Source organism: Dipodomys ordii, unplaced genomic scaffold (assembly GCF_000151885.1).
Source record: "Dipodomys ordii isolate 6190 unplaced genomic scaffold, Dord_2.0 Scaffold63, whole genome shotgun sequence".
In the NCBI taxonomy this organism is placed as follows: domain Eukaryota; kingdom Metazoa; phylum Chordata; class Mammalia; order Rodentia; family Heteromyidae; genus Dipodomys; species Dipodomys ordii.
In genome coordinates this window covers 5,889,143-5,961,231 of record NW_012267279.1, presented here as the reverse complement: position 1 = coordinate 5,961,231, position 72,089 = coordinate 5,889,143, and positions in this window count along the sequence as shown.

Here is a 72,089-nt window from a genome sequence, read left to right as displayed (position 1 = left end):
GATTTCAAAAACAGCTAGCATTTCAAAACAAATGTCAAAACATTGGAATTCATCATTATTCTAGCAAGCACTAAAAATTGCCTGCCATAGTCTAAGTGGATGAGTCTGGACATTGCCTTTAATAAATTAACTAGTTAGTTAACCAACACATTTATGCAAAAATCAGTTTCTAATGACTTATATGCCAGACTCCAGAAGGATGAAGACTAAGAAAGACATAGAGGGTGAAGATCGTAGAGAAAGTGTGTGATCAGTTGTCTGGTCAGTACATGAAATGTCATTTCCACTGCTGAATTTATTGTAAAAGTTATCCTAACAATATATTGTCATATTGAAAGAAGGTAATTTCATTTTTCATCTCAGTTCTCAGCAGAGATCAATTCATCAAGCATTCCATGATTGTTCACAAAGATACAGACTAAGCAAGGCACCAGAAGATTACCTCTGTAATCCTAGCTACTTAGAAGGCTGATTTCTAAGGATTGCCATTTGAAGCAAAGCCGGGGCAGAATGGTCTATGAGATTCTCATCTCCAGTAAACTACCAAAAGGGTGGAAGTAGAGCTGGGGACCAAATGGTAAAGTGCTAGCCTTAAGCAAAAGGGAGCTCAGGAATAGCATCCAAGCCCTGAGTTCAAGTCCCCAAAGTGACATGCATACAAAGAAAAAAAATCCAGGATAAAGGAGGTATATATGATACTCTCTAAATAAAATAAATGAACCAAAAACTGTGGCTTCTGGACAATTGTATTTTTTTTTTTGTATGATGATCCACTACTTGAGCCACAGCTCAATTTCTGGCTTTTTGGAAAGTAATAGGACATAAGAGTCTCACAGACTCTCCTTCTCAAGCTGGCTTTGAGCTATGATCTCAGATCTTAGCCTCCTGAGTAGCAGGATTACAAGTGTGAGCCACAAGTGGCCAGCTAAGACCCAAAATATTGTGAAGCTCATGTGGCTAGTGAAATGAGAGAAGTCCATCACTTTTACTGTGTGACACTGTTCATATATTCATTAATAATTATTTCCTTTTCTTCTTATACCACAGCTTTATGATTGTAGAGACTTTTAAAGATTAGCTAAGCATGCAAGAAGTAAAGAGTAAATTGTCAAAATGGCACAGAAGAACTAAATATTCAAAAGGGGGGAAAATCTATAATTTCACCATTCAAACACTGCTAATAGCAATCTATCTTTAGAAACAAGATTCAGCACAATTATGAGCTTTGTTTTCCATTACATAATACATTTTTTTCAATTGATCTAATAAAAGTTATATTATTATTTAATGCCTGCCTAATATTACCAAGTGTATGCATGTCATAGTTATATATCCACTACTGGGCTTTTTAATTTTTCTTTAGTATTATTTTTAAGTATTTGAAATTAAGCTTCAAGATGTATTGTTCTTAAGTTTTTCTGTGTGTGGATGTATGTATGTATGCATGTGAATATGTATGTACATGCATGTACATTATGCAGATTTAGCTATTTAAATGGATATCTGGAAATTAAAATTGCGAGTCTCTAAATATATTGTTTTTTTTATCGTTTTAAGTTTATCTGGTGAACACTGAATGTCAACATTGAATGTGATGATTTAAACATCCTCTCTCCAAATTTGTGTGCAAAAATGAATATTTTCTAATTGCATTTTTATTACATGTAATTTTCACATATCACTACTTGTTTTTCTTTGTGCCTTTCTTTCTTTTTCTATCTCATTCTCTTCCTTCCTTCCTTTCCTCCCTAACTTCACCCTACAACTTCTTTGTGAATTAATGTACTAGGGATGTTGTGGCTTTGGAAATACAGAATCCTCTCTGTTATACATATTGCTAACATCTATGATGCCTCTGAACAAATAATAGAATTTAGAATTATGATAAAAATATGAGAAAACTAAGCAAAAATTTATCATAATCATGTGTATGTTTGGGAAAAAAATCAATGGAAATACCTAAAAATATTGTGGTTGCAAAATAGTGAATATTTACTTTCTTTTTCTACTTTTGTTCATTTTGAAGATTTCTAAGTGAATCTATACTTTTTTTTATTGGGAAAATATATTTATTTGAGAGATACGTTTCTTTTTTCACAACTCTGCTTCTTTTTTAACTTGGTATTTTTAAATACTTTTTTAATTGTAAAAATAGTGTACAGAGGGGTTACAGTTACACTAGTAAGGTAATGAGGACATTTCCTATCGAGCGTTGTTTAGAGACAACAGGCCATTGGAAGAAAGGACCTATTCTAGAGGGTTCCTTCATTTGTTAAGCCTGATGACTGGGGAATAAAAATAGAAAACACCAGATCCTTTTTCCTCAGAAGGTAAAGAATGTTCTGAGTAGATTTATAGCTCTTGGGTGTTGCTTGTGTTGTTTTCAAGGCTGAGGTAGTGGGGTCTTAGCATTATCTTCTCACTGAATTTCCAAAGTTGATTATTATCACAGGCAGGGAGGATGCAATATATATGTATATGTATATCTATCTCTAGAGAGAAGTGCATGTATGTGATTCACTTAATTTAAAACACTTCTCTTGCATACACTGAATTTTGGAATTTCCATATTTGGTCATTTATAAATTTATTTTTAGCACAGGAATAATGCTGAGAAGTTATTTTGAATTTCTCTCTGGTTATGATAGATGCTGGAGCCTGACTATCCTGCTCCCTCTGCGGTCACCAAGTACTGTGTCTTACCTGGTGTGCCGTACTGCTTGCAGAAAAATATTAGCCAGGCATAAAACTAACTTCTCGGATACTAAAGTTAGCAACATCTCAGTAAAGACTGATTTCCAAGATTGTTGCAGGACATATATTTCAGAAGTTCTTCTAAATCTCCCAAATAGGAAGAATTTCACAGAAATTATAAATACATTATTTCTCAGTAGTGTGGGTATTTGATTTTCTAAGTCAGTAGCAAGTTCTCCCTTCAAATACATTTTCATTTGTTCATTTACTTGTTTAATTACTTTGGGGCCAGTGCTAGGACTTGAACTTAGGGTTTGGGCACTGTTCCTTAGCTTTTTTGTTTAAGAATGGTATTCTATCATAAAGCCACAATTCCATATCTGGATTTCTGTTGGTTAATTACTGCTAAAAGTCTCATGAACTTTCATGTGCAGGTTAGATAAAACCACCATACGCAGGTCTCAGCATCATGAGTAGCTAGGATTACAGGTGTGGGCCACTGGATTTGTCTTCACCTCCAGGTTTACATTCCTGGATTAGGAAAAGACAACGGAGTTCTTTTATTTTTTCAAATTTAAAAATAAATCCCTATAAATCTTTGGCATATAAAGACATTCTAGAGTTTAGGGAACTGATGGATAACACTCACTAGGGACAGTTTGAGTGCTTCATACAAGTGGAAAAACATCAATATTTGAGAAACCAAAAGCTGATTGATAAGACTCAAATCTAGGGCACCTAACACTACCTCTCCTTGATACAGAACTGTTATCTGTGACCCCTGAGTGAATACTGCCTGAAACCAAGAGGGGAATCACAAGTCCCTCTCTTCTTTACTGAAGCGTGAGGGACTCTATCTGGAGTGAAGAGTGACATATCTAGCTGGACTTGCAAATTTGCTGTTCTTTGTTTGGGGAAGAGGATGGGAAATAACACAGGATAGGCTCACCCAGAGGTGCCACAAAGCTGAGATTTCACAGAGATATAAAGAGAAAAGAATATTGGGAAAAAGTCTTATATAGGAGTGTGTATGATCTCTCTAGTCTCTATTTCAGGTGTCTTCATTAACTGTGGGTTAATTGTGTTAGTGCCATGACCTTGATACTCTTCCAGTGTTAATATACACACCAGTCTCTAGGGATGAGGAATAGTTGCAGCCTGTGGGTGCTGGGGGAAGATTGGGGAGAGATTAGAGGTTTCACTGTGTGTGAGGCTGGGGAGAGATTAGAAGTGTTGCTTCTTTCTAAAACAAAGAATTGTCCATGATTTTTCTGAATTGAGGAGGGAGGGATCTAAAATTCATGTCCATGGAAGAAGACACATAGCTGAGTTGGAGCAACCCCACTGACAAGATTTCAAATATCATTATGATGGAAGAAAGCACAACCAGTCCAATAATCATAGTTGATTCAAAACCTAGTCAGCTCCCTATCTCCTAGCTACTCAGGAGGCTGAGACCTGAGGCTTGCAGTTCAAAGCCAGTCCCCTCAGGAAAGTCCATGCGACTCCTACCTCCAATTAACTACCACAAAACCAGAGGTGGCATTGTGTCTCAAAGTGGTATAACACTAGCCTTGAGCTAAAAAGCTCAGAGAAAGTGCCCAGGACAAGTTCAAGCCCCAAGACCAACAAAAGACAACAACAAAACACACTCAAAATTAAGGATACACACTAGATTAAGGATAAATAATATAGTCTGCAGAAAGATATTTCATATGAAATAAAAGCCTGTTTCATAAGCCATATCTATGTACCATCAAAGAAATAATCTTTGAAAGTAGGGAATAAAGTACATAAGGCAGGTTGGCCATGTGGTTCAAATGTTAGAGCCATCTGCCTAGCAAATGCCAGGCCATAAATTCAAATGATAGTACTGCCAAGAAAGAAAAAAAAAGGAGAAAGAAGAAAGGAGCAGGAGGAGGAGGAGGGGAAAGAGGAGACGGGGAAGAAAAGGAGACGGAGAAGGAGGAGGAGGAAAATAATAATAATAATAAGAAGAAGAAGAAGAAAGAGAAAAAGAAGAAGTTGTTCCCAATAACACCAAGATAATCACCTTAATATAAAAAGCATTGAATAAAGCAAGGGCATTACATAATCATAAAAAAGCTATCAACAAAAGGATAAAACATTTATAAACATCTATGAACAAAATCATGAAGTATCAGGCTTCATTAGGCAAAATCTATAAGTACAAGTGTCATTGGTTCATTTACAATGCTTAATTGTGTATCATGCCATGATTATCTTGGTACAATCTAAAATACCACAAGCAGCACAATGTAATAAGGAACTAGATATTGGCACTAAAAATTTCCTCCTAAATTCTTCATATCATCATAAATAAAAATTATGATTAAAAACATGTTGAAAATCATCTTATTATGAAAAATGAATTTAAAACGAGATTAAAAATATAGACAAATCCTATGGTTCACTTTTATCCTTTCTCTCATTTCATCTGCAAATAATCCATTAGTAAGCTCCATTCATCAATTTTTCCTCCAAAATATCTCTTCTTTCCCTCCCATTGAAATCATTCTGTTCCAAGTGGCTCCCATCTTGATTGTTTGGACACCTGGAAGAGCCTCACAACTGTGTTTCTTGGTTTCACTGTTTTCCCCCCATAATGAATTCTCCATATGGTAGCTGAATGTGGTTTGAAAATGTCAATAAAGTCACGTGTGCTTTGGAAGTTCCAGTGTCTTCCCTTTGCATTTTATTCCAGTGATCTCATCTCCCATCATTGGCTTGTACCATTCTGTCCAGCCGTCCTGTTGTGGAACACACTAAGCACATTCGAATTTTAGGGCCCTTTTATTGCCTGTTTCCTCTATTGGAATTCTGTGTTCTCAGGAAGTCAAGGGTGGCTTAACATTTAAAACCTTACGAATATAATTCTATATATTAGGCAAGTGCAGAAAACTTAAGAAAAATCTCAATAGACATAGAAAATGGTTTAGACATAATCAAATGTTTACTTATGATTAATGAAGAAAACATTACCAATATAGGAAGATAATTTAGGTAAACTGATATAGGTCCTCTAATAAAATGTCCTACCTGATAGTGAAATAAACAAATGATTCTCCGTCAGGTAAAAAAGAAAAAAAAACAGCTTTGTGTTGGCTTTTTTAATATTTGTAGTCCTAGCAGGTATAGTAATAATAACAAAGAAGAAAAGAAAAGAATTGTACATTACACAACTATTTAGACATAATAATATATAAACTACATATATAAAGTATTAGAACTTGCTAGAACTTTCTTCATTCAAATACTGAAGTCCTACCCCACAGAGTGACTATAGTTTGGGTAAGAGCCTTTAGGAGGTAATCAATGTTGAAGTCCTAAGAGTGGGACCTTAATCTAATAGGATTGTACCCCTATAAGAAGATCCTTTCTCTCAGCCATGTGAGGATCCAGTAGAAGGAAGCTCTCCTCAGAATTCAATCTGAGATGTCTAACAATGACAACTAGGAGATAAGAAATTTTAGTTTATTTATGACTCCCAATTTGTTTTTATTTTTTAAATTACAGCCCAAGCTGACTAATATATAAATATTAGGAATTTAATGTTACTTGATACAATATCTATATTTTAAAATCAATTAGGTTCCTTCCATCAGACAACTAAAATGCAATTAACATGTTAATTTAAATAAATGCACGCTATCATTAGCTATAATAGATAAAATGCCTATATCCATGACAAAATAATTTCTTAAAGTAGTTTTTTAAAAACCTAAGAAAAATTTCAAAAAAATAGAATTTTAGAAAACATAGATTCAAATCACAAAAAAATCAATTCACTCAAAAGGGGAAAATTTTAATATATTTATAACAAAGGACATTGACAAGCTACTAAATAAATTTTGGCCATAGAAATCCTTCACAAATCAATATGTAAACTAATACTAATCCAGCAGGTTTTATGAAGCCTTGAAGTCACAATTTGAGCTGTAAACCCAGCTTTTCCATTCATAAACTGGTAAGATTTTATTATAGCTATTGAAAGTCTGATTCTCAGTTTTCTTATATGTCAAATAGAAAGAATTATATATACATATATATATAAACATATATTATCAGGTAATTTCAGGAATAACTCTTATATGCCATATATATATGTTGTTGGTTGTGGGGCTTGAACTCTAGTCTGGGTGTTGTCCCTGAGCTCTTCAGCTCAAAACTAGTGCTCTACCAAGCTTGAGCCACAGCACCACTTCTGGTTTTCTGGTGGTTAATTGGAGATAAGAGTCTCATGGATTTTCCTGCCCTGGCTGGCTTTGAACCACAATCCTCAGATCTCAGCCTCCTAAGTAACTAGGATTACAGGCGTGAGCCACTGGTACCCAGCAAGAATTATAATTATAGCCATTCCTTAGGCTTGTTAGTAAGTATACAATAATGCCATGAACATTCACTCAATAAATAAATGTTAGCCATCATTAATAATCACCCAGTTTACTTTAACTCCAAGAGCTCGCAACAAACAATAATAATGATTCACACAATCTATAGTAATTGTGTTATATGGATACACCAAGCCTTGAAATGAGCAGTAAGGGAATCAGTGAGCTCCCTAGAATACAAGCAGTGGTAAAATTTGCACGACATCCTTTTCTCAGTCTTTTCTTTCTGAATTCTAACTCCCTTATTATCATTAAAACCAGCTCTGGCTTACTTGATTGAGGAGATAGCTTGGCTTACGCAGCAGCGAGTGTTCTGGAAAGCATGTGGCCATAAAACTTTACCTTTACTTTGAGCAATGTTGCCCCATAACTCTGTGCAAACCTCTCGACATGCCTTCTCTTCTCAAGTGGCTGTCTAGAACAACTCTCACCTTTATCTGCAACACTCTTAGAAGAGCACAGATTAGATCACGTGTGTAAATATGCCTTAGCAGGTATATGAAGACTCATAGTATTATCCTATGGGATATTTCACTGATTCTTGGTTTTGAGTACCCAGTGGGAACCACTGAAAACCTTGTAAACTGAAGAGCATGCATTTACAATGTACAATGTGATAACTGTTGTCATAGTTTAAACCCATGAAACCACTCCAACAGTCAAGATAGTGAATAAATCCATCACTCTCAGTGATCCTGTGTACTTGGTAATTCTTCTTGACCTTAGGAAACCATTGATCTATTTTCTGTTGCTCTGCATTGGTTTGCCAATTTCTAAAATGTTATGGACATGGACCATCCATTATGTGCTCCTTTGGTATAGTTTCTTTCACTACATATAATTATTTTGAGAATTATCCATGTTGTGTTGTGTATCTATCAGTAGTTAATTCTTTTGGAATATCTGGTAGTATTCTTATATATCGTTTTGAGCTATCCACCCATTGATAGACATTTAGATAGTTTCCAGTTTGGGGCTATTATAAGCACAGCTAGCATGAACATACCTGTACAAGTATTTGTGTGGAAATTTATGATTTCATGTTTCTTGGAAAAAATACCAAGTACTGAAATAGCTGGATCATAAGATGGGTGTACCATTAACTTTGTGCATGCATGCGTGTGTGCATGCACTTGTGTGCATGTGTGTGCATGTGCGCGGGTCCTGAGGGTTTCAGGCCTCAAGTCTGGATGCTTTCCCTGATCATTTTTGCTCAATTCTAGCAATCTACCACCTGAGCCATAGATCTACTTCTGGCCTTTTTGGGTGGTCATTTGGAGATAAGAGTCTCACAGACTTTTTCCTGCCCAGGCTGGCTTTGAACCACCATCCTCAGCTCTCCACCTTCTCAGTAGCTAGTATTACAAGCATTAGTCACTGGTGCCCAGCTTATAATTAACTTTTAAAGAAATGGACAAACTTTTCCTAAGAGGTTGTTCTGTTTATATCAGAAGAGTATGAGCACTCAGGCTCCACATCCTAAGTAATACTTGGGGTTTTAAATCTTTTTAATTTTACTTTTTCTAATAAGTGACTAATGGTTTTCCAATGGTTCAATTCTCTTAATGATTAAAAGTATTAAAGTTTATTTTTCATGTACTACTGGCCATTTGTATAGCTTTATAGGAAAAATGCCAATTAAAATCTTCTGTTCATTTTTAAAATGGCTCATATTTGATTATTAGTTGTAATATTTCTTCTTCATATATTCCAGATATACTTGCTAGCCAGAGAGGCAATCTGTAAATATTTTTTCATGCTGTGATTTTCTTTTTACTTTCTTGATCAAATCCTTTGCAGCACAAAAAGTTTTTAGTCTTGATTGAGTCCGATTTTCCTATTTTTCTTGTATTACTGTGTTTTTTGTGCCATATCTAAGATACACTTGCCTAATCCAAGGTTACAAGGCTGTTTTAGTAGTGTCATAGTTTTAGCTCTTATTGATATTATTAACTTTTTGCGTATACTAATTATCCAAAGGGGTTTAATTGTCATCTTTCCATACCTGTATAAAACATATCTGATCCAATTTACCCTCTTGAGCTAGCTTTTACATATAGTGGTGTGATATGTGTTGCAGTTCATTCTTTTGCATATGAGTATTCTATTGTTTCAGTACCATTTGTTAAATAGATTATTCTTTCTCTACTGAATTTTCCTTGTTCTTTGAAAAATTAATGACCTATCTTAATTTTTTTTTGTTGGTTGTGGGGCCTGAACTCTGGGCCTGGGTGCTGTCCCTCAGCTCTTCAGTTCAAGGCTAGCATTCTACCGCTTGAGCCACTGCACCACTTCCTGCTTTTTCTGCTTATGTGGTGCTGAGGAATCAGACCCAGGCCCTCATACATGCAAGGCAAACACTCTACCACTGAGCCACCTTCCCAGCCCCCTCTCTTAATTTTTAAATCAAATGTTGTTTTTTTTCTGTCTCAGGATCCCATCAGAGACCCTGCATCATATTTAGTCATTGGGTACCTTAAGCGCCTCTTGACTGTGATGGTTTCTTATAGTTGCCTTGTTTTCTGTCTCCTTGATATTTGAGGAATAGTGGCTAGATATCTTATAGCTTGCCCTTCTATTAGAATTTGTTTGATGCTTTCAAAATCATATCATGATTTTGGATGGAAAACCTCAGAGGTAAAGTACCATTTCAGCACATTATATCAAGGATGCATACTGTCAATATGATTTATGACCATCAATGTTGACCCTGATTACTGGTTTAGGTAGGGTTTATAGGTTTTTCACACTATGAAGTGATTCTTCCCTCTTCTCTTTCTGTGCTATACTCTTTGCAAAGAAGTCACTATGCACAACCTACATTTCATAAGAGTTAGACACTCCCTACTCCAGGGCTAAGTACCAACATAAATGATTTGCAATTCTGCACAAGACATCTATTTCTTCTTTCTTAAATATTTATTTACTCAAGCATTTTCTTCTTCCTTCCTTCCTTCCTTCCTTCCTTCCTTTCTTCCTTCCTTCCTTCCTTCCTTCCTCCCTTCCTTCCTTCTTTCCTTCCTCCCTTCCTCCCTTCCTTCCTCCCTTCCTCCTTTCCTCCTTCCCTCCCTCCCTCCTCTCTCTCTTAACTCAGGGCCTGGAGGCTGTCTCTGAGTTTTTGCTCAAAGTTTAGTGCTCTACTGTTTTGAGCCACAGCACCACTTAGGTTTTCTAGTGATTTATTAGAGATAAGAGTCTCATGGACTTTCCTGCTCAGGCTGGCTTCGAACCCCGATCTTCAGATCTCAACTTTCTGAGTAGCTAGGATTATGGTCTGAGCCACTGGCACCTGACAAGCATTTCATTATAATAAGTATCAACTCAAAGATACTACTTTATATTTTGGATCATTATTTAATACTACTTTAGTTTGTTATTTCAGCCTTGCTCTTTGGGGACTCTTTCAGTTGACTATTGTATCTCTTTGACATACTCGCAAACGCATATACTTTCCCTCACACATTTTTGCTTTTAGTACCACTAATACTCCAGTCCATTTTGTATATGTCTTTCTCTAGGCCTCAAATCAGCCCTTTGTTTAAGGGCTTGTTTCTTTTATGGGAGAAAATCATTAGGAGCTAAGAGTAGTGTTCTAGGTTTACTTATTGTTACTGGGGTGTTTTTGTTTTGTTTTATTTTTCTTTTGCTTTTAAGCCCTCTCCCCTACCAGAACAATGAAATGTGTGCCTGAAATGTGTGTGAGGCAAACTAAGTACACTATCACATGGACCTCTTGGCCTTCTAGGCTCTTCCTTTGCTTATCTGAAAATGCTAAGTATTTTTGTGTGAAGTCATTTTCAAAGATACTTGAATAAACATCTAGAAGTCTAATGTGTGGATTATATGGTAATAGTACTTTTAACTCTCTAAGAAGTTATCAACCTGTCTTGCAAGGTAGGCATTCCATTCTGCACCCCTATTAGCAATGAATGCGAGCTCTTGTTATTCAAATGTCTTCAGAATTTCATGTTGACAGTGTTTTCAGTTTGAATCTTGTATAACGAGTCTATATCACATTGTTGTTTTAATTTGTATCCTAGTGGTAAGTGAGTTTTCTTTTTATGTTTTTTGCTAGCTATATACCTCCTTCGGTAAGGTGTCAGTTACATCTATCACGTACTTTTTAAAAGAAATATTTTATCCTATTGAGTTTTAAAAGTTCCTTATATATTTATTTCAGGTATTTTTATAGTAATGGAGCGCAGGCTGACATCTCTTATCAATTGATAAGATCATATATTTCTGTTTCCTAATATGTTATTATAGTAGATTGCACTATTCTATGGATATTTTGTATATATAGATTCATGAGAAATATTTATAAGTATTTCTTATTTCTTTTCTTATTTCTGGGTGCCAGTTCTGGGGCTTGAACTCAAAGCCTAGGCTCTGTCCTTGAATTTCTGTGCTCAAGACTATCACTCTAATACTTGAGCCTTAGCTCCACTTTTAGCTTTTGAGTAGTTATTGGAGATAGAAGTCTCACAGACTTTCCTGCCTGGGCTGGCTTGGAAATGCGATCTTCAGATCTCAGCTTCCTGAGTAGCTAGGATCACAGGACTGAGCCACTAGTATCCAGTTTCTTCTCATATTTTTTTTTTTGGGGGGGGTCCGGTCATGGGGCCTGAACTCTGGACCTGGGCACTGTCCCTCAGCTCTTCAGCTCAAGGCTAGCGCTCTACCACTTGAACCACAGCGCCACTTCTGGCTTTTTTCTTTTTTTGCTTATGTGGTGCTGAGGAATCGAACCCAGGGCCTCATGCATGCAAGGCAAGCGCTCTACCACTGAGCCACCTTCCCAGCCCTCTTCTCATATTTTTTAAAATTAATTTACTACATGGTTATTATAAAAGTGATGTACAGAGGCATTATAATTACATGAATCAGATAATGAGTACATATCCTTTTGTACAGTGTCCTTAGTTCTCTCATACTCTCCTTGTCCCTCCTTCCCATCTCCACCCATGTCTAGTTCACTTTCATCTGTGTCCAGTGAGTTCTACTGCTGCACTTTTTCTCTTGAGTTCTGTGCCTTCCCCTCCACCTTCCTGAAGATATATACTTTAATACACCACACGTAAAGAAAAATAGATGTATACATATAAAGAGGCACATAGACATTGCTCCTTTTAGTTTCTTTCCTATGAGTATCCTCTTTTGGTGTGAGTATCTAAATCCTATATAATTGATCATATCCCAGTGTCTTTTAGATCAAATCTCCACATATTAGAGAGAACATGTTGTTTTTCTCTCTGAGCTTGGCTTGCCTCACTTAACATGATTTTTTCTGTTTCCATCCATTTCCCTGAAAATGTCTTGTCATATATATATATATATATATATACACACACACACACACACACACACACATATATATATATATATATATATATATATATTGTTGTTGTTGGTTGTGGGGACTGAGCTCTGGGCCTGGGCACTGTCCCTCAGCTCTTCAGCTCAAAGCTAGCGCTCTACCACTTGAACCACAGTGCTATTTCCAGCTTTTTCTGCTTATGTGGTGCTGAGAAATCAAACCCAGGGCCTCATGCATGCAAAGCAAGCACTCTACCACTGAGCCACCTTCCCAGTCCCATCTTGTCATATTTTTATCTAGTTTTAGTATCAGGATAATTTTGGTCTCACAGAATGAATTTCTGAAGGAGACTATGGTGAATTTATATCTTTTTGTTTGTTTCACTGAAATGTTTGCAGAATTCATTGGTTAAGCCATTTGGAGTTGGTGTTTTTCTTTTTAGAAGCTTATTAGTTTATTTAATAAATAAAGACACATTAAGATTATACTTCATCTAGTGTGAGTTATGATAGTTTATATCTTTAAAGTAATTTTGTTCTGAAAGAAATTGTTAGTTTGTGTTCATCATTTGTCATCAAATGTGTAGGCATGGCTTTGTTAAAGTATTTCCTTATTATTTTCTTCTAATGTTCCTATATAAATAGTAATGACTCTTTTTCATTTTTGATATTAGACATTTTAAAGCTAAGTACCTGTGATCTTAGCAACTCAGGAGGTTAAGTTTTGGAGAATTATGGTTCAAAGATAAACCAGCCAAATGCCAGAATAGAGGTGTGGTTTGGCTAGAAAATGAATGTATGTAGGAGGCCCTGATTTCAAGCTCTAGTACTGGTATAAAAAAAAGAGGAGAAAAGAAATTGAGTTATTTCTCTTTTGTTCCTGGTTAACCTGGCTAAATATTTATCAATTTTATTGATCTTTCCAATAATAACCTTTAGTTTCATTGATTTTTCCTTACTGTTTTCAGGCTTTCAATTTCATTTATTTCTGCTCTATTTTTTTATCATTGATATTCTCTTAAAATACAAAATCTTGCCCAGTGCTGGTAGTTCACACCTGTAGTCCTACTTACTCAGGAGGCTGAGACCTGAACATCACAGTTCAAAGGCTGCCCTGGCAAGAATGTCTGTGAGACACATATCCAATTAACCACTCCAAAATCCAGAAATGGAGTTTTGGCTTAAGTGGTAGAGTGCTAGCCTTGAGTTGATAAAACTCAGGGACAGTACCCAGGCCCTAAGTTGAAACCCCAGAACTGGTGCCAAAAAAACAAAAAATAAAACAAAGAAACCCAAAACTCAGAATCTCCTTGTTCAGTGAATGTTCAGCAAAGATTGTTAAAATTTTTTGAAGAATTGACTCTTTTGTCAGGAATTTTTATGCCTTTTTATTTCATGTCCTAAAATTTATTTCATATCCTAAAGGATATAGCTATTAAGATAAGTGGAAAGCCCATAGAATGGGAGATTTTTCTTTCTTTTTTTTTTTTTTTTGGGTCCGGTCGTGGGGCCTGAACTCTGGGCCTGGGCGCTGTCCCTCAGCTCTTCAGCTCAAGGCTAGCACTCTACCACTTGAGCCACAACACCACTTCCGGCCTTTTCTGCTTATGTGGTGCTAAGAAATCGAACCCAGGGCCTCATGTGGGCAAGGCAAGCACTCTACCACTGACCCACCTTCCCAGCCCAATGGGAGATTTTTCTAGCTATGCATAAGACAGGGCCTCATATCGAAAATATATTGAGTTCAAAAAAATTAACCCCCCACAAACAAGCCCATAAAGAAACAATAACGAACTTTACAACTTTGGTAGGGGAGAGGGAGGGCAGGGATGGTAAGGGGAAACAAAGGAGGAGGCAACAATGCTTGATAAGAAACGTACTCATTATCTTGCTCATGTAATTGTAACCCCTTTGTATGGTATTTTCACAATAAAAAACTTATTAAGAAAAAAAGAAACAATAACTCAATTAATGAATGAGTTAAAGACTTATAGAGAGACTTCTCAGGAGAATAAATAAGAATGGCCAGTAGACACATGAAGAAATGCTTAATATCGTTGGCCATAAAAAATGCAAGTCAAAACAACATTGAGATTCAATCTTATCCCAGTTTAATGGCTGTTATCAAGAAAGCTAACAATAACAGTTACTGGCAGGGATGTGGCCAAAAGAGAACACGACTACACTGGTTGGTAGGAATGTAAACTTATTTAACCACTCTGGAAAGCAATATGGAGGTTTCTCAAAAGACCAGAGCTTCCCGATGACACAGGTATTTCACTCCTGGGCATTTATCCAATTGATTCAAACAAGGTCACACTGAAGCTACCAGTACAACACTGTTCATTGCAGCATTGTTTACCATAGCCAAGATATAGAATCAACCCAGATGCGGCTCAGATGACAAATGGTCCAATAAAACGTAGTATATACACACAATGGAATTCTATGCTTCCATCAGAAAGAATGATATTGCACCAATTGTAAGAAAATGGAAAGACTTGGGAAAAATTATATTAAGCAAAGTAAACCAGACCCAAAGAAACATAGGCTGCATGGTTTTCCTCATTTGTTGTAACTAGAATGTGCTTATAAACCAAGAAGTAAACACACTGAATGGTAAAAGACAAAAAAATGCACTTAGAAATGATAAACTAGACAGGACTCTAAACATTCACACATTGAGATCAAAGGAGGATATTCTTTGGAGAGAGTCACAAAGGCTCAATAAGCTGTGTGCATATGATTATATTCAATGATGTTAATGAACTCCAAGAAATGGAAACAAGAGGTTTCCTGTTATTTTTCTTTTTTTCCCTCTCCTTCATAGCTGTGTTTGAATTTGGTACCTTTTGTCTTGTATGCAAGTTTATCTGTTTGGGGGATGGGAAGGGGAAGTACAGAAATGGTGGGACAATGGATGAACAAATACAGCACTGACACTCACTAGATACTATGTTATAAATGAATTATACAGGGGCTGGGAAGGTGGTTCAGTGGTAGAGTGCTTGCCTTAAGCTCAAGAGCTAAAGGACAGTGCCCAGGCCCAGAGTTCAGGCCCCAAAAACTGACAAAAAAAAAAAGAAAAAGAAAAAGAAAAGAACTGTACAACTTGGGGGTGGGCCAGGAGGGAGAAAACTAAGGAAGAAGTCACACTGTTAAAAAATAAATGTACTCATTACCTAACTTATGTGACTGTAACCCCTTAGCATATCACCTTTACAATAAAAATAAATAACTCAATTAATTAATTAATTAATAGTGAATTGATTGGTAAAAAAATTTCTTGGAGAATTGACCCTTTTGTCAGAATCTTTTTATGGCTTTTTATTTTATATCCTAACATTTGTTTTATATTAAATATGAGTATATCTTTCTCTTGATTAGTGGTACAAATATATACTACAAATTCTAGGATAACTATTTAATTTTTGAAAGAGAATTATAACCAATATACTAAAGGAGGAAAAAATAATAGAACTGTAAGAGATGTTCAATAAACCAGTGAAGTAGGAAAAGAGGGAGCAACCACTAACTCCTCAAAGAATAAATAAATATAATAAAGAGGAAACAGTTATAAATATAATATATAATGATACATTGATATAACTAAATATAAGGTTTTATAGTCATTTGGCTTGTAGTTGGATTATGCTTAGGTTTTTTTTGTTGTTTTGGTTTGGTTTTTGTCAATGTAGATGTCAGAGACTTCAAATTCTGCTAGTTATTCTTTTGCCCTTCTCTGCCTTGTCTTTGGGCTTCTCCAAAAACTCTTTCTAAAAAGAGTCTGTGCCTTTCAGCTCTTTGATCTGTAATCCACTTTTATTATACCTGTTTGTTGGAACCCTATTATTGTGATAAGCTTTGGGAAAGAGGAAGTCCTCTATAATCTTGTGATTAAATCTCAATATTTCATCTGCTTCTGGGCTGTGATCTTCACAAGTGTTTCTTAGTCCCCTTTCCTCAACCTCCTATCTCCTTACATAACAAGAAAGGAAAGTTAGAAGTGCTAGTTAGGTAAATGCCTTTCTCCCTGAAAGCTCTGATAGACTCTAACCTGAATAGGCCTTTGTTAGGCAGAATACTCTGGGTATATTTCAAATGGTTACTTTCTTTTAATCTCACTGCTAGAGCTACAGGGAATATTTCTTGGTTCATTATCATAAGAATTTGGTGAGATTTATGGAGGTAAAAACTCCAAGTATGTGTTATGGCTGTCCTAAGATTATGGCCTACAGAGTGTCTCACTATCATATGAGTACACACAGCCTCTAGCAACTTACTAAAGCTACCATTTAATTGCATATACAATTCTACTTGCTATTGGTCCAGGTAGATATGTACCAGTTGTAATTGTTGTTTACCTGTTTTTCTAGATTTGGTGTACTGTTTTGTCCTATGAACTGAATTTCTTGGTGAGTCTAAAACATCTTGTTTCTTTTCTTTTTTTTATTGTAAGGATGAGGTTAATATCTTTCAAGCTAAAGCAGAAATGTGCTACATTTTGTGTTTTTAATGCTGACATATATAGTATTTTCTTAAAATATAGTATTTCTTAAAATTTCTATTTTAACAAATACTAACTGGGCCGGGCAAAGGTGGCTCATGCCTGTAATCCTAGCTACTCAGGAAGCTGAGATCTAAAGATCACAATTCAAAGCCAGCTTGGGCAGGAAACTCTTATCTCCAATTAACTGCCAGGAAAAAAAAAAGCTAGAAATGGAATTGAGGCTTAAATTATAGAGTACTAGCCTTGAGAGCAAAAGCTAAAGGAAAATCCCCAAGTACCAGTACAAAATAAAATGAATAAAAAAAATAGAAGGCTTATTCAATCTCACCTGATTATTTTACTTATTTATTTATTACCAGTCGTGGGGCTTGAACTCAGGGCCTAGGTGCTGTCCCTGAGCTCTTTGTGTTCAAGGCTAGTGTTCTACCTCTTTGAACCACAGTTCCACTTATGACTTCCTGGTGGTTAATTACACATAAAAGTCTCACAGACTCTCCTGGCTGGACTGGCTTTGAACTGTGATCTTTAGATCTCAGCTTCCAGAGTAGCTAGGATTACAGGCATAAACCACCAACTCCCAGCAATCATTCCTTTATAAAGCACTCTGAACTGCTACAGCAAAGCAGAAAGAAGGACTGGTTGTCTTGTTACTAATGATAGGAAAAGCCAAACTATTCCTGGGAACCACAGGAAAGCACATTCAACCTGAATTAAAATTGTGCACAGGTCTGCCCAGCTCCTAAGCAAACAGTATAATCAAGTAATCCTTGAATGTCAAGGAATCCAGGAAGAATATGGCAGAAGATGGTTTGAGCCCTTCCTCCCTTCCATTTGGCTGAGAAGTTCCCTAGACTCTGCCTTGTGGGCCCATTTGTGAGGAAATCCCTTTGTTTTGCTTTGCTCTGTAGTCAAGACCATGGTCATGTTCTTCATCAACAGTTAGTCACTTTCAGTATATATGGGTAGTCTTGACAGCTTTCAGCTCACAACTGTCTACCTCTTATTTTGTGAAAGCTAATCATTTTGAGGAGCTTTCCAACTGCTATGACAAAGGGAGGAAAATGCTTTACACAACTGTTATCAAGAGTCAGGTTATATTCATTATCTCTAGTCTGCAATGGGGACTAAAAGCTGTGGATTGATGGCCAAGGTCTATTTCTCCCTTTGGCAAATTGGCCTTTCAGTAAGTAAGTAAGTCATACACACATAACATAGGCAGGTTTGTTTGTTTGTTTTCTGAACTGGTCCTGAGGCTTGAACTCAGGTCCTAGGTGCTACCCCTGGGTTTGGCTTTGCTTTCTTTTCTTTTCATTTCTTTCTTGTTTTCTTCCTTCCTTCCTTCTTTTTTCCTTCCTTCTTTTTTCCTTCCTTCCTTCCTTCCTTCCTTCCTTCCTTTCTTTCTTTCTTTCTTTCTTTCTTTCTTTCTTTCTTTCTTTCTTTCTTTCTTTCTTTCTTTCACTCTTTCTTTCTCTCTTGGCTTCCTTCGCTTCTTTCTTTCTTTTCCTATCTTTCCTTTCTTTTCCTTTCTTCCTTCCTTCCTTTCTTTCTCTCTCTTTTTTTCTCTCTCTCTCTTTCTTTCTTTCTCTTTCTTTGTGAAAATACAGTACAGAGGGGTTACAATTACATGGCAAGGTAATGAGTACATTTCTTATCAAACATTGTTGCCTCTTCTTTTGTTTCCCCTTCCCATCCCTTCCTATCTCCCCTGCTCCCGTTCCCCTCCTCCCCCACCCCCCCTGCCAAGGATGTAAAGTTCATTTTTCAACATAATGTCTTTTACATCTCATTGTTGCAGTGGGTCCACCTGTATCCCTATTTAAACAATTTGTTTTTTCCCTTCCCCTCTACAAATTATACTAACATCAAATACAGTGAAAGCAGAGGTTATACTGTGGGGGAGGGACATACAAAGCAACAAAGAAATCATCTTATAAATATGTTAGAAACAATTGCAAGAAAGAAAAAAACATTTGAATTCTTATCTTGGGGTTCATTTCACCTAACATCAACTTATCTGACTGTTTCTGCTTGTCGCAGACATATACTAGTTATTGCAAATAAGGGAAACCATGGGACCTATGTTTCTTTGGGCCTGGTTTACTTCACTTAATATAATTTTTTCTAAGTCTTTCCATTTCCTAACAAATGGGGCAATGTCATTCTTTCTGATGGAGGCATAGAATTCCATTGTGTATATATACCACATTTTCTTGATCCATTCATCTACTGAAGGGCATCTGAGTTGGTTCCATATATTAGCTATGGTAAATACATAGTTGTGCTGGTAGCTTTAGTGTGGTCTTGTTTGTGATCATTTGGGTAAATGCCCAAAAGTGGGATTGCTGGGTCATAGGGGAGCTCTATGTGGAGTCTTTTGAGGAACCTCCATCGTACTTTACCTTTTGAGACATAGCTCCACTTTACATTTGGGACGTTGCAGGTGGTTAGAGGTAAGAGTCTCACAATCTTTCTTGCCGAGGATGGATTTGAACCACAGTCATCAGCTCTTGGTCTCTTGGGTAGCTAGAATTACAGACATGAGCTTCCTGTGCTGGACTAGCACAGTCAGTTTATAATCCCTTCACTTTCGCCCTTGCTCCTGACGACGATCATGCTTGGACAGGCGAGTTGCTTGATGCGACCTTCTCAAAGCCAGCAGGTTTCAAATCATGTGTGTATCCTGTAACACGTCATCATCTGATGTTTTCACAGGTCTCTCCTTTACAAAGTGCCACAATACTACTGAAGTGAGTAGAAAAGTGTTCAGAGAGGGACATGCACAAGGGAGTCCACGGTTTAGTTCTGTCTATGGGGCTCCTTTGCTCAAAAGAACTGAAAAGTAACTCTTTGCACTGACAAACAGTTCTCTCCTCTTAATATAGTCACACTAACCTGTCTGTCTGTATGTCTCCTCCCTGCAAAGCTGAAGTAGTAGAAAATGACAAGTATCAAGATCCCTTTGCTAGTTTTAGTGGATCAGATGCTCAGCCTCAAATTCATAGAAGTCTCCCCCCGCCCCGCCCTTTTCCTTCTTTTATTTAAATGTCCTTGCTTCTTGAAACACTAATAGAAGGAAAGGGACAGTAAGTGATTGCATATGGAAAATGGAAATGCTCACTAATTTTAGTATGAAAGGTTGGGGGCTCAAATAATCATGCTTGTATAAGTGGTCTTGAGCCCTTCACTTTGAGTTTAGGTTACATTTCTTTACAGTTTAGAGCTTTCCTTCAGATCCCTTGCCTACTTCGTATCAAAATGATTTTGTCTGTAAGTTTAAAGGGGCTCTCCTCTTAGAAAATACAAAGACAGGCTGTTAACACAAGGAGGGATTTTATTTCTTCAAAAAACATGCAAAATATACTGTAAAAATATTCCTATGGAAAACCAAATTAAATTTCCTATCAGAAAACCTCTATGTTGGCTATTTTATTGGAAAATCACAGATATAAACATCTTTGGCTATGTACTTTTTGATTATTACATAGACTAGCTGAGATCTTGAATGCATTTGACTGGCTGATGATATTGGAGATTTTATTAGCATTCTGTACACTCAGGTAATTGACTTGGGATGGAGTGTATATTATTTTACAAAGCAGTTTTCTCTGTATAAGGGATGAAATCTAGGGTCCCAGTGAATATCAAAACTTCCAGGTGCTTGAAATCTTTGTATAAAATTGAACAGTATTGACATACAATACATAGCCTCTTGCACACTTAAAATCATTCCAAACATTACTTAATATGATATATATTCTATATAGTCATTATACCATATTGCTTAAGGAATATGAAAAGAAAAAAATGTCTGCCTGTGTTCATAGAGACATGATTCTTTTTTGTTTTTGGTCAATATTTTTGATTCATATTGGTTTACTCCACAGATGTGAAACCTCTGGTTAAGAGAGACTAACTATGCTTACATTTTTAAGGAATCATTTTTATTTCACAATTTCATACACTCTGTGGTCTATCTGCAGAATTAGGGCAAAATCTGAGAGGGGAACCATGAATTTTACTTTCAGCAATTACTACCAGTTTTTGTTTTTTACCTACAAACCCAGTGGCAAACCAGTTTATTTTACACCTTTCCCTTCTTTCCTATAATGCAACAAAGTTGCAGCATTTCTGGTTATGTTTGCCTGCAATAAATGCTATGGACCATTTCAGCAGTCAGTCCTCACTGATAAATGCCAGTGTCTCAATGAGTTTGACAGACAGGATTAAATATCATCTCTTCCAGCACTGATCAGAGAAGTAATAACTGCCTGATATTCATATTTTTTCTTTACCTATAATTTCATTGAATATAAATACTGAACAATGATATAAAGAATGGTAATTTGGGGTATTTAATATGGCATTTTTCCATCAATAAAATGTTTTATCACCATTAGGTAGTTAACCTCTGACTCCACTGTGAACTAATTAGTTCAGTTAGGTTCCTATCCTATATTACTTCAAAGGAATTTTCTTAGTATGTCAATTGCATCATTGAAAAAAAAGTACTGAAATACCATTTTTGGATGGGTACACAAATTTAATACAAAACAATGTGACTTCTATAGCCCCCATGTGGCCTTTTTCATTGAATAGTCTGGTAACCTGAAAAGTATAGTCTATTTGTAGTAAAAAGCCACATTGTGAGACTTTTGGAGAAACATTCTCGCCTTCTGTTTCCCCATTTGTAAATGCAATGGCAGTATAGCACACCTACTTCAATAGTACAATAAAGAGAGCAAGTGAAAGTCAGAAAAATTAATATAAAAATCTTACCATTATTGTATAAAAGTATCACTCTTTCCTCACAATTGCTTTAGAATTCTTTGGCTTAGTCTTTTCTCATTTTTAGCTATTCGTGGATTGTTTTCACCACTATATACATCATCTTTGTCTCTCTGTGTATTAGTTGCACATTTTTCTTTAAAGTTTCAAAATACAAATATACATATTTTATGGGAGAATTTTGCCTCATTTCCATGAACAGTGTTTCAGCACCACGACTATAATGGTAAAAGTAAATGAAGTAAAAATAAAGTAATAAGCATGGCCCTGGGTAACACTGTTGTGTGCGTTGCATCTGAGCAAACACTAATTCGGGTGATGGTTTTGCTAACACAAGTGGTTATTTGGGGTGAGGTAGAGAACTTGCTGTGGAACCTGTGCTTAGATTGGCTTCCCTTCTCAGAGCCTGTTGCCTGGCCCTAAGGGTGATAGATTGGAAGTCACTGGGTTGTGGACCAGGAAAGCTAGAAAAGAAAGGTCGATGGCCAATTAGGCTTCTCCTCTTTCCTTATACATAAGGGATATTTTTGTGGTGTCTGTTCAATTGGAATGTGTGACTAACTGCCAAAGTGGGTCACAGGAGTAAAATAAGAGGCGCTGTTAATGCTTAGCCAATAAATAGAGCATTTTATTGGACCTGTGTCTGGGAGGCGTACTGAACTCTATTTTGAAAAACAGCAGCAGATTTGCTGTTCGCTGTTGTAAAAAAGTAAAAGACAGGCTTGACTCCCAAAATAAACCTTTGAAAATACAAAGTGCAGATACATTTTTAAACCTCTCAGCCACTGTGTGTCTGTTTCTGTGAGAATAAAACCTAAGATATAAAGTTTCTGTTGAGGATCCCATGTAAAATGTGATCAGAAAAATTCCCCTCCTCCTCCTTCTGGAAGTTTGTTGGAGTAGACACAAGGAATATAAATTTATTAGCCTCATTGAGCATACTTACAGAAAGGAAATCAGCCATAAAAATCAAATAAAATTTCAAATGCATACAAACACATGCATATACTATATGCATAGTTAGTAAAATTTTACACCATTATCTATTTTCAAAACCTTGGAAAAATTAAAACTGTCTTCAAACTCAGTTTAGTAAAGGCATTTTTCCCCCAAAGAGTTAAAAGTGCTTTCATATTTTATCTCATTGTGTTTCTGCAGTTTAACAGAGGAAAAGGAAAAAGGATGTCATAATTCTTGATAAAAATAGAGAACTATAATTCCATGATAAACATGGATAAAATGAAGGTCCAGAAATGTAAAGTCGCATTCCCAAGAGTTCATGTGGATGAGAACATCACATTTGATCTTCCAGAAGTTAAACTTGTACTTAAAAACGGATTCTTCCCTAATGAGTCCCTCTTCTCTTCTGATTCTCACCGGGGCTCTGGGAAGTCTTGATTTGCCATCTCTCCCACCTGTGTTTTTCTTGTGATTTCAGGTCATCCAGACAAGGATTTTTGTCAGTTTCAATACCCACATAATTTTGTACTCATTCAAGGTCTGTATCAGTGGTAACAACATCAAGTATTTCAGATAAGGCATGTCGTGTTTTGTGATTTGCCATTCTAAAGTTCATGTGATATTTCTCCAAAATGCAGACTGTGCAGCCTTCTCTGGGGATGCAAGCATCAGGAATCTAAATGTAGCTCTAATGCTAAGCAGGGACCTTTCTGCAAATATTTCTAGACATATGGATATATGTATTTTGTCAGAGACCATTGATTTTATTAGTATTTGAAGATGTGACACACTCAAGTAATTGTAGTTATGACTACTTTAATGCAATTATATATTATTTAAAAACTTTGAATGTCTTGCATTTCTAATATTTTTGTTACTTTCTTCAAGTCATTTTAAAGAAAAAAAAACATATGCGTAAAGTTGTTGCATTGTGCCTACACTACCAACCCATGAACTCTCAGTGCCTTATGAGGAGACATTCAAAAGTTTATTGATGAAACTTTAAAATTCCTTAAAATCATTTGAAATGCTAACAGGCAAGCTCCATTATCCTGGCATGGATTATAAAAATTCCAAAAATTATTTCCTAGACCTCTGCTTGCCTAAACTGGGCGAAAGAAGCACAAATTAATTATCTTTGTTTTCAGGGCTGGAGTTGAAAATACTTTGAAGAGAAATTGGTCCAATGTACGAGGCACATTATTAATTCAGAAGTGGAATAAAAATTAGACTCCACATTATGAAAACAAATTCGTAGCATAGTGAGCACCAATTTCAGGCTTTCTTTGCTAGTCACGTTTAGCTCTGCTCCTTTCTTGCTATCCTGGGTTAACTACAATCTATGCTTTTTTCTTAATGAACTTATATCACATCTCTCCATAAGATATTATTTCTCTTGTGTTCAGACCTGTCTCCAAGGCCACATAAAAACCACAAGACAATAGAAATGATATATTTTGATTGTAAAGTCTGATTGTTATTATTCATGATTGAACTGAAAAATGCTTTAGAATTAAAATTACAGATAAAAATTTGCCAAGAAATGATTAAGATAAAGTTGAACAAAACAAAAATTACTGTAAAAATTATGAAGCTTATCGCCAATATAGTGTTAAGCTTGATAAATAATGCAAACAAAGAATTAAGGCAATAATTAATCTGACTGAAGTGCACTATTTTAAGAGTGTAGATTCTGTAGGGTTGTTCCTCTTTAATCAAAAAGCTTGAAATGATTCCCAATTTATCAGGAAGATTTTGTAAAGATATGATTGATTTCATTGTTTAAACTTAGCTTTATTGCTTCACAAAAGTTCTCATAAATGATCCTGTATAATCATTTCTTTCTAAAGTAATATACTAATTAATTTCAATTAAATATATGTAAAAGGAGATATATTTTGAAAAATGTGTTTCCCTTGCCATTTGTTAATATATTGAAAAAGTATAAACCCTGAAACACTTAGCATTGAAAATATTCATTTTTGGTAATTTCTCAAGGGGGTAATTTATTAAATGGGAGGCTTTTAACATTAGCTAAAAGCAGCCCTGTAAATCACGGGTGTCATCAAGCTGCTTCATCACTTCATTAATTTAAAAGATTATTATATGCGTAACTGACATAATTTTGAACAATGTTACATGGTTAATTTATTAATGTGGAAAAGCAGAAATGACACGCCAACTTGATTTATTTTTGTAATTGTATAATTTTAGAACTTTTGCCTATGACTTTCACTAACAGAAGAAATGATTCAGTGTTTCGTTGGTAATTTTATTGAGGTCTCTTTCCTGCTAATGCTTTGCCAGTGGTAATGTCTTCTGATCACTTAATTTTAAAATACATTTCTAAGAATACAAGACAAAGGCTCTAGGAAAAAAAAAAAACTACCTCTTTTTTTTCCCCAAAGCTCTGTGGTCAAATACAAAATGCATATCTTTCTATAGTGATAATTATGAGATTCTAATTGAAAAAATGTGTTTGGAGCTTTTTGGAGTAGGTCCTATTATTAAAGTAGTATTATTTTAATTATATATATTTATACCTTTCTTCTGTTTTTTTTTCATTTTATAACATTAAAAATGACCAATTATTTATGAAAATCATCTTGGAGACTGGATATTGTAATGATCTGATTAAATGATTCATTTTCTTTTATAATTATACTTGACAGCCTTCCTGTGCATTTTACAAAAACCTAATAATGCAAAAGAATTATTTGGTTGCATTTTCTCAAGGGCAAGTTTTGATCATGTCTTAGAAATATTTTTTCTTTTCTTAGTTTCTAAATCTGGAGCAAATAATATGTGCTATGTTCATATCTTTTCTCTGTTTTGTTTTGTTTTACTTTTGTAACTATGCAATTACAATCATGGTACTTTGTATTAACTACCTTATAACTTTGTAATAATAAGAATTTTTGGAAATAAAAATGTGTAAAATATTTGCTCACCTTCTTGCTTAAGAATATAAATAGATTTATTCACAGAGCAACAAGAATTAGTCTGAGAGAATCTCCCTCCTACAATTAAATTTCTAAAGGTCCTTTTAAACTACAAAATAGAGATCGGCACAGAGGTCACCAAACCTGTATTTCAACGTCAGAGCACTGAGTTTCCCAAGTGGAATACACCCGTCATCTGAGTTCACCGACAGATGTAATCAAACTAGTGACTTGCAGGTACGCTTCATATCTGGTATTAAGTGCACACCCCAAACTAGGAGAAATAAACAGTGAACATGCTACGCAATTACTTATGTTCTGTTTCATGTACACATAGTGAACGCTACCTTGTAGCTTGCTATTTGGCAAATTTCTATAATTAGTGTAATCCCAGGTCCATATTCTGAAATCTCAGTTTGCTGCAATCTGCTCAAAAGATTATATCTGATAGAGTTTTTTAGATAGATATTTACAAGGCTGAACATAAAGTTCTAGATAGTATTTAAAGCAGTCTAATTGAGCTACTTACCCCAGCGTTTTGTCTATCGATGCCGAAGCTGAAGTGTACTTTACAGTATCTTCTTTAGATTGAAATTGCTAATTATCCAGAAGCAGCCACAGTGGATGGCAATAATTTATTCAGTGATTCATTGAAACACCCTAATCGGCAAGGGCTAGCATCTTCTACTGGGAAAGTTCTCAAGTTAGCTGGAGAAAAACGTGTTAAAAGATATCCGGTAGTAGAGTGTTTCTACTAACCTACAGAGAATTCTGGTGATTATTTTCTCTCATTAACTTTGATGCTTCTCTGTATAGACAAGGATAAAAATAAATAAAAAATTTCAGCTCCCCCAAATTCCAGCAAACATTTCCTTGAATAAATTCAATGCAAGATTCAATCAGAATTGGAGTGTTTTAACTACCAACTAATTATTACTATTATTTTGACAAATGGATGAGGAGCTAGAAAATGAATAGTTTAAAAATTCAGTAGATACCATATAGGGCAGCTGTGTTCTTTATAAACATGTCTTACCCAAATAATAAAGGAAAGCTATCTTTAGTTTCACTATAGTTAATATTGTTCAGTATGACCCCTTACCTCCCTCCCTCTCTTCCTTCTTCATTTTTGCTGCATACCAGGGGAGAATACTCACATGAATAATCAATACTTGGCTTAGAAAAATCCCTACCCATCCTAACAGTTCAATGAAATGGCAGTGATCTACAAGCAATCAAATTAGGAGCCAGCCTATACAAGAGGCAGGAGTTAACACACAGAATGGCTATGGAAAATCTATTGCTATTTAAGATGTGCTGAACTTGTCAGCACACTATTGCTCTAAAGAAAACACTGTAAAGTATACAACACCTGCCTTGAGGGGTTAAGATCTAAAGTAGACAGATGAGACAAGCTAGACAGGAAGTCACCATAAGAGAACTTATGTCCACAGAGTGAAATATTTTTTAAGGTTGGTACAATTTTGTAAAAAGTTAGGAGTGGAATTTGGCTGCCAGGAAATAAAAACAAATGTCTTCATTCTCCTTGCATGAATTTTGCTCAGTAGAGTATCTAGAAAATGTCTTTTGGCCTTAAGAAAGATGAGTATCCTTTCTTCTTATGGTGAGTTAACAAATAAGAATTCTGTCTGAGCATACAGGGTCAAGAACAAATTTTGTCATAAGGCCTTTCTGAAAGCAAGAAACCCTGCGTTCCCCACAGAGTTGGTCGTTCCCTTTGTGCAAAGAGTGAAGCCATTAAAGCAACCGAGTTAGCAGGCTTTTGCTCGGGAAAGATTGGCAATTATGTCAAATTATGTCTAATAGTTTTAGAATGTGGGATAGTGTTTATTAATGTCTAAAGGGAGGTCCTAAGTCTCCAGTTTTAAAAACAAGTTAAGCTTCAGGTTTTGCTTTAACTGTCATTTTAAAAGATGAAAGAACCAGGCTTCATTACACTAAGGAGCCTTGAATTTCAGTTTTTAAATTTAAAACATACTACATATCCCCCTATTTCTATTTGATGAGACTAATTATCTTTCTAAGTTTTCACCTCATTTGTTCATGATATTTTATTGACTGTGAAATACCAGCATCATTCTATAGTTGAAACCAGTTTTATCTTTACCCTTTTTGTTTACTTTTACTTGTTGATTGCTTACAATTTTTCACTCTTCTAGGGTGTATAAATTAATATGAAACATTTATGAATTTTACTATTAATTTTGAATGTTGACTTTCTTTTCATGAGCATTAAGCATTAAACCCCGGGAGGGAAGAGAGAAACAAAAATACACAAATTACCTAAGCAAAAACATTAGAATGTATGATTTTCTTAACTTTTGGTTTACAGTTTACAAATTTACAAATCTTTATTAGATAAATGTAACAGCAAGGTTAAGCAAGCAACAATTTAATAAAAATGTCCTTGCCCAGTCTTGAAAATAAGACAAACATAAAGTTAAACAATAAGTGAACATTTAAATAGCTGAAGAAAGCCAGCGATGGGGTGTCAGCACTTAGCATTCAGTTCTGTGTCTGCCTAACTGAGCCAATGTGAATGGTTTTGGGTTAGAGGAGGTGAGTTTGCTTCAGGTTGAAGAGGCCAGTAAAAGCACATATGGATACTGAAGTCTATGCAAGGTTTTCCCAGAGAAAAGAAGAAGAAGGGTCAAAGTTTTATGGAACATACTCTTTTCCTATCAACTTCTTTCATATGCTCTTCCAAGTTGACTTTTGGTCTTAGGGAGCCGAATCATCTGAATATGGAAGTATTTTCTAATACTTCCTTTCTTAGGCATCATTTTTCTTAGACATCTTTTTAATACATCTTTGGATATGACATTGGCCTTAGAGGCCAAGAACCTCACGTTTTCTTCTTGCTACTGTTACCAATGGGCAAGGTGACAGGGCGTGCCACATTACCCTCCTACATTGTAGCATTCCTATTAATAATGTTAATAGGGTACACTTGATGATATACAACATCTCATGTGTGAATGAGGCCTAGATTCATAGTCTATCAATCACTCATGTGTTTCTTGTACAAATACTCAACGGATGCAGGAGCTTTCAGAAAGTTTGAAGTTTCGAGAGAACACAAAGGCCATTCTCCATCACATGGATAAATATTTCAATATGAAAGACAGTTAAGAGAAGAATAGGTCCGAGGGGTTCTAACAAAGAAATCTGATCTTCTCAGAGAGGACAAGAATGATCTTGAAATATCTCCATGAGGAAGTGACAGTGTCCACGAGCCTGAAGAATAAGCAATAGTTAATTGTTAAAGAGAAAAGAAGTGGGAGTTTGAGCAGGGGAGGGGAGGGGGCAAATAGCATGTTCATAGTCCTGAAATTAGAGGAGTTGGGTAGACCAGTAGTCCACAAATTGGGCTGTGATAGGACCCAGTATTATAGGAAAAGAGTATATCCAGTAAAATTTAAAAATAAGTTAGGCTTTACTATTGTTTAATACATAAAACAACACAAATGGCCTCATTAATTGATCACCACAATGACTGTATATGAGTAAGTGAATGTCCCAAGAAAGAATAACAATACCCCAAACCTCCGGTCACTCGCAGCACCCCTCCTTCACTCAGCATCCTAAGTGACAATTATAGCTGATATAATATTGGCTTAAATTAATTCTCACTAAATGGAAAAGTGGTTTAAAAAGATTCCATGGAGAAAATCATAAACTGGTGATAATACTGTATAAATAATAGATGCACAAATGAGCAACTAGCTGATGGCAGGTCTGGCTTCTTCTCAGAGGAACTCACCTTGAGAAGTCTTATTACAGAAAAAAGCAATGATGACCCAGTCAGATCCAGTAAGAAGTTAGTAAAAATGATGGAATCAGCATAAGCTGCAAGACAGCTTGAAATACATGCTGCAACCACCCTGAGCCTTCCTTGTCTTCAGCCCATGATCTTTCAACACTCAAGGTGAAGAAACTGCCTTTTGAAACAGTGCAGTAAAAGGGAACATTCTGGAAATAGTTTTTTGGACATATGGACATCATTTGATTTTCTTCATGGGTATGTATTCTGTAAAATTAGTTCTAGCCCTATAGTTAAAAAACTGGGAAAGTGATATCCAAACCAAGAGTTTCTGGGAACTTTGGTCTTGTATGTTAAGAATATAACCACACTGCAACCTCTGATTCATTTGTGACAGGAAACATGGAAGTTCACTAGCTGAATCTCAACAGAAACTTCTTGATCAGAGAAAAGAATATGATGGAAATCTAAACACAAACCTAATGCATTAGGAAGTGAAATATGTGAAACTTTTTCCGTTTGCTTTTATACATCTTACCAAGTAATTTTTAGATTTGGTAGACAATGAAGCCATATCAAGATAAATCCAAGATTGTGAATGCTAAGACATACTCAGTAACAAACTGTACATATTTTGGTGAAAACAAAAGATGTGGGCTTGAAAGGTGGCTCAGTGGTAGAGCACTTGCCTTGCATGCATGAGGCCTGGGTTCGATTCCTCAGCACCACATAAGCAAAAGAAAAAAGCCGGAAGTGGAGCTGTGGCTCAAGTGCTAGAGCGCTAGCCTTGAGTTTAAGAGCTGAGGGACAGTTCCCAGGCCCAGAGTTCAGGCCTCACAACCAGACCCCAAAAAAACAAAAACAAAAAAAGAAAAAAAAAACAACAAAACCAAAAAACCCCAAAAGGTGATTTTTGCATTATTAATAAATACAAAACTTTACTTGAAATATTAATTTCCTATGAGTGCATCAGTTTCTCATTTCTATTTACTATGTTTTATAATATAAGGCTCTTTTTCTATGTGTTTATGACAAAATAACAAACAATAATGAGACAAATAAGGTCTATATGTTCTACATTGACCTTGATCTTGCTATATGACCCAAGCTTCTCGAGAACTTATAATCTTTCTGCCTTAGTCTTCCAACTGCTAGAATCATACGCATGTGCCACCATGCCCAGTTAATATGTGATTCTCAATTTACAAATATACATTTATTGACAGTACACACCGACTTTTAAACATAATTTTTTGGGGGGGGTCTGGTCGTGGGGCCTGAACTCTGGGCCTGGGCGCTGTCCCTCAGCTCTTCAGCTCAAGGTTAGCACTCTACCACTTGAGGCACAGTGCCACTTCCAGCTTTTTACTTTTTTGCTTATGTGGTGCTGAGGAATTGAACCCAGGGCCTTATGCATGCAAGGCAAGTGCTCTACCACTGAGCCACCTTCCCAGCCCCTTTTAAACATTTTTATGAGCATTTTTAACATTTAATTTTTGAAACTGATTGCAGACCATTGGCACCAGACAGTATTAAAAGCTCCTGGAGGAGAGGGCCACTGTGGCTTCAGGGGTTCCAGAAGAGAGATTTGATCTGTTCAGAAGGCATGGAGCAGCTGAATCAATTGTTCAATGATCTGGTCATGCTGTGCTACCATTTATAGCTACATATAGATTCCCAATTCGTAATTCACTCCATGCAGGGCAATGAACCAACTGTCTGATGATAGCTGATGATAATAATTTACTAATATTTGTCATTTCAGCTCTCAAGCAAGGTTCACACTTCACCAGGCAAATGGACCATTGATCAAACATTGGTTTGTTCAGGTGACAACTATATTATGGGTCTGTTTATCTCACTGGCATTTAGGAAATTCAGTCTCTAAATGGATCCAGATGATCTCGTTGTTTCTCTCTTTTTCTCTCTTTCTTTCTCTACCCTCTCCCTCTCATATTTGCTCTGGAAGAAACAAAGATAGTTCAGATATTTACATATTAATAGCACTAAGGAACAGATTGAATGTTAACACTTTGTCAGCATGTGAGTTTGATCACAGCCTCTCCTTTTTGTATAATATTTACTATAATTTTCTCAAATGGATTATTCCAAGGGATCTAAAGACATACTCTACTATATGTGAAGGTTTAATCAAAAAGTCACCTTATAGTTTTTCTTTTTCTTATTTTATTGCAAAGAAGCTGTACAGAGGGGTTACAGTTACACGAGTAAAGTAATGAGCACATTTCTTGTCAAGCATTGTTATCCCCTCCTTTGTTTTGCTCCCAGGATAGTAGGAGAAAAACCTTTTTTCTTTCTTTTTTAAAAAAGTTTTTATTGTGAAAATACCGTACAGAGGGGTTACAATTACATGGGCAAGGTAATGAGTACATTTCTTATCAAGCATTGTTGCCTCCTTGTTTTCCCTTCCCATCCCTTCCCCGCCCCCCGCAAAGTTGTAAAGTTCATTTGAGAAAAAAATTTTTTTTTCTAAACGTACAGTCTCAGGCTAACAGAGAAAAGTTATCTAATCCAAGGCACATTTCTTTGAGGTTTGGCATCATTCCTTCACAGGGCCCTAGAATGAGTCATAAATCACTGTACTTTTTTAAAAAATAGTTTATCCCTGGCTTTCTTCTTCTCCTCTGTTCTCTGCTTGCTGATGGTTTTCTCTATAGCTTCTGTATCATCTCTCTTAGAGATCAGTGCTTTATAAGTGACAATATCTCATCAAAACAATCTTGTATTTTTTAGCTTTCAACTGAATTGTGTCTCATTATAGAGTTGTTTTGACATTCTAGAACATTTTTATTACAAGTTTAGGACAAAGAAAATATTACAAACATCATCATTCCAGAAAAATGCTTTGATTTATAGTTCATTTATGATTAATGCTTTCACATTTCTTTTTTCTTCCCTTATCCTATTGTCTCTATCAAAGAAGGCCATCAAAAGAAATATGCTATCCTTTACAATGAATACCACTATAAAACAGCAATAGGATTATACATGAAGATCAGAGAAAAATCATCAGGTCACAGTATGTTACAAGCAAAACTAAAACAGAACAAGCTATATGAGTAATTAAATTATAAGTAATCATTTTGCCAAATGAATAGTTCATTAAAATACCAAAGTCACCATTTAGAGGCCAGGGAAGTATAAAAGAGGCAAACTAGCTGCCTGCTAATAAATAAATATTTATTTATATATTTGTATATTTATATATTACATAGTTACATATACTCTGAAATATTTCTTTCTATCCACTTTAAAATATTGATGTTTGTTAATAATTTATCCTTTTCTTACTTAGAAAATAAAGTAAATAAAATAAAGCAAATAAAATAAAATAAAGAAAAGAAACAGATAATGATAAATAGAGTGAGCAGAAAGTCAATTAAATCCAAAAATGTCAGCAATAATACTAATAGAAAACATGTAGTAATTCAGTGTTGGAAACTCTACTTACATCACCTTCACAGATGAAAGACAGCAGGGAGAGGCACCAGGTAATACAGCACTACTCTCTGTATCCAGGCCCTTTGACCCTAGAGATTACATGATTACTCCGTACATCATTTTGCCTTATTACTCAATCATTTTGCTTGTTGCCTAATGGATAAACAGAATGAGTAGCTGTTACACCATTATAATCATTTCCCTGCTGTAAGTTTTTGGTACTCAGGAATGCTTATAACTTTTCCCTCTGGACTAGTTGCATTTCATAATCTCTCATCTCCTAAATATACTTTGTTTACTAACTATGGGGTTAACCGGTCTATTTTATCAGGGCTTTCCACACAATCTATATAAATTAGAAGTCTGTTGAATGAATGAGTGAATACCCTGTTATTTTCAAGCCTTCTCTGTCTCTCTGTCTCTGGCTCTGTTTGTCTGTCAGTCACTTTCTTTCTTTCTCTGTGCTTGACCTTGAGGTTCTCTCTCAGCTTGCTTGCTCATGGCTGGCACTCTCTTGCTTGAGCCATACTTGGAGACAATCTGTCAGGTTTTTCTGTATTGGATGACTTTGAACCTCACCCCTAAGTCTCAGTGTCCTGAATAGCAAGGATTATATGTTTAAGACATCAGGGCCCGGATAAATAGAATTCCCTTTATTAGTATATTTGTACTAGTGAAATTATATTTGGAACCAGGTAATCTATTGTAAAAACTGGCATTTGCATCTAGCATACTATAGGCACACACACATATACATGCACGCATTTTAATTTTATTTTTACAAAAATTGTGCTGACAGCTTGCAATGGGTTCTTGAAATTGGTTCTGGCTTCTTACTTAGTAGCTGTCTGTATGCTGCCTATGGAATTCTCTCATCCTTTCTAGATAGGGACTCACCTCCATAGCACAGATGTTTTTTTTTTTTCAATTCTTCTTCAGTTTATACCAGAAATCTAACTCCATGAATCTATAATACCTACTGAATATAGTACATATTGGGGAAATGATCTGAAACTGTCAGAATTCCTTGCAATGTTGAATGAGTGACTGAGTAGCCCTAGGTCTTTTTGAGACATAATATGAAAAGAAATATCCCTGGATTTATGTCACCTGTAGATTTCCCAGTGATTAGCTCTTGGGCATTGTTTTCAAAACTCTTTTTCGGCATAAGTGACGCTTGCCAATTGATTTGTGCAAACACATATATATTATTTATTACCTTGTCATTAGCATGATGAGTTAGTTAGCTTTCTTCTGCTAAATACTCTTGATTTCCTTCAAGCCCTGAAGCGGAAAGATAAACTAGTGCTGGGGATGTTTGTGCATTGCTTGTAGGACCCTCTACAACCACTCCAGTGGTTATTTTGGAAGTACATGTTAGATAGATGGAATTTCAGAACTTTGGTCCTTTTTATGTTTTCTCCCTATGGGCACTTACAGGTATATAGGAATATATGTGAGAATGTATTTTTTAAATATTCTTCATTATCTTTAAGTAATTGCACAAAGGAATTGCCCTTCACTGTAGCAGTTTATGAATATGATCAGTGTCACCCTTCCAACATTCTCACCCGTCCTACCCAGCCTACCTCTTCCCTTACTTCTCTAATTTTTAGGTTATGTATTGAATTTTTAGGTTATGTATTGAATATTTTCGCCATTTAACCAAGCAGTTTACGTATACAATGTGTCTTGATCTGTATCATCTCATTCCTTCAAACACCTTCACCTCCCTTTAACCCATGCCTTCCTTGATTTTTCTCACTTCTGTGGTACATTCAATGCATCCTTGCCTGCATTCTACTCCCTCCCCCATTTCATTTTCCACCCTTCTCTCCCAACTCTTGTAAGTACTCATTTCCTGGTACATATTTTGTTGGGTCTTAGTCCTGCTAAAGAACTGTACTATTTGCGCTCTCCATAGGGTCTATTATACTTCAGGTAATTCATTTATAAGTACTTGCATACCACTCAGTGTGTTTACTTATAGATTTATAGGCACATTCTAGCAACCTCAAACAAGGGAAACCATGCAATCTGTTTCCCTGGGTCTGTCTTCACTAAATATTATTTTTTCCAAGTCTTTCTATTTCCTTATGAATTGTGCAGTATCCTTCTCTCTGATGGATAAGTAGACTTCCATTGAGAATAAATGCCACATTTTCTGGATCCAAGAATAGATGTATTTTGTGAGCACATTTTTTTACATGAATGGTAGCATGTGAAGACACACACCTCTGACTTTTCCTTTTCAATTTATCAACAAATCTTAGAAATAATTTATTTTCTTCTTTCTTTTGGTGGTATTGAGCTTTGAATTTGGTGTTTGCCCAAACTGGTATTCTACTACTTGGGCATTGTATCCAGCCCAGCTTTTTATTGGTTATTTTGGAGATAAAGTCCCATGGACTTTTCTGCTTACGTTGACTTTAAGCCGTAATCTTCGGAGCTCAGTCCCCTGAGTAGCTAGGATTACAGGCATGAACCACCAGTACCTGGCACATATGACCTAAGTAAATGCATACTCTTGGATGATGTACATTTGGATGATGTACTCAGTGTCAGTCCTCTCTTCCTTGAAAAGTTACTCAGGGTTTTATTTGTGTATCTGTGGTCCCCTGTCAAGTTTCTGGGAATGGATGGGAGATAGGGCTCAAATGGTAGAGCATCAGCCATGATTGAAGAAGCTGACCAAGAGCTCAAGGCCTTGAGTTCAAGCCCTGGTACCACATCCCTGGACGTGTGCATGGGAGTGCACACACACACACACACACACACACACACACACACACAGAGTTCTGGAAGACTGGTTAAGACAAATCAGTATTTATTCTCTTAGCATGCCCAATCTAGGCTTATATAGTCAAGGTGAATTTGAGGTTCCTTGCTTAGAATGCTGGGTCATTCACTCATTTTGACTTTCCTTTACAGACAATGAATCAAACACAAGAACTAAACCTCAAACACTGAACTCTAACCCTGCTCCCTACAGGAAGAGTGTTAATTAGATATTTTGGAAGTAGGAAAGCTGAAGAATTAAGGTTAGTCCTAAAGGGTACATAAAAGCCAGGCATCCAGATAATGGTTCCCCAAGCTGAATCTGGCCCTACCAATCCTTTTCCAATGGCATTTCTCACTGAGCAAAGATGTTCAGAATGCTTGGCTTTGTGATGTAAATGTGAGATTGAGGTCCTGGTCCAGCACTTCTTTGTATTGGACTGGATGTCAGAGATCTCCCTGGATATGTTCTTCACAGTCAGGGGCTTTCCAAAGACTGGAAAAAATTAAAATACAGAAACTTATCTGTAAGAGACAAGTTTACACATTAAGTGGGTTTATTTATTGGGCAAACAAAAACATTCTTGATATCTCTTGTCTCCAATTCCCAAATTTTAATTTTTTCTCTCCCAATAGCGCATGATAGTTCATTGGTATCGTTCCTATCCTCAGTTTTTTTTCTTTTTCTTTTGGTTGGTAATGGGGCTCAAATTCAGGGCCTGGGTGCTGTCCCTGAGCTTTAATGCTTAGTCTAGCACTCTACCACTTTGAGCCATAGCTCCACTTCCAGCTTTCTGATGGTTAACTAGAGACAACAGTTTCATGGTTTTTCCTGCCTGGGCTGGCTTCAAACCATATACTCAGATCTTAGCCTTCTGAGTAGCTAAGATTACCAGCTTACCAGATGAGCCTCAAATTTTAATTGCGGAACTCTTATTTGTTTTTTTCTTTGCCTCTGAACTTTTTAAAAATACTTTTTTATTGTAAAAACACTCTTCAGAAGGGTTACAATTACATGAGTAAGGTAATGAGTACATTTTTTAATTGAGCATCGTTTGCCTCCTCCTTTGTTTTCCCCCTACCATCCTTTCCTTCCCCACCTCCCCAACTACTCACCCCCCAACTGAAGTTGTAAAGTTCATTTTCAACATAGTGTCTTGTACATCTCATTGTTACAATGGGTCACCCTATAAATTGCCATTCAGCTCAATCCCTTTATTTTATAAATGAGAAGAGATAACCCACTTTCCATGTGGATACATAGTAAATCTATGTATAGTATAGCATAGCCTAAAAGATGGATTTTAGCAGAGTACCAGTGGTGCTGAGATCTGAAGATTTGTGTATGAAGCCAGCAGGGAAGTCCATGAGACAGTGCCAGCTGAGCAAAAGACAGACCAGAAATATGTACTGTCCTTTCTTCCTTCCTTTCTTTCCTTCCTTCCTTCCATCCTTTCTCTCTCTCTCTTTCTTTATTTCTTTTCCTTCTTTCCGTCTCTCTTCTCTTCTTTCACTCTTTCATCTTCCTTCCTTTCCTTTCTTTTCCTTTCCCTTCCTTCCTTCCTTCTCTTTCTTTCTTTCTTTCCCTTCCTTCCTTCCTTCCTTTCCTTCTCTTTCTTTCTTTCTGTCTGTCTTTCTTTCTTTCCTTTCCTTCCTTTCTCTCTTTCTTCTCCTTCTTTCTCTTTTTCTCCCTTTCTTCTCTCTCTCCCTTCCTTCTCCTTTCTCTTTCTCCCTTTCTTCTCCCTCCCTCTCTTTCTTCCTTCCTTCCTTCCTTCCTTCCTTCCTTCCTTCCTTTCTTTCTTTCTTTCTTTCTTTCTTTCTTTCTTTCTTTCTTTCTTTCTTTTCTCTCTTTCTTCTCCTTCTTTCTCTTTTTCTCCCTTTCTTCTCTCTCTCTCCTTCCTTCCTTTCTTTCTTTCTTTCTTTCTTTCTTTCTTTCTTTCTTTCTTTCTTTCTTTCTTTCTTTCTTTCTTTCTTTCTTTCTTTCTTCTGTTACCAGGAATTGAGTGATAACCTCACACTGGGCAGGTGTTCTACCTCTTGTATTAGTTGTATGTGTGTGTGTGTATTTATGAGTTGAGTACTGGAGCTTAAACACAAGGTCTCTCATTTTTTTTTTACATTAGTCAGGTAAAGAGTACATTTCCTTTTGGAAAATGTGACCCCTTCCTTTGCTCTTTCAAGTTTTTCCCTCTCATCCCCATCCACAAGTTTCATAGTACATTTCCAACATATTGTCTAGTGAGTACCACTGCTGCATCTGTTCACCCTTTGTCCCTCCATATCCGTGCCCCACTTCCCAATGACATAAAAACAGAACAGCCAAACAAAAAGAAAATGAAAATAGTAACAAAACCCCCTTGTTTCCATTTTCTGGAGTTCATTTTGAGAAATATTATTTTGTATGATCACATGCATGTAGATCTTGCAGCTGTTTTGGGCTCTCTCACTTTTGCTTAGTATTTTTGTCTACTACTGACACACTACTACTTGAACCATGAGTCCAATTCTGGCTCTTTGCTGATTAGAGATGAGTCTCTCAGATTTGTCTGCCTGGGGTTGGATTTGAACATTGATTCTCTTACAATGCTTGTAGAACTTTTCTTTCCAAGCTGTTTATTTTTTAAATCAAATCAAAAAGTGATTTTTTTGGTGTGTCAGTATATTTTTTTTTTGTCAGTCATGGAGCTTGGCCAGAGGGCCTGGCACTGTCCTTCAGCTCTTTTGCCCCAGGCTAAAGCTCTACCACTTTGAGCCACAGTGCCACTTCCAGTTTTCTTGTGGATAATTGGAGATAAGATTCTCATGGACTTTTCTGGGCTGGCTTTAAATCATGATCCTCAGTTCTCAGCTTCCCTAGTAGTTAGGATTCCAGGTACAAGCCACAAGGGCCTGGCTGTACTGGAGGTTTGAGTTTTGAACTCAGGATTTTGTGCTTGCTAGGTAGGCACTCTACCTTGAGCCATACTCCCAGCCTTTTCTTTCTGATTGAGTTAGTTTTTGAATATAGTCTCCTGTATTTGCCCAGGTTAGGTCTGAACCATCATTTTTTTACATAGCCAGAAATCTGTGGAGATCTACAAAATCATGTTTGGAAGATGACACAGCTATTATTTTTCTTTTTTTAGCTGTGACACAGAGATCACCTGCCAATTAGTTATAGCAAGTGAATAATAACATTAGGTTACATTGAATAATTGTTAAATGAGGTTTATTTGTTACAACAGCTCACATTAATCCAACCAGTATGAGGATTTTTGCTTTAGTTATTATTATTATTTTTTGTCGGTCGTGGGGCTTAACTCTGGGCTTGGGCGCTGTCCCTCAGCTCTTCAGTTCAAGGCGAATGCTCTGCCACTTGAGCTACAGCACCACTTCTGGTTTTCTAGTGGTTTATTGGAGATAAGAGTCTCACAGATTTTCCTGCCCTGGCTGGCTTTGAACTGCGATTCTCAGATCTCAGCCTCCTGAGTAGCTAGGATTACAGGCATGAGCCACCAGCGCCCGGCGTTAGTTATTATTTTGAAGATCACTGACATATCTGCCAGATTCTTTATCATAGTTCACAAAAATCTGATGTCTTTGTACTCATGCCCATTTAACTCAGCATTTTTTAGCCCAATATTTGCTCACAGAGATATAATGTTTTGTTGTGGAAAAGTGAATGACAGAGTAGATTGTCTTTGCCACCTTTGATTAATTGTCTTCCTTTTCTTGAACATCTGGGGTCTAAATAAAGATAAGTTAATCTTCTTCATTAGTTACTGGTGCACTACTGTGATTTGTTTCTGGAGAATCTCCATTTGGTATATTTTTCTTCCATTTCTGATAGTAGACAGAGAGATACAGTCTTAGGTACTCAATATATTCACTTACATTTTCATGGGATACAAACAGCATTTTAAAAATATTTACTCATGAAATTTTGCTATAGATCTCATTTCATTTCTTACTATTCATTACTTAACTCATTTCATTTCTTACTATTTTCACTCAACAAGCAATACTCAGCTATATGGTATGTATATCTCTAATTTGCTAATCCTACCTATTATATTAAGTCTCATTCTGTTTTCTCTTAGAGACAGACTTCTGGATTACCTTCAAGCCATCACTCCAGCAAATAACACAGGGTGGATGGCTTGTGTCCACAATCGACATTATCATCCCTTCCAACTTCTTTCCACTCGCATCAATACTGAACAATACATCATTTGTGTGTTCTTTCACACATCTCTTGATTAATAAATGCTAACATCTCTTGAGTAACAACTTAGTCATTTGGCTGTCTTTTTTGTAAATGGCCAGTATTAGGAAGGCAAAGCAGTAAGTCATTTCATTTCTTCAAAATTTCACATGAAAAAAATCTGTGGGAAGTGTGCAAAAATATATCTTAGATGATTCTCAACACCATGTTTTATAGCCTAATAGGTCCAATCATCATTCATTCTAGAAATACTTTCCAAGGACTGTATCAGGGACACAGCTAGAATATATCACGCAACACCTATCCTCTGATGGAAGGAGTAGATCATCATTGTGTTGGATTATTTTCTGGAGGAGTACACATCAAAACATGAGCTACCCATACCGTGATTAAGATGAGATTGTGCTCCCATTCTTTTGTTTTCTCAGTTGAATTTGCAATATCCATAGTAAGTCTGAGCAAATAAGCAAAGAAATACTCCTTCTAGTACTTACTGATGCAAAAGTTCAGGGAAGCATCTTTTCTTAAAAGAAAATCACAAGTACCAAAATGCCAGTGTCTGTCTGTATATATGTATGTGTATAGGAGGCCCTTTGTTGTGTGTGATCTCTTTGTAAATTTTTTCTACCCAATGTATTAACTCTAAGGGGAAAGAAGAAGAAAAGAAAACCTGCAATCTATTCCACTTCTCCCCCACACTTGTAGATGAAGGAATGAAGTTGAGAGATGTAAAAAAAAAGAAAAATAAGAAAAGAAAATCCTCAACATAGAGCCTTCTGGAAATCTTGCCAATGCACTACTCTGGTTCCATTTTTATAAGTTGTTTTCATTTGTAACTAGATTCATGCAACTTGCTCAAGTGAAATGAGAATGAAAAAAAAGCTAAGATGTGGAAAGGAAGAGAAGGATTAAATATACAGTTCTGCTAGGATGTAGCCATCCCCGTTTAATGCACCGTGGGCAGCCCAGCTTCAGGGAATACTGACTTTCAAGGGCTGTAGCTCCCAGGGACAGCTGGCACTCAGCTGGGTTGGTTGCTAGCTGAATATTGCCTTAGTATCTCTCATAAACTTAACTGATGCTATTTAGGCTTCTTCTTCTTCATTTTTAACTTGCAGCACAGGAAATTTTTCTCCAGTGCGTGTAAGAGCTGTTTGATTCCCCAAAGAAAAAGACTTGGCAAGTCAGTTAGGAAGAAAGTAGAAGCGCTGAACACATGAGCACATTTTAACAATGTCCAAGTGTAACTTTTATTGCCAACAGTAGACATGCACTGGAATTTGAAATGAAGCCCAAATACTAAACACAGTTGTTTTTATCTATGAGGAGAATGCTGTGGTTTCTTTCTGAGATGAGTCACTTTGTTCCGACTTATTCAGTTAGTAAATTCATCTGATTCATTTTCATTAGGGAGTCGAAAGTTTGTTTTTGTTTTTGTTTTGCTAGTAAAGTATCAGATCTAATAAGAATACAAAGAAACAAAAATTTATTGGCAGGCACAATGAAGATAAAGCCAACGTGTCACCTGCCAGATCCAATGGAGAGGAATAAGAGGAATTGGGGTCTTGGCAGTAAGAGGTGTCTGAGATTTCAGAAGCCCAGGACATTGCTGTCAGTATCTGACAGCATCTTTACAACGCTGCTCCAGCTTGCCACCACTGAAATCCGTAGCCCTTGGGAGTGTGCGATCCTAATTTTGTCCAATGTATTAAATTAATTCGTGATGAGCTGGCACATATTTACCAATACTTAAGGTATCTACTCTGGAAGGAGGGATCAATCACTGGTCCAAACAATCAGAGGATCCATCAATCTGATAAGAAATATTTACCCAGTGCTTATCACCTACAGGCTCTTCGGGGTCAGTTGATCCTCTGACATGCTGGCATGAAGAAACTGTGGTGAAAAACTGTAGTCAAAATTATATTCAAGGCCGGGAGCTGGTGGCTCACGCCTGTAATCCTAGCTACTCAGGAGGCTGAGATCTGAGGATCACGGTTCAAAGCCAGCCCGGGCAGGAAAGACCATGAGACTCCTATTTCCAATTAACCACCAGAAAACCCGAAGTGGTGCTGTAGCTCAAGTGGTAGAGCGCTCACCTTGAGCTGAAGAGCTGAGGGACAGCGCCCAGGCCCAGAGTTCAAGCCCCAAAACCTACAAAAAAAAATTACATTCACTGTAGCCATTTTTAAAATTGTGTTAATACAAATAAATTATGAACATTAGTATGGCATTTTTCCTCTCCATTTACATTATATCTTGTGCATAACAATGTATGTATTTGGAATACCAAAATCGCCTACTGATTTGACTAATTTTATCATATAAATTACTTTATTATGTAATAGATTATATCATTTAGTTATACAATGTAGATGCTAGCATACGATCATTGTTCACACCCAATGGTAAAAATAGTACTATGTTAGCTATGGATTGGCTCAACACATTTTGATAACAAAGTGAATAAGTAAGATTGTTTTAGAGTTTTCATCCAAATTTGGTATATGCTGGAGGGATAGTTAATAAGGCTGATGGTAATTGCTATGATTATAAGCAATATACTCAAGTTAAAAATAAAAGAGGAGCCAGACCCCAGTATATCACACCTGTAATCCTAGCTACTCAGGAGGCTGAGATCTGAGTATCATTATTTGAGGCCAGCCTTGGGAGGAAAATTTGTGAGACTCTTATCTCCAATTAGTTTCCCTAAGCTGGAAGTAAAGCTGTGGTGCAAGTGGTAGAGTTTAGCCTTGAGTAAAACAGCTCAGAGAGAGGCTCCAGGCCCCAGGACCAGCACAAGCAAGGAATCAATCAATAAGGAGAAGCAAACAGAACTGCTTAGTAATACATCTTCCCATTATTTGCTCCCTCCATGGTTGTTTTTCTACTTTCCTGGGTAACCAACTTGTCTTGAACAATACTTTGTTTTAAACTTAGTGGACTGGGTTGCTCTTATTGCAGTTGCTTACCCCAGAAGAATTTATCAGACTCACCTGCCTCTATCACTTGCCATGATTAAAAAAAATGAAACAATAGAAAAATTCTATTCCACTATCTCTGGGCATACCTAATATGACGACAAGGTAGCCTGTGTGGCCAACGTGAAAGAGTTTCGCTCCACACACTGATGGCTCTACCCAACCATGTTTCCTCTTTTATCATTTACTGGAAAAACCTTTTACTATCTCCTCTTAGTTCCTTGTTCTTTGTTAGCTACAAAGAGCAGATTTTCTTTTGTAAATCCTAAGTAATTAAATGAGCACTTCAGTGGCTGTAGCCTTCAATGGCCTGTCTCCTAGGTTTTGCTTTTGACAGTCATATTTTGCAAAGGCTCCTGAGATGACTAGGCACCTTCCCCTATTTAGCACTAAACCAATTGAAGCTTGTGCTCACTGCCTGAAGAAGGAAAAGATTCATTAAGGACACTTCATTAAGGGGCTGAAATGGGAAGCTGTAAATGCGCCTGAACCAACTACAATCCAGAGGAGCTGTCTATTAGGACTGCCACAAAGACAGTTTCGGAAACTGAACTCCAGCTCCAGTGCACCGGATTAGGAAGAGTGATGGGATTAGTGTTTAATGACTTGGGGCAGGAGACAAAGGGAATTTCCACAAAGAGGCTTAGATATGGAAGAATTAACACTCTCTATTCCAACCAGGCCTCCGATGACTTCCACAATTCTTTTCACACTCAAAAGCCAAGGGAAGAAGAAGGAAAAAAAAAAAAAAGCAAGAAAGAAAAAGATGAGCAAAGCTTTAATACTTTCCTAACTTTAAAAAATTGTAGTAACAATACAGAAGAAATAAAAGAACTCTTTACTCCTTTGCACTCAAAGCCTCTCTCTCTCTCTCTCTGAATCTCTCTCTCTCTCTCTCCATCTGCAATTGTTTAGTTATCTCCCAAGGTGAGTCTGCCCTGAGTCTCAAACCTGTGCCAGAATGCCTCCCTGCTAGGAATGCAAGGCTAGGACAAGCCACATAGTAACATGGACATTGAAGCAAAAAATGGTGGCGGTAGAGGCCCAGATAAATGCCTTTCACAAGGCTTTCTTCTCCAGGGCTGTTTATGTTACAGGTGTAATGGGAGGGACTCAGATGCCCCGCATCTCTGTGAACCTCTGCCTGCCTCCCTCTGGCTCAGGCTCAAACAATTCCAGTGCCTCTGGCCTGAGAAGTGCTTCCTGGAATGAAGTGATTATCCTGACTACGTGAGGGGATAACTTTGGAAATGTGCTTCAAGTTTGAAAGTGCTCTTGAAAAGGAATCAAGTCAGCTTGGAAGCAGTGTTGGAGCTTATCTATAGTATTTCCCTCTGCTTGGACAAGAATATCATATCATTATCTAAACACAAAGCCAAATGTAAGTGGCTGACCCTGGAGTGGAGTATTATTCCTGGGGCTGTTAAGTAAATAGACTCCAAGCACCAAATGCTGGAGAGCAGTAAGCATGTGATTATACCCTGCTGCTGCAAATGGCAAAATGCAGGTGCAAGCGTTACTGTAGGCAAAAGTACAATCCAAATAGTACTGTAAATGATCCTGCACTGAAAGCCATTTCAACGTGTCCTTATTTTTAACCGAACTAAATTACTTGCAGAAAAAGCTAGGTATTCATTTCATGTATTAGTCTGTATGAAATGGTCCTGAAGCGGTTCTAGACACCAAGGTATTATTTAACTCATGTGGTTGAGTGAAACAAGGGCAGCCCCCTGCCATAATCCTTTCAGGGGCAATCCTGGCAGTCAGTGTGACATTAAATACATTGCAGGGAATGAACACGAGGCGTCGTACAGACAGTTGTTCATCTACATCAAACTTAGTTTTTAAAATCCAAGCATTTGATCCTACAACAGGAAAAGGGCCTCAAGTCAGATTTGGGTAGGTTGCAATGCCAGGAGATAGAATAGAGGGTAGAGTCCAGAATTCACTGAAAGAGCAATTGCCTGACTGGAATTCTTTCAGATCAATTGGGCTTTACTGTGCCACTCAAATAAGTACCAGAGGCCCAGGTAACATTCAATCAAGTTGCTACAGCACTCGGACCTGCATTTACTTTTTTTTCTATGAACATTTTTGCTTGAAGGATTGCTGTCTCTCCAGTGTGGGAGAGCTCCTTTTCCTCACAGAAAAATCAAAGGAGGGCATAATGGGCGTCCCTCACCTCACTCTCTGTCCCCTTTGACCCCATTGTGGTCTAGCAGTCTGTGCTTTGTTGGACTGGAAATGTGTAGAAATTTTTACAAAGATCCTCAGCTATATAAATAGCTTTGAAAACTGTCATAACTATAAAAGCAGGTCAAAAAGGAAATTGAACAGCTAGTGAGTTTCATACTAGCCACTCAGCTTTTTGAAGAGCTGTATTGGTCTTCCCAGTAAGTGGTAGCTTTTATTGTTGGGGTTTCTACCATTTTGGTTTTGTTGTTGGTTTTTTTTTTCTCCTGAGTTATTCTTAATAGGAAAGGGAGCTTTGGTGGAATTTTCTGATCGGACATCAAATATATCGCCGTTAGCTCCTGGCACCATAGTCAAAAAAGCAATTATTGACTCTGGTTGCTTTAGCTCTTTTTGCCTGTGCCTGGCATCCTTATCAGGGAGACTTTGTCCATTGGGTAGCCAGGGATCCTGTGCTACCTGATGTGCATCCTGAAGTCTTATGAACTCAAGAGAGGCTTCCTGACTATGTGCATGTGAGCATACAAAATGACGTTTATCAAAATGAACGACAAGAAAGGAAAATGAGTTTTTTTTGGTCTTTTTTTGTTTTTGTTTTGGATTTTCCTCCCTTTGTCAATGTTTTTAATTTCTGTACTTTGTCTTACATATAAGTTTATCTGTTTGGGGGAAGAAAAGAGGGAACACAGAAATAGTGGAACAAAGGGTGAACTAATACAGCAATGATACTCACTAGATTCTATGTTGAAAATGAGCTGTACAACATGGGGGAGGAGGATGGAGAGGAACAAGACTGGAAGGAAGGAAGGGAAGAGGTAACACTGTTCAAAATGAAATGTACTCATTACCTGACTTATGTAACTGTAACCCCTCTGTATATCATCTTTACAATAAAGGTGGGGGAAGAAGACTTCATCCCAACATCCACAAAAACTCCAAGAAGAGTTTTGGATTGGCCAGGCCTACTTCATGCATTTATCTGTTTGTGGACTAACCACAGGTTTTAAAGTTGTGAAGGTAGTCTGATTGGTCTGTGGAGATCACTTTCAAATATAGGAAAGAATACTTGGTGGAGCCCACTGAAGTAAACCCTTCACAGTAATGTGGAAAGACAGAACTAAACTAAATAATTTCCAAACAAAAAATGTGATAATGAGTAAATTAATCACAATCATTGAAAGAGAAGTTCTTACATGTACACTTGAATTTCTATTTACTGAGGATACTGTTCTGGAATTATTATTCTTATTTATGTTTTAGTCAAATTCACTCCCAGATATACCCATGGTACTCAGGCCAAAGTAGTCAATCCCTAAAGACAGAGATACTTAAAAGAAATGTCCTTTATCTTTTAAGGATCAAGCCTTTGCAGTTTTTCTGCTTACAGGTGGTTTGTGTATACTTATAGGGATGAGCTTATTTTGTTTAGTTTTACATGTTCAGAGAAAAACGGAAATTTGGATTTTAAGGAAAGTTCAGTTGCTAGTTTTGGCAGCTCCCCTTCTGACACAGCATTCTTCTTTTGAAACATATGCAGGCATACAAACCACAGTGGTGCTGGCTGCAAAACCAGTGCCTCTCAAGTCTTCTCGGTGATCTTATTTGGGCTTGGCATGATGCTTAGACATTATGTCTTATTTAATCCTCACAACACTTCCATGGGTTTGTGTTGTAGCTCCATGTTAGTATTATTTGGGAGAGTTATTCACCTTTTGATTGCATTCTCAACATTTAAGGAATTCCTCATAAAATGAATTTTGATGGAATTTCATAGTGTAAAAGACAAGTTTATTTATATAGCTGACCCAGACTCCTTTGCAGCTAGGAGTTGGACAGTTACCCTATACAGAACCTCAGACTTTGAATTGATAACAAAAAATATAAATAGCAGGAATATCTGGTGACAGAGGTGGCTGGAAACCCCACTTCCAGGATTTTCAGGGACCGTGGTGTGGTCTAGGGCATCAAATGTACAAAGGCAGTAGCAATGGTAGATAAAGCCTTACTTCGAGGTTATCAACAGTGCTAGCCCTTCTGTACCCAGAAAGCTCTGTTACTTCATTTGAGCTGTGGTTCTAGCTATGGTATTGGCTGTTGCCTGAATTCTGCCTACCACTTCTGGGTCTGTTTCTCTAGGCTTTATGGTGTTTTTATAATCATAAAATGTAATATTCCATGAGTTAAGTCACATAGAAGCTTAATCCATAATCCTCTTCATATCTTGGTAATAGGTTCCCTACTGGCTAGTCAGTCATAGTTAGTTTATATTTCTTGAAACAAAGAACCCTGGTGGATACAGAGATACTATTTTTAGTTCAGTTAAAAAAATTTGGAAAATTAATCTTAAGGAAATAAATACATTGTGCAAGGTCACACAAATTGTGTTAAGGCCCATTTGATTTTAAAGTCTCCTCTCCTTCATACAAGCAGAGAAGAGATGACTGCATCCATGAGTGACATTGGTTGAATGTAATTTAGGAGGAGGGAGGAATTCTTGATTCAAGTGTTAGTTTTGGCACTCATCAGTTTGGTGATTTGGAGGAAGTCATAGTTTGCTTGGATAAGCTTTCTTTGCACAGAAAAATGAAGTTTTGTCTACAATGTTTTCTAACTATTGCTGATGGGGGTCATAGAGCATTTTTTTTAATCTTGAAGAGTAAAGATCTCTTAAAAATGCATGCCTGATTATGCTATATCCAATTTCATCTTGAGCTCATCCTAGGGTATTAATAAGTTTGCAAACCAAGAACCCTAAGCTAGGTAATTTCTCAGTTTGGTGACTTCCAAGTAAATGACTTTATTACCTAGGTGAATATACCATAATTGGTTCTCTTTCTGTGTCTGTCTCTGTGTCTGTTTCTACCTCTTTTCTCTCTTTTTCTATTTTTCTCTCTTTCTCAAACATGCACAACACACACCTGTATATGCACTTTATCATTCTTTGGGTTAATCATGCTCCTTATTTCTCAGTTTATAGCACACTATCATCACTGGAAGTTAAGATAACTTTGATTTACATGATAACATACAAGGAATACTTATGGGAACTAGAGTTGTTTGAGCTGGGGAAAAGAAGACTCAGACATAATCACTTGTATCAATTACTACAAGTTTAAGTTACTACAAGTAACTGAAAATCCAGGTGAATGTGATGTAAGCAGTAAGAACAATGAGAACACTTACAGACATGTCTAACAAGAAGTGTGGTAGTAAGAGCTTCCAAGTTTGGTAAGTTCGTTAAAGACTTAATTCCCAGTATTCTTTCTGCTCTGCCACTTTCATCAGGATGTTGTGTTGTTCTTAGCTCTTCAGATATGGTATAGCAGAGTTCTGCAGAAAATAACACATACACACTTATCTATCTATCTATCGATCGATCGATCAATCGATCGATCGATCTATTGATCTATCGATCTATATTGTCACAACAGTAATCCTAATTGTTGCTCAGGAGGCTGAGATCTGAGGTTCAATTTTTTGAAGTCAGCCTAGGCAGGAAAGTGTGAAACTATTATCTCCAACTAGCTACCCAAAACAGATGGAAGTGAAGTTATGGTTTAAGTAGTAGGGCTCTAGCCTTGAATGACAAAAGTTCAAGGATAAGGATAGGACCCAAACCCTGAGTTCAAGTCTTGGGATTGGCACAAAAAAAAGAAAGAAGGGAAGGAAGGAAGGAAGGAAAGAAAGAAAGAAGGAAAGAAAGAAAGCAAGAAAGAAAGAAAGAAGGAGAAAAAGAGAGAGGAGAAGGAGGAAGGAGGGAAGGAAGGAAAGAAGGAAGGAAGGAAGGAAGGAAGGAAGGAAGGAAGGAAGGAAGGAAGGAAGGAAGGAAGGAAGGATGGAAGGAAGGAAGGAAGGAAGGAAAAGATTTCACGACTACAAAATAACTGTTACCAAACTTGCCCTCTCGCTGGACATGAACACATTTAGGAAGCAGTTAGTTTCAAGTATTGAGTAACAAGCCTGGGACATCAGAGAAATGGAAGCACTAGATGCACTAGGCACCCCTACTCTCCCACCTGGGAGGCCCTTTCTTGTGGCAGCACAAGAAGAGGAGGTCACATAGAGCAGTGGCTGAAGAAGTGGACATCAGAGTCCCAGACCCTAGAAGTAGCTGGTATTTCCAGGGTAGAACATAGGATCAGGAAGAGTTGTGTACAGGGGTCCCCTGAAGTTTACACGTGACTTCACAAAAATTCCGTGGCTAAGGGATGGGAACTAAAAATTGAAGTTCCATGAGATGTGAACTAAAGAGACTGTGGTAGAGATGAAACTGAACAGTACCGGAGGGGAAAGAAACAATGACCTTGGCATTGAAGTGAGGTCCTTGAAAGGTCCTGTTTCTAAAGGAATCCAAATTATGTCTTGGAGTAATTATTCTGTTCTCCAACTAAGTAAAATAAAAACCCAGCAAAATTGTCCACTCTATTAAAAATAAAACAAAACACAAAAAGATCAAAAGACTCTACCAGTAATTTGATTGTCTGACAGGACAATTTCATTACCCTTGCAAGGGTGGGGGAAGCTTTTTTCTGCCAAGGGCTGCTTGGATATTTATAACATCATTCATGAGCCATACAAAACTATCAGTATAGGCACATGGCCTTGTCAGCTGATGAGAAACAGGAGAAGCATGTGTCTGCTCCATCATGTACCAAGTGATTTCAAGGGCTTTCTGTGGCCTGTAGGCTGGATGGTGTCTACCATGCAAGAAAAATGATGTAATTCAGATAGTCTTCAAAATACCTTTTACAATATCCAACAGATAATGAAACATCTATAAACATGTAAAAAAGGAAAATCAGACCCAAATCAGGGGGTAAAAAATAGTAGGAAAAGACCACAGATGAGGCAGAGGCACGGTGGTTCAAAGTGGTAGAGCGCTAGCTTTGAACTGAAGAGCTCAAGGACAGTGCCCAGGCCCTGAGTTCAAGCCCCACGATTGACATGAAAAAAAAAAAAAGGACCACAGATGAAACATATTGAAAATATGAGACATGGAATTTACATAGCTATTGTGAAGATAGTTGAGGACTTAAAAGATCAACAGGGCTCTCTGGGGCTCTCAACTCCAGCTGTGCTAACTCCTTGTTGAGTCCCAACTGTAATGATACTTCCCTGAGGACCAGAAACTGAAGATGACATAAATCAGGTCATCAAGGAGCAGTATAGAGATGAATTTCCCTCAGGACACGTTGCTAGGTGTACCTGTCATAAACATGAGAGTTCACCCTGTCCTGGGCTTCTAGGTGAGTCTAGCTATGTTACTGGAAAGCCCAATCTGCTTGGGTGGATTTGGCTTTGATGCTGGCACTAGGACTTTAAGAAGACTCCAATCCAATAGCTGTCCTACATGTCTCTTCTTCAATCGAATTTCATGGAGATTGGAAACTGTATGTTTTATTCACAGGGAGTGTTCAATAAATGGTTACATGATTGAAGCTGTTATCTGATGTGAAGTGGAGAAGAAGCAAAAGAAAAGGAGGAAAAAGAGAAAGAGAAAGAGCAGGAAGAAGAAGAAAAAGAAGAGGAGGAGGGATGAAGGAGAAGGAGGGAGAAGCAGGAGGAAGAGGAAGAGGAGGAGGAAGAAGAGGAGGAAGAGGAGGAGGAGATGAAGGAGGAGAAGGAGGAGGAGGAAGAGGAGCAGGAGGAAGAGGAAGAAGAAGAAGGAGGAGGAGGAGGAAGAAGAAGAAGAGAAAAAAAGAAGAGGAAGAGGAGGAGGAGGAGGAGGAAGAAGAAATCTCAAATTTACTAACCTCATTACCTACTCTTTATCTCAAAGAGACATCATTAAGAATCTTCCGTGGTTGACTCTTATTGAAGAAAGCAATAACTATAACCATAACTATATATAACTATAACATATAACCATAACTCTCTCTAAATCTCTATATCTATCTATAGATCTATCTATAGAGATATGCACGCCCAGGGCAATAACCCTGACTCAAGTAGTAAAGAAGTGGCAAGTAAACTCCCTTTCTTCCTCAAATTATTTCTTCTAAAAATATTATCTTATCATCAGTGCTGCTAGAAAATAAAGGTCAAAGCATAATGTTTGTTTTATGTTCAGTGAAGAGAAAGCAATCTAGGGACTGCAGTTGGGACAGAGATGGAGACTCCTCACCTCCTCCTACCTCTTACTTTTTAACACCTCTCATCCTTTCCCTTCCCTTTGACTGTTTCTTTTTTCTCAAACCCATCTACTCAGGGTTTATAATAGCTGTCAGAGCTGGGCATGCCCATTAGCCTCAGGCAAATCTTGTTTGCAAAGAAGGAAACTGTAGAAATTCTCCCCTAGTGGTGTTTTCACTCTTTATGTGAGCTTAATCCGGGGGATTAACAAATGGATCAGCTGGAAACCTCCTCCTACTGTGAAAGAACAGACAAGTTGGAGCAAGAACTGTTCCTGAAATGTCTGGTTCTGCTGGGAGTGAAAAGCACAACACCTACCAGGCACTGGGCAGAGTCTGTCTCACGCTGGCTAGGCCATGTAGGACACAGCTTTGCTGATGTGGTGTCTCCCATACCACTGACTTCACTGATCCCTTTCTTCCCTCACTACTGCCTTTGCCTAGCAGTGCAGCCCACCCACCCACCCTGTCTCTACCTGATCTTGAGTTCCCCTTGAGATTTCTCCTGCTCCTCTCTTGCCTACCTATAATAGCATATATTAAAATGGGTTGTCTAGAACAGAAGCTGGTATGGAGAGTTCTTGGACAAAGCATTCAATTAAGAAGTACTCTCAGGAAAAGATGTCCATCTTACCAGAAGAAAAACAAGTAAGGACAAGTAAGGTTTCAACTAGTGTCCATTAGTTTCAGCCTAATCCCACCAGCAGCTCTACAGGAAAAATTGCCCCACAAAAAAACAGATTTGTGCCTCGCTGCCAGTCACGCATTGTTCTCAGGCTAGAGAAGAGGACAGCTACCCAGATACGGTAATTCCTACTCAGCAGAGGGGAACTTTGCACAAAGAAGGACCACTGTGGGATGGACTCACCTCCAGAAGATCTGCGGGGGACACTTCAGCATCTGCTGTATGTGGTATTCCCAGGAGAGGAGACATGGTGGTGACAGAGCTGTCTCCGTTCATATCAAAGCACAAAGCAATCAGAGTACAGGATGATGAGAGAAAGCAAACATGTGGTTCGAATATGTGGTCCATTTCTAGTAAGTATATATATATATATTTTTTTCTTCTTCAGTATTTTGTGAAGTATGACTATCCCCAGCCCCATCTTTATTACATCTAAAGAAGTAACCAAATCTACATTTTCCAGCCTGCATCATTTGAATTAGTGTGTGTCTCCCAATATTTCTGGGCATTGAGACAGAAGTTACCATCCTCCTGGTTATTACTGCCGTCCTTCCTTCAGAGACAATACCTTGGGTTGGTTGCCTGTTCCTATCTATCTCACTAGCAATCATTTCTCTTTGTTGTTTCAAAAATATGACCCTCTCTGCTCTTCGTTTCTCAAGTACTAAGACAGCAAGTTGAAAATGACTCAAGATAATTACAAAACAAGATATCAAACTCATGAATAATTCAAATATCAGACTAAATAGTCTGGATATCAGACCTTGAAACCCATCAGCCAGAATCAGGCCGCTCCTACCAATTATTCTCCTGGCCCTCAGCTGTGAGCCCTAGAAGTCGATCTTCTCTTTCCAGTCCACACCCTTTCTGGGTGTTTACTCCTAAGGGAAGGTCATGGTTTGGTCATTTGCTTGAATATATTGATTGCTCATGTTTTTAAGTAATGTTTTTACTTTTGATTCATTTTTCTTCAATTTTTTAATCTCATGACTATATATATATATATATATATATATATATATATGTATCATAAGATAGGCATGACTTCTTTTATCTCCATATCTTAGCTCTCTACTCTCTACTATCCTTACTCCTTCCTACTAGATGGATCTGGGGTTAACACTTAGAGCTATCCATACCAGTTACTACAGTCCTTATGAAGGAGAGGTTGAAGGTTTTGTCACCAAGACTGGTACTTTGGGATAGTAGAACTCCAACACAGTGTTCAACACTGCAATGATGAAAATCCACTTTGGATGGCTTGTGCTTGAATATAACATTTAGTGCTTGAATTAGCCACTGGGGATAGCTCAGTGCCCAAACACAGGCCCTAACTAATTCAGCTCCGGTAGGTATCATTTGTCCAGAGATTGACACAACTGAGTGAATGTCACAGTGGTTGAGACAAGGAGGCAGTGTTGAAGAATAAAGAAAACATTCCAAAATAACAACTCGGAGCTTGTAAACTAGTTTAAGTTTTTAATGTCAAACTCATTATTCAATCAGATGTGATGTGGCAAAATACTTACAGGAGGAGAACACAGTTGAACCAATAACATAAAATGCCTTCTCACTGATTCAAGTCATATGCCTTTTTGTATACTTTCAGCAGAAAATAAGACAGCTGTTCCCTATTGTACATATATTAAGAATATCAGCAATTTGGATTATTTAATTTGGCTGGGTAATGAGGTAATATTAACTCCCTTTATGGTATTTTGAATTTTTGCTGTTGCTGTCAGTTGTGGGGCTTGAATTCTGGCCCTGGGCACTGTCCCTGAGCTCTTCAGCTCAAGGCTAGCACTTTACCACTTGAGCCACAGTGCCACTTCCAGTTTTCTAGTGGTTTATTGGAGGTAAGAGTCTCATCAACTTCTCTGCTTGGGCTGGCTTTGAACCACAATCCTCAGATCTAAGCCTCCTGAGCAGCAGCTAGGATTACAGGCATGAGCCACTGGTGCCCAGCAGTATTTTGAATTTTTGTGAATGATATTGGACTGCTTTGGGGAGGGGTAACATTGTCTCTTTAACAATCAACATGAAGTTACTCTACCCTTTGTGGTAATATTTTCAGGCTGGCCTGACAAATCATATACACCTTAGACTGTGAAAAATAATACTGCTGTTAACTATGGGAATCCAGATATTTACAGTCAACACTTCCTCTTTGTAGACAGATTTTAGGGTATTATAAGCCATAGCACCACTTCTGGCTTTTTTTTTTCCTGCTTATGTGGTGCTGAGGAATCAAACCCAGGGCCTCATGCATGCAAGGCAAGCGCTCTACCACTGAGCCACCTTCCCAGCCCCAGATTTTAGAGTATTATAAGAAAGGAATATGAGGGTAGGAAATGAATCCACCATGATGTGTCTTCTTTGTTCTAGAGATGTCCTCCAAACTGGCTGGTCATCCAGTCCAAAAGGGTTCACCAGAGAGTGAGAGGGTGACTGAGAACAACTTGCTTGACTGGTTTCTTTTCCCCAGGAGTCTCTCCCCGGCTCACACCCACACCTCTCCCTCGGTCTTCATTCTGAGTCCTGCCTTTTCTCTATAGTTCCTCTTTCAGAACACTGTCCTGTTCTCTTCCTCTCAGGTTCGCCTTTTCTTCATTCTGCAAATCCTTATGCCCTCTGTGAAGCCATCTACTTTTCCTGACATCTGTTCTCATGTGAGCTTCTCTATGCTTTGCATTCTACAAGATTTAGCCAGGTGACATATCATGGCTCAGGCCGATCAGGGTTATTTCAAATGTATTGTTTTCTATTCTGAACTAGATTCATAAAGACAAAAGTCACATCTTATCCAGCTACTCATTTTCTTGTGTATCTGAGCACCTGAGGGGTACATATTCAAGAGAGAATATAGGTGTGCTTGGTTATTAATTAAAATGTCTAAATACCCTCAACTCTGTCTTTTTTGTTTTTATTTATTGTTATTTATTATCTTTACATAGTTATACAAAGGGTTTCAATTCAACACATCAGTTTATGAATTCAATGCATCTTGATCAACGTCACTCCTTTTTTTAAAAAATCATTCCTCCCATCATGAGTTATCTAATTCCATTTTCGCATGACATTGAATATTATGACTATATTTGACTGCCCTTCCTCTATGCATTTGTCTGCTGTCCTCCCTTTAAGTTTTACTCCCTCACATAAAACATGTTTCAGCTTCCTTAGCTGTGTATATGTTTATCCATGTGCATATTCATTCAGTTAACAGATAATTGATCAGTCTCTATAATGTGTCATGCATGGTTCTAATTCTGGTAATAAAAGTTGGACTGTGATGGGATTTCCTTTACTCTGGATATCTGAGAAAGTGAATAGAGAAAGGGCAAGGCAGGAGGCAGGGCTGACCTGGGCACATGAACAAGATGAAGAGTTGCTGTATACGAAGTGGGAGAGTCGTCGCCAGTGGTAGCTGGAACTGTCATTCTAAAACAGCAGTGGGGATTAGGGCTGGCTATGCATCTGGAGGAAACCTTTGCCTGAAGATGGCCGTTTGGCTCATGGGGATAGTTAAATTATCTAGAAAGCCATGATAATAAGAAAGGGCTTGGTGACAAAAGTATTCTATGACACGTAATATGGACAGATCTCAGAAAGATTTAGAAAGTGACCAAATAATCTTCGTTAAATCTTAAAACTCTGTAGTAAGGACATGGAGAAATGGAGTTCCAGGGCCTCTACAAGGAATTGCCTGCTTATCATTTGAATGTTTAAAGCCCCAGACTCACAACTTGAACTGGTCTCTAGATTGACCAAAGGAGGAAGGAAAATGTGAGCTTTGAATAAACTCTACCATGAAAAGAAGACAAGAAAGAGCTTAAGGATTCTGAACAATCTGCAGATATAAATGTACTCTGGATACATTTGTCCAGAATGTATCTAGGATGTCTGGATATTTTTCTGATCCCCAGACAATCTTCAGAAGCAAAAAGAGAGAGAAAGCAAATCCTGTCTTCCAAAGCCCAGGAAATCACAATACTGGCATCTTGGGGCCTGGTAATGTCTCCCTTGTTGCCCAATGTGATATCTGAAGCTGCATCATTGCAAAGGATTTTTTTTTAAGAGCTCAGCTTTATGGCTTCTGGCCCTAACCCCAGTCAGTGGTAGATGAGATTAAGCACCCAGTTGGTATGTGTGTGTGTGTTGGGGGGCGAGGGAGGGGTGTGTTCCTAGGATAAAAGCTACAAATCACCTCAGGGCCTCAATTTAACTCAACATTTTAAGAGAAGAAGCAATTTTAAGTAAACATAAACACTACAGAGTAGAATATGAACCTTGTATGAGTTTTAGAGACCGTGTAGACATGCAAATGGAAGTTGGCACCATCTTATTGCTCTAGGCTGCTAGGTCCTTCCACAGGGACCCAAACTTCTCTGTTTAGTTGCAAGGTTCAGCATGGCTTCAAGGATCATCTTGACTGGATAGATTTCCTGGGCTTTTTACCTCTCAGCATCTGAGAATCCCTCCTGCGCTCATGCAGTTCATGCTTTTGCTTTTAGAAAATGGAAGGGCCCCAAATCTGGGGATTTGCAGCCAGCACTGTGCTGACCATTCTTGCTTATTCACTAGAACATTTGCTATTGGAAAAGTTGGGATATTTCAAGGTTCTGGTTCCAGAAGTTATATAATCAGTTCATAACAGGGTAGCTGGGTATGCCGTCAGAAGACTTAAAATCCCCTTCAGGTCATTATATTTGATTATCACCCAGAAAATGTACAGTATCTCATCATTTGGACTCTAATTGTTAGTTTTGCTTCTGTAAACTCCTGACCGAAAGCAATTATTTCTCAAGTTTTAGAGACAAATGAAGCAGAGAATAGCAGCTGTAGAGCTTGTTGTAAGAAAATACGATAATTACAAAGCTAGACATGTGCTGGGACAACAGTCCTTTGCTAATCAACGGCGTCATTCCTGAAACAGTCATTGAAAACATGTTGGGCAGCCAGTTCTCAATCCTACGTGCCAGTGGGAGGGAGTGGTAATGCAGAAAATCCTAGCACCAGATAATCCCCAAATCATTGCTGTTTGGCCTCGGGAGGTATCATATGTTTCTCTTTTTCTTTTCTTGCCACTCCCCGCTCTCCCCCCACCCCTTGGCAAGCAGATTCCTTTAATTAGCTCCTCTGCACATTATTATCAATATTAGCTTGACTTTCTGAACAGATACCCATGGTTGGCAGGATAGACTACCCTGGGCAACAGGAGAAATTCATTTGGGGATTAAAAATTAGCAGGAGACAATTCTGACATGGCTAATCCTCCTGTGGATAATTGAGTGTTGAATGGCATTCAGAGGAATGTATTTACAGCAAAGGACAGATGTAAATGAAGCTTGGCACCTTTTGGTTACCCTGGGCGATTGATTTGGTCCTTTCAAAGATAGGAAGGTGGCACACTGCTGCAAGTTAAGCCTTTGCTCAGTGAATCTCCTAGGGCTGCACACCTATCCATACCTGTGAGCTAGTGCCATTGAGTGAGCTAGTTCACTTCTGTTGTCCATTCTCTTCCCTTCCCTCTCTACAAATAGCAGATAAGGAAACCAAAGGCATGGATATATGTGATGATTATATACTAAGACAAAAGCCTAGTGAAAAAGGAAGTTGGACACGTCGGTATGGTGAAAAACGTTGGTAGTCAGTTAGTGCTGCAAAAGCTCTTAAAACTCACTCCTTCTGGCTGTAGTAAGGACTGCTAGGAGAATACTTGGTGAGGCATTTATTTTCCTAATTATGAAAATGTGAGAATAAGCAGCAATGGCATCTCCTGAAAGATTTACAGGTGGTGGTCTTCAAAACACATGCCCCTAAGAGAATAAGAATGAGATGTTCTAGCAGGATGAGAGAAAAAAAGCCAGAGAGAAGTTCATGCAGGATATTAAATGAGGACAGTTAATTAAAGGTTCTATGAAAGTCAAAACCAGACACACACATATATAAATATACACAAACACACATTTATAAAATACATGTACAGTAAACCACATTTAAAAGCTACAGAATATTAAACTAGAAAAGGACAGACTTCAAAGAAATTGGCTCTTTGAACCAGTTCACCAATCCTCTTGCAACAATTTACCTCTTCTCAAGTTACATTTTGTATGTGTCCCAGTAGAAGACAATATTGCCTCTGAAATTTTAAGAGGAGTGTAGAGAAATCTAACTTTATTTCCATACTCTTGGTCCGCTATTTATATTAATATGAGATCATACTGGCCATATGTGGATTCATTCAGATGTGATCCTAGCTACACACCATGAACCAACATTAGGGCTAAAGTGTGTCCCTCTCAGAGGGTGACTGGCTTGCTTCTGGTCTTGCTGGATGACCTCATACTTTTGTCTGTGTTACTGACACACATGGAAGTGGACAAATGAAATGATTCCCTGATCAGTTCAAGCTTCAAATTAATATTTGCCCAATAATCTAAATATTTTGATTGTAACAGAATAATTCCCAATCTGCCCCATTTCTTTACCTCCTGTGGTCCATGCTGAACATAAACCAAATTTATATAAGTGCCATTAACAAAAAGAATGATACAACAACACAGAGTTGTTAGTGTTACTGTTTCCGTACCATGATTTGGCCTGAAGGGCCAAATCAGTCGCTGCCTCTAACTCATCCCATATGGTCATCTTTTTAAGCAGACGAGTGATGTCCACCTTCTGCGTCTCCATCAACTTTTCCGAATGAGACTTTGGTATTTTTACATGGCAGGAAAATAGAAGCTGAAGTCAAGGAAACCACACCATCTGGAACAGGAGGAAAGATTTCACTGGAAAGAACTTGACAAACTCTGAAAACAAAGTTCTAGACTTTACTAATTTATTTTGGCTGTAAAGCCGAGCTCAATGCAAAGCTCAAAGAGGATTTGTCCAAGGCTCCTTTCAAAGAAATAAAAAGCCAGCCTGCACTAAAATTAATGCATCGGCTGCATAAACAGTGGAGATAGTTATCTGATACTGAGGGAATAGAGCCACACTAGGCCTTTTTGTTATTTATGGGATTATTATTGGAGGAAACAGAAGCAATTAGATATCCCCTGCTTTCAGAGCAGGGGAAGGAAAAAAGGTGTCAAACATAGTTTTTCAATTTGGTCTCTTGATCATTTCACTCTCTCTACATCTTAAAACCCAAATATACATATGGCCCCAGTGCCCCGCTGGTCTCTCAGCTGTTCCTTTGACTGTTACTCTTTTCTTCTTTGAAAATGCCATGCATTTTGAACGATGTATGGGAAGACTTAAAAAATACCTTGAAACAGAAGCTGTGACTTTAAAACCAAAGTGTACTTGTTATTTTATACGATTAGAAAATAGTGTGTGTGTGTGTGTGTGTGTGTGTGTGTGTGTGTGTGTATGTTACAGAAAAAAAGTATAGAAGGGGGAAAAAAAAACCTTTACAATAGATTGAATTTTGGAAACATTGGTCATTCTTTTGTCCACCCACACTTTGAAGCTCCCACATTTGAGCATGTCTCTCAGAGGATAAGTCTCCCCAGGAGCTAAAGGAAGGTGTAGCATACACTCTCTCTAGCACACATAGGCTTCTCCTCAGGCATTTCTATCTGCCTTGATTGATACAAGAAGCAGGCAGCATAAGGCATTTGTTTCAGTGGTAGAAGAGGCCATCCTCCAGTGCCCATAGGGATGGCACGTGGCCAGTATCAGGTTTAGAGTTGGCAGTGTCATAATGCAAGCTGGGACACTCAGTTTCAGGTGGCAGAGGCATTAGCTAGACACAGAGGCATAAATCACCCTGTGGTGTGATTTTGGTTGCTTCTTATCTGGCTCTGTCCTAGGTTCCTCATCTCGTGCTTTTTTTGCTTACATCAGGCAGAGAAAGCTTCTCTTGGTCTCAGTTTAGAATTCAGGAAAGAATTCATTTCATTGCTTTTTTCAGAGATACCCACCATTAATATTTTAACATCTCTTGCCTTTCTTCTATACCCTATAGAGTGTTTCACTTGTTACAGACAAGACATTGTTCTTCATAGCAACTTGAAAGAGTAACAAGAGATATTTACCTGACCTTACATGATCATTAAGGGTTTTTATTTCCTACTTTTCTTAGAGGTACATGGCACACTTATAATTTCCTTAGCTTAAAAAAAATAATTTCCTTAGCTTCTGATAAAAGTGGACAATGGCATTACAATGTCCAGAACAGACACTAGGACTGCTGACACCTGTAATAGTTGTCTAATAATAATGAGAGGAATAATAATGGCTACATTTCAGAATATTTCCTGTTTACCAGGTCTTTTACTCGTTGCTTTGCCCAAGTTACTAAATTGGTTCCTCACAAAATTCCTTCCTGACAGTTGTTGTTTTAATAAGTCTTTACAATATTCCACAAGGCAGACAATGTTATTATTCTCATTTTACAGATGAGAAAATGGAGGCTTGGAAATGTTAAATAACTGGTCTCCATGCACAAGTAATTCCAGGATTTCTCCTCAGGATGGTTGACTGCCCCATCACAATCTGCTCCCATGTAGGACTGCTTAGAACTTAGGTCATTTGAGATTGGCCTGCTTTGGTAGTTAATAAGAATATTGATGTAATGCCAATACAATGATAAAGGATAAAGAAGTAGAGAGAGGAAGAATTGGTGAATAGAGTCGTAATATTCCATCTACATACTTGAACATGAAACCAGTAACTTGAAGGGATAGGTGGGGTTGGGAGAGATGGAGATAAGAATGATGGAAGGGGTGACACTGATCAAGATTATACTCACAACATGACATGTTTGTTTGAAATTTCTTTGCACAACTACTTAAAGGTACTTAAAAAATAGAATCATGAAAGAAGTGATGGGCCAGGTACTGGAGGCTCACGCCTGTAATTCTAGCTACTCAGGAGGCTGAGATGTGGGGATCACGGTTCAAAGCCAACCCTGGCAGGAAAGTCTGTGAGACTCTTATTTGCAATGAAACACTCACAAAACTGGAAGTGGCACTGTGGCTCAAGTGGTAGAGTGGTAGCCTTGTGCTGAAGAGCTGAGGGACAGAGCCCAGGCCTAGAGTTCAAGCCCCACAAGTGACAAAAAAAAAAAGAAAAGAAAGAAAAAAGTGATAGAACTCATGTGTCTTTAGTTCAGGTCACACTAATAATACAAGTTATACACCTTTAGGAAGTATATGTAGGTTATCCAGGACTCATCTCACATAATGCTTTGCATTGATTAGAAAATGACTACAAAGAATTAAGTCAACATATTTAAACTAACCTGAACTGGGAGGTGAGTGAGATATGATCCCGGTGACAAAACTGTGCTGTTCCACGGATGCAGATTTTGCAGAAGTCTGATGGCCAATTCTTCCTGAGGCCTATAATAACAACCCCGCAGAAGACATGTGCTCTAGAAGGCTTGGGCCTTTCAGGTCAGTGATGATAAGATTTCCTTGGCTATGAGTAAACAGAATGTCAGAAGAAGTTGAAAATCATTGCGAGAGAGCTTAATGTGCCCATCATTTTTAAAGACGTATAATCCAAGTGTAATTAGTTGCTTCAGAATGAAGGAATTTCTTGCTAAAACAGATGGCAACATGCATGCCTGTCCTTAATCTTTGTTTCCCTTCTAAATTGCTTTCCCTCTGCTAAACAACTCGGACTGCCTAACTGGGAGCAATCAGGTGGCTGTAAATATAGCCAGTCTTTACCTCTCCGTCCTTTCTATGTTCGTATCGAGCTTGAACATTTTTCACAAGTACATTTGAAACTTTAATGTCCTTGTCTGTCAGAGTTTGAAGGTACCTCTGGGGAGGTGACCAAGAGGTCTGGATTCAAAGGGCATGCCGATGGATTCCGATGGCTAGGAGAGGAGCGACTCAGGGTGCTCTGCTTTTTCCCTGTCAGCACTTTCCTCCCCACATGTGAATGCAGCCAACAAGCACAAAAGCCATTTGGAGGACTGAGTCAGGTGCCAAATCTGCATATCTCATTTAAATTGAACACAAAATAAGACATTCTCAAAGTACACAACTTAATATTTCTTGTCCATAACCTGCTCGTGGCACGCAAAAGAAATGAAAGGGGCCTTTGGTGGGTGTGTGAGAAAGGTCTTTGCTGAGTGTGTTAGACCTAGGTTAACTCCTGGTGGATGGATTTGCATGACCAAGCCCAGCTCCAACTGATTGCTGCAGAGCTCAGCCCACGATGAGTGAACACTGATGGCTAGAAGGTCAGCCTTCAAGGGGCAGAGATTTGACTTGATCTTCCTTGGTACAGTGGGAAATGGGGACTTTGCTTCTGTGGCTCAACTGTCTAATGGCTTTTCTGCAATAGCAAGAGGTCAGAATTGAGGTTGGCTCACAGGATGCTCCTCCCCAGGGCCTTAGTTAAGCAGGTAGTATGCCATTCACAGGCTGGGAAAGGCTCCACAGACCTCCCCACCCTCAGGGAGTTTCCCCAGGGAGGGAAGTGCTGCTGTGGATCTGGCCCCAAAAGGTGGTGGGATACGTGACAGCTCAATGTGAGGAGCGGCTGGAGCTGCTGGTTTCGTCTTCTCTGGGAACCCACCTGGTATAGCACACAGATGAGTAGGAGCGGTGGGGTTTGAAAAGGTGGCTCCCATCTATCCCTTAGCACCTGACTAGAGGTGGCAAGAAGGCAGTGCTGTCTCCATAGCATGTGTTCCCCTGTGCCCTGCCTATCCTTGGAGGATATTGTCCTGCCCTCTCACCTCTGACCATTGTATCCACCACAGTCTCACCCCCCTCTGAGTTCACATACCACTCACTGTCTGAATCATTTCAGTAGGTACTGGGGATTGAACTCAGGGCCTCAACACTGAGGCCCTGGTAGACAGAACCTCTATCACTTAGTCAACAACCTGAGTTCTTCTTAAGCTTTAGTAACTTTTTAAACAAGGTCTCATGATGATGCCCACGCCAGCCTAAATGACAATCCTATTTGTCCATCCTACATAGCCAAGAAGGCAGGTGGGCACCACTGCACACAGCTTTTTATTCTTTTATTGATTGAGATGGATTGTTGTTAACTTTTTTCTTGTATTGGTTTTAAACCATGATCCTCCTAATTTCTGACTCATGACTTGATAGGTTTATAGATATAGGCCACAGTGCTTAGATACCAATGTCTTTTTTCTTCTTCTTTTGGTAGTATATAGGTTTGAACTCAAGGTCTTGTTCTTGATCTGTTTGCTTGCTCAGCTGGCCACTCTATCACTTGAGCCATGCCCCCAGCTCTGCTTTTTGTTGATTATTTTATAGATGGAGTCTCTTGTTTGCCTAGGTTGGCTTTGAACTATGGTCCTCTGTATATCTGCTTCCCAAGTAGCTATGATTACAGGTGTGGGCCAATGGCACCGGGCTTACAAATATCCTGACAAAATTGGCTTATATCAGTTACACAGGAGGGATTTCATTGTTATAGCTCCACATGGTTACACTGTATGAGAGCCAATTTCACCCCCTCTATCACCCTCCCTCCCTATTTCTCCACAAATGTCTTTTAAAAAATCAACATATAAGCTGGGTACCCGTGGCTCACGCCTGTAGTCCTAGCTACTCAGGAGGCTGAGATCTGAGGATCACAGTTCAATTCCAGCCCAGGCAAGAAAGTTTGTGAGACTCATCGCCAATAAATCACTAGAAAACTGGAAGTGGGGCTGTGGCTCAAGTGGTAGAGCACTAGCCTTGAGCTGAAGAACTGAGATACAGCACTCAGGCCCAGAGATCAAGCCCTATGACTGACCAAAAGAAAAAAAAAGAATCATATGATACTAGCACATATTAATGAGTATAAGGTGCAATTTTATATATGTACACATATTGTAATAAAGCAATTTAGTATTTTCTATACAATATTAGTATTTTTTACACTAAATTATGTTAAGGTTTGGCAGATGGTAACTGTTATTGTCAAATATATAGTGATTAATGAAGTCTTTGTAGTGTCCTGATCTTCAACATGTTCATTCATTTTGCTTTTAACTCAAATGTCAACAAATAGTTGACATGAACAATAACTGTTTTGTTATGTTACTTCCTGGGACAAACTGTAAGCCCCAGTATACAATTTGCCTCAAAGCAGGTATCGAGGTGGAATTTCAATCAGTCTGAGTCCCTGGGTCATTATAATGAGACAAGTCTCCCTATTGGCCTTCTCAGGAAATGAAGCATAAACAAGAACTAGTAGTTAAACCCCAGAGATTATCAGTCGTTTGTTACTGTGGCTTCACATGCCTTGTTCTGACTCAAATTATATATGATTTGATTAAAGGGTATGATGCCACTTCCTCATAATAAAATCAGACCAATCTTTCAAGATAAAAGTGAAAGTATTTTTATTTAAATGACAGTTTACTGAGTTGGCATTCAAAGTTCAAACTTGGTCAACTAAAATATTTGGAGAAAGTTTTCAGAAAATTACGAATGACTTGGAAAACATTTGAAATGTTTTAATAACATTTTTCTCAGTTCTGGAGCATCATTAACCCACACTTTTTCAGATATTGTTAATATTAGTACTGGAGTTGTAGTCCAAAAAAATTAATCTGGCTTACGACCCACAATACTTATACCAAAAAAGGGACAAAACTTATCACTAAATATAGACATGTCTATATCTACAGTTATTTACTAAAGGAAATAAGTTTTGAGATGTGTCCATTTAAAATGAAAGACATTTGCTTTTAAAAACTTTGCACTAGCCAAATTTAAGAACCAAAGTTTGTACTTGTGATAATAAACAGGAATTGAAGAAATAAGTCCATAGACCACTGGTTCAAGTCTTAATGTTTTCAAGAATTCATTTCCCCCCACCCCATACCTGAGCCTTGCTTTACTAGCACATAGACTCTTTTGATGCCTCTTTTTCTGTTTTGAAGCCCCACTAAAAAAAAAAAAATCCCAAACATTATTGCATCCAAGGAAGAGGGTGACTTTGATTATAGGATTCTCCTACCCAGGAATGGGGAGGGAGACACCAACAAGTGTCATCCTCATTTCAAATGCTCTCATTTGCCTGAATCATTCTATCAGTAGAGGAAGAAGAATGGTAAGCAGGGGTTGATTGATGTCTTTTTAAGTTTGTCATCTTGGGGCATTCATTGGAAACCAAGACATGAGGAGATTTTTTTTCCCCATAGTGCATCTAGCCTTTCACATTGGATAAAACTGTCCAAGTTTGTGTGGCACAAATACAGATTTTTTTTTCTTCCTGTGCTGGGGATCAACCTAAGTGTCATGCCTATACTAAGCAAATACTCTCCCACTGAACTACAGACCTAGACACACCCTCTTTATTTGAGCAAGTCTTATTATCTCCTGAAACTTAGAATCTTCTTGCCTGATCGGATTTAATCCTTCAGATGCTGGGATTATAGCCTGTGCCACCACTGCCCAGCTATACATCTCTTAAAGAGGAATAGAATCACTCACTTTTCCTTCTCTTCCTTCCTTCCTTCTTTCCTTCCTTCCTTCTTTCCTTCCTCCCTCCCTTCCTCTCTCCCTTCCTTCCTTCCTTCCTTCCTTCCTTCCTTCCTTCCTTTCTTTCTCTTTTCATTTTCTTTCTTGTAGTTTAGGGCTTGAATTTAGGGTTTATTCTTCCTAGGCACTTTACTAGTCGAAACATGCCTCTGGCCCTTTATTCTCAGGCTACCTTGGACTGATGGACTTTCTATTTCTGTTTCCAGCTTAGCTGGGGTGAATGGTGCATTCTCCCAATTTTTTATTTCCTGAGCTGGCATTGAACTACAATCCTCCTGAACTCAGCCCTCAATTAGCTAGGATTATAGGTATAAATCACAACTCTTGTTTAAGAATTTCATTTTGCAAAAACAAAAATGATGCTGATAAATTTACTTTTTAACTTCCTGAAGAAATTTATAATCTCTTTTAGATGCCAAATTTGATTTAAAAAAGTAACTCAATGTCATACAGTGTCAAAAATAGTCTAAACAAGTTATCAAATTAATCTTAAAACCCACACATTTTAATTTACCTCCCCTTTAAGTTTCAGTATATGTCTTATTTTCCATTTGACTTAATCAAGTAAGTGTTGACCCCCTTTCAGACAATTTTCCCCATTGAATTGCCAAAATGTGAGAACTTGCCAATACAAATGTTCGTTTATTTATTTATTTTCTCTCCCACAAAAAGAACTTTTCCTGGTTCCCTTCCCTTTCCCCCTTCTACACTGTCCCTTTTTCTCTACTTTAGAACTACACAGAAAATATTTTCAAATCTAAGGAACAGAGTCTTTTACCAATTGAAAAGAAGACACCAATGACATTATTCGAAGAATTGAAAAGGTCAGAGACAGTGGGGTAGGGTGAATGGGCACTGAGAACAGTGGTCTTTACTGCTGTTCTGGCTCTACCTAGAGACAGTGCTGCCTAGGTGACTCCTGCTGCTCATCTCCTCTAAGCTCCTCATCCCTCTGTTTAGAGTTTTCCCTGCTCTCCCCTGCAAAAGGAAGGAAAGCACAACCCGAGCTCTTCCCAAATTCCTTTTCTCTCTTCTTCCCTTGACTCCTATTTGATGCTGGCTCCCCTAACCCTCCATTTGCTTTTCACCTTCTACAAGGCCAGCCTTGCTCAGCCATGGCTCTGAGCAGGGAAATACAGCCCTGCCTCTAGGTGTCAACCTTCCTAAGGCACTTCTGGAGTTGGGGACACTTCCTGCTTAGGTACTGCTCTAAGTAAAACCTCATCTGGGAAAGATCAAGGCAGCTAGCTGATCCTCATTGAAGTATAAACAGCATTCGGAGACTTCTTTGGAAGCCTGTGGACAACTGGTGCTAGTTTCAGAGAGTAAGAGAAGAGAAAGAAAGTGAGCAGCAGGAAGGACTGTGCCTTTTGGTAGTGGCTGAGTAGATGCCATTTATTCAACCAATCTTCCTTCCTTCCTTCTTTCTTCCTTTCCTTTCTTCCTTTCCTTCCTTCCTTCCTTCTTTCCTTCCTTCCATCCTTCCTTCCCTCCTTCCTTGCTTTTTTCTTTGGTGCTGATATGAGCCTTGAACTCAGAGCCTTGTGGTCTTGCATGGCCTTTTTGCTCTAGGCTAGCATTCTGCCACTTGAGCCACAGCTCAAGAACATCAATCATACTATCTCAGCCTCCAGAGTAAGTAAGATTACAGATGTCAGCCACTGTTGTCCAGCTCAATCATCATTTCTAAATGACTGGGAGGAAGAGAAAATAGAAACAAATCCATAAAACAAATCTCTGTATCTCCTGAAAATTTCACCCAAATGTAATCAAAGACTAAAATGTAAAATGGATATTTGCTTGTTAAAGAAGTCACATTTATCATCTTCAATTTTGACATGTCTTTGTGACAACTGCACAGATTCTTTTGTATGCACTTCATACCTTTATTTGTTTTTTAAGTAGCAAAAATTGTAGCTAACTAAGGACTTGTTCAGCATAAAACTGAGGTATGATGGGACAATAGCACCAAGCACTCATTTGATGGCCCACTTAGCAACGTGCAGGGCCTAGGTTAACTAAAGTTGGGGAAAATGGAAATGTTGACATTTCTTTAAACAATAAAAATTACAAGTGATTGCCAGAGTGCCATGAGCTGACATTTACGGAGATTGTTCACCGATTATATATATGAAATATCATAAGTAATTAGCTCGTGGCAATTACCTGCCCCTCATTATTTTGCTTTCAGAATATTTTCAAAGCTTAGGTTACTAAAATTTCAAATAATCCTTGGTCGGGCTGTCACGGGGTCTTTATCCAAATGAATCGTGGTCTCTTGTAAACAATCCTATGATCTGATTTCCATTGGGACAGGAGTTGTAAAAGGCCAGGGATTTTCGATGGATTTGCACATATACTGTTACAGTTAAGTTACCAAGGTCGACTTAACAGCCCTTTCCCTCGGAATCTTAAATGCATTTGCCACCCAGTCTCCCTTTATGGCAGAGGAGAGAATGAGCAATGAGATTAAAAGAAGCAGGAGCTGGAGGGAAGGGGCCTTAGTAAAATTTTTAGCATGATAGTCACTTACAGTCACTGCTGACAGGTAACCATCTCCATAGCACTTGTTGCAGGAAAGTTGAGAGGTCAGGATAGAGGCAGGGGCTGGACAACTTTTCTCGTGTCAAGGCCCCTTTTGCTGAAGCTCTTTTGCCTCAATAGTAAAGGGGCACATGGAATTTTCTTGTCCACAAAGGCCCTACAGCAAGCAGGGTAGCAGAAATCCTCTCTCCACACCTTCTCCTAGTCCTTGAGGCAAAAAGAAAGGGTCTGGCTTCCTTAAGATTTTCTCAGCCCAGGATAGCACCATTACAAATTAATGATACTCCATTACTTTCTACATTTCCAATGAAGTTTAAATAGTCTGAGTTATGATGATTAGTGAGAAATGTAGAGATAATAAAGGTGAATGAGATTTATATTTAATCCCCAACTCTAAATGACCCATTTGGATTGTCTCATTCACTTGGCAAACAATTTCATTTCTGTTATTTCAGCCACAGATATAATTTCTTTAACACAGCAGAAAGATAGAGATGAAAATACTAGATAGATGAAGCATTTGCATTCGACTGATGAATAGGCTTAGGCTGGTCTCCAGTTTCCATGCTTAAAAGCAACAAGACCTGATTTTTCTGCTATACCTGTCTCTCTATCTATTTATATACCTATAAATATAGATAGACAGACCAACAGTCAGACAGACAGGTGGACAGACAGAAAGACAGACAGACAGATGGTCACTATTTGCCTGGGTACCAGGAAAATCCCTTTGACTAGTCAGACAAAAGCATCTCTTAGATGGTAAGCATTCTATAGACCTTTATTCTCCTCAATCAAGTCATACATTTGGAGATTCAGAGTAGCACCTTCTTTCCTGAAGAGATGTGGAGGTACAGGTTCATGGAAAGTTCTCCACCCTAAACTCACCATTCCTTTCTCCACCCATGTTCTGTATGGGCTCAAGCCTGGAGCACCTGCAGGACCCTCTTCAGCAGAGTTGTCTAGATGATCTGATGGGGTCAGTGGTTCACAGGTGCAGGATGGGAGGGCTTCTGGGCTTGCCTTATGTTTTGTCATATTGTGCTGAAGTCATAGACACTGAAATAAATGCTTTCAGTTATTTTATTCTAAGTGGAGACAAAGATATTTATCAAGTTACACCATGATGTTTTGAAATAGCTATGCTGTCAAAACGACCAAATGTTCTCATGGTGAAAACAATATCTGCTCTCAGCAATTTCGAAGAACATTATTATAAGAACTTATTAACTGTGTTCATCATGTTATAGAGTAGATCTCTTAAAGTCTTTCTTCCTATTCAATCATAACATTGTGTGCTTTAGCCAACACCTCCACAACCACCTCCACCTCTCAGGTCCTGGTAATAACGTCCTTTCTGCTCTACTTCTCCAATTGCAGTCTCTTAAGATTCTACATCTCAGTGAATATATGCAATACAGTATTTGTCTTTCTGTGTCTGGCTTATTTTATTTAACAGAATGTCTTCCAGGTTCATCCATGATGTTGGGAATAACAGCATTTACTTCTTTTTTTTAAATGGCTGAATAGTATTCCATTTTGTATATACACTGAATCTGCTTTATCCAGTCATCTGTTGATGGACACCTAGGTTGATTTCATGTCTTTGCTATTGTGAAATTATTTAGAAACCATGCTTTGAGGTATAGTTCCTAATGTCTTAAAGAAAAAATTCCAAGTGCTCTTCCTTAGTTTATTTTCTCTAACCTAGCTTCTGTATGTGAAACCATGTGTTTAGTATTTAGCCAGGTTATGGCTTTCTCAGGGCTACAGGAAGAAAAGAGCTTCTGAAAAATCTTCTTGTACTCAGCTTTCTGTTAAGATTCTACCCAAAGATCCTGGAAGCAGAGTAGGAGCCAGAGCTGACTTTTCAATTTCCTCACCCTCCATTTGCATCTCTGAGAACAAAACATGAGCTCTGAGTAATCACGACTGGCAACTAAAGCTTTGAACTCACCACGAATATAGAAGAGGAGAGACCTGCAAAGTATTCCTCAACTTCTATGGTCAAAAATGAGAACATTCTTTAGAAGTCTGCCTGAAATTTAATCTAATTCTTCCTTTCTCAGATTACAAGCTCCTTGGTATAAAATATTACACCTTTTTAAAGCAAATGTGCAGAGTTAATCTAGCCTACTCCAGATCCAGGTGAGACTGATTAAAGATTGCCTTCTAAACCTGCAGCACTCTCCCAGCATATGTTGGCCAGATTCATTTTCTTATTATCCACTTGAAAAGTGCTAGGCATAGGCAATGCCTGAGAAATGAGTGTGTAAAGACACAGAAAATGACAGGTATGCTAATCTGCACTCTGTGGTGGAAACACACACACAATCCCATGCCCACGTTCAATAAGTTGCTGCACAACTCTATCCTGAGTAGGGATTCTGAACTATAACAGACTGAGTATAGTTGACTGGATATACCTGGTTCAAACACTACAACACTGATCAAAGAGGATGGCATCAGCTTAGACTTTGCAGATGATGTTACAGGCTGAAAGCTTATCCCTCCCCATGACTGTCACATCCGTCCACTCATGGCACATGTCATCAGTTTAGCCAGTCGGACCTGGACCTTGTAGTATATTTAAGGATCAGGGTCTGAGATAACTGTTTGAAATGTGCCACCCAATTCACTCCATGCACCTGTTATGCAGTGCCTCTGACCTTCCTTGCCCACAGTTCATTCCTGATTACATTTATAAAATGAGTTGTGTAGTGACAAAACTGTATAGCTAGAAAGAAAAATTAGAATCACATGTAGAAGCCAGTTCTGTGCTCAGCTTGCCCAAGTCTCCTGGATACGTTTTTTTTGGAACCACTGGATGCACTTGTCACCTATCTGTCTGCTTTTCCAAAATGGCAGAGGTATGTGCCACTGGTGAACTAAAACTATTTCCAATATTGTCAGAAGTAATAGAGAAATGAATACAAGTTCCCGTTTGGGAAATGTTATGGAATCTAGCTATGCAAACAGAGGGAAAAGATTTAAATCACATCCATGTATATTATTAAGAAGATAATAATCAAAACCTTCTGTGTGAAACATGTAGATTCTAGAAAACTTTTGTCTAGACTTTTTTTTTCTTTTCTTTTTTTAGTTTTGGAGTTTAATAGGAAATTTTTAAGAAGAAATTGTAGCCAGCATCTTGATTTATATAACTGATATGTTCCTGAAAAGCTACAGATAAGTCAAAATTTGTTTTTGTAAGTTGCGTTGCATACATGCTCTGGAGAGTTACGTTTGGCTTAGGCAAGTTTGTGTTGAATCCTCATGTATGTGTAAAGGATATAATTTTATGTTTGAAATGCAAATAACTCCTGAGCTTATTATTTATCTGATATGTTCCAAGTTTTTTCAGGGATTTCCTGAAAGGAGGAGGAGCCTAGAAGAAGAAACTGCTGACCTAAAAGGATTGCAGCCTTTAATTTTCTCCTCTATTATTTTATTTTAACGTGTGTGTGTGTGTGTGTGTGTGTGTGTGTGTGTGTGTGGTGTGTACGTGTGTGTGCTGCTGGGCTTGAATCTAGGGCCTGGGTACTGTTCTTTAGCTTTTAAACTAAAAGTGGTACTCTTCCACATCAGCTGTGGCTTCACCTCTAGCTTTTTGCTGGTTATTTATAGACAAGAGTCTCAGGGAGTTCCCTACCCAAGCTGTCTTTGAACCTTAATTTTCAGATCTCAACTTCCTGAGTAGCTAGGATTACAGGCATGAGCCATGAGCACCTTTCAATTTTGCCCCATTTTGAGAACACAGGAAACATCAGAAAATGTGAAGTTTATCTTATACTTAGGAGGAATTGTGTTTTGGAAGGGCATATTGACTCCCATGAGTTTTCTAAATAAACTCTATCAAGAACAGCTTAGGGTAGTGGAAAACCCAGCAGAGGAGGTAAGGATGGTATTCAAGCACCCCCTCAATGTTCACAGGCAAGGTACCATCCACACTTAGCACAGCAGAGTAACCATGGAAATCAGCAGAGATACCCTGGCTGCCGCACTTGATGTTGTTCTTCACTCTGATGTCTGTCCTGCCATTGGCTCTGACAGTCACCTTCCAACAAGATGAGACATGACAAGAAAGCTCCTGAAGAGGCTTTGGGGTGTCCCCCTCCACGTGGTGCAACTGCCCTATCCCACTTTCCTGAAGCATCCACTTAATTGTGTCCTACCCTGTATCAGCCAGCTCCCAAAGACATCAGGATGCATCAAACAGGTTGAAGGAGGCTC